At 46.1% G+C, this 72089-nt stretch overlaps 3 protein-coding genes, 2 long non-coding RNA genes and 1 pseudogene across 6 annotated transcripts; 5 read left to right on the top strand and 1 right to left on the bottom strand.

The window, feature by feature from the left end:
• Positions 1-6087: 6087 nt before the first annotated feature.
• LOC124673315 lies at positions 6088-6430 on the bottom strand. The gene has a single exon (XM_047209419.1). The coding sequence runs from the start codon at positions 6394-6396 to the stop codon at positions 6088-6090; it is 309 nt and encodes a 102-aa protein (XP_047065375.1). The 5' UTR covers positions 6397-6430.
• A 23956-nt stretch (positions 6431-30386) lies between these two features.
• Positions 30387-30989, top strand: LOC124673316 (agglutinin isolectin 1-like). Its single transcript, XM_047209420.1, has one exon. The coding sequence runs from the start codon at positions 30387-30389 to the stop codon at positions 30987-30989; it is 603 nt and encodes a 200-aa protein (XP_047065376.1).
• A 1247-nt stretch (positions 30990-32236) lies between these two features.
• On the top strand, positions 32237-33293 carry LOC124673317 (annotated as a pseudogene).
• Positions 33294-33763: 470 nt separating this feature from the next.
• On the top strand, positions 33764-39960 carry LOC124674111 (glyoxylate/hydroxypyruvate reductase HPR3-like). 2 transcript variants are annotated; one of them, XM_047210144.1, is made up of 4 exons: positions 33764-35928; positions 37210-37735; positions 38448-38948; positions 39645-39960. In XM_047210144.1, the coding sequence occupies exons 2-4, from the start codon at positions 37301-37303 to the stop codon at positions 39678-39680; spliced, it is 972 nt and encodes a 323-aa protein (XP_047066100.1). In that variant the 5' UTR covers positions 33764-35928; positions 37210-37300; the 3' UTR covers positions 39681-39960. The 2 variants fall into 2 exon arrangements, with proteins under 2 accessions (XP_047066100.1, XP_047066101.1); XM_047210145.1 differs by lacking the exons at positions 33764-35928; positions 39645-39960 and having other exon boundaries at positions 36984-37735; positions 38448-39085.
• A 1675-nt stretch (positions 39961-41635) lies between these two features.
• LOC124674114 lies at positions 41636-42057 on the top strand. Its single transcript, XR_006992943.1, has 3 exons — positions 41636-41720; positions 41807-41913; positions 41984-42057. It is a non-coding gene; the product is annotated as an uncharacterized LOC124674114 (long non-coding RNA).
• A 99-nt stretch (positions 42058-42156) lies between these two features.
• Positions 42157-42752, top strand: LOC124674113. The gene is made up of 3 exons (XR_006992942.1): positions 42157-42316; positions 42404-42480; positions 42646-42752. It is a non-coding gene; the product is annotated as an uncharacterized LOC124674113 (long non-coding RNA).
• The last annotated feature ends 29337 nt before the right edge of the window (positions 42753-72089 follow it).

Genomic DNA, 72089 nt, shown 5'->3' on the forward strand with positions numbered 1-72089 from the left:
CTAATACTAGTGTAAGTACTATCTATTTTTGTAAGGGGATACTAAGCTCTAGGTTTATTTGCATAAAGCCAAGTTTATTTCATAAACATTTAGAAAAGACTCTTCATTTGCTAAACTAACTCAAGTGGGAACATTAGTGTCATTCCCACAACTCGTTGTGATTCAATTCAAAGTCACCATTCACCTTTCAAAAATCAAGTCACAAGTATGTCACATTTTTGAAAATGGTCTGATGACGGAACAGTATGGCCTTTCCAACCGTCCATAACCGTGGACACGGCTATTCGAATAGTTCTACACTCTGCAGAGGTCGTACACTTGTGCCACAATATTTGCAATAATCCGTCGGGGTTAATCGGCCCCGATTTACCATACTCCGTATGCGGACTACCAACCATAACCTTTCACTTACATACTCTAGTATAGGCACCTCTCCCCATGAGCTTGGCCTCCCGGTGAAAACCGCAATCAACCCGGGAACCGCACGGGGCTTGGGCCGGACATTCACCTCATTCCACGTCATATTGCATCGTTTTGTTTGTTGTGGAGGCAGCCCTCGGCCTAACCCCGATGACGCTTGTTAGAGGGAACCCATACTAAAGCACATAAATTTCTAGCTAAGCCCTTACCCATATTGGGTATTGTGGGGGTACTTTCAAATTGGAATGGTATCGCATCCGAACCCAACCATCGAGTTTTGTAAAACTCACCAAGTCATTCACAAGTCATATTCACCTTCAAAATCTTTCAATAGAATGAAGCATCATTCCAAGGTTTTCAAGTCATTTCATTTCACATGATCCCACCTAGAGTAGTCAATTCTATTTGTTTAGCACTAGCAACTAGTCATGAGGGGTGCTAACTAGCTTGTCTTGCTCTAGGCTAACTTTGATGCTCTTGTTCTACTCTATATCTAAACCAAGTGAATCATGAATCAAAAAGGTAAACTTTGATAAACAAAAATTAGAAAAGCTTGTAAAGTAAAAACTTGGGATAGGTGCATTAAGCGTAAAGTAAAAATATTTGTGCCTTGCTCTTGAAGAGCTTTGCACAAGGGAACCTTGCAAGAGTGTTAGCTTGCCTTGATTGGTGAGGTGATCAAAGTTTTCTTCTTCTTCCTCTTGGTAGAATACCTCCTCCTCTTGATAGTCTCCGGTACTAGCGTCTAAAAACGAATACGAGAATACAATCACCAAACAACACTTAAGTAAACTTAATTAGCCTTAATGGCCCACACAAATGATTTAGCATCACTACTTAACATTTATCCAAAAATTATTCTAGGGTTTCCTTATTTAATATTAGGAGAATAATTTCCTCTCATTAAAACTTGGAATTAGGGTTTCTCTTTGGTTTGGAGAAATAATTTCCTCTCATTGAATCTTCTTAAAATTTAATCTTCTCAAATAACCAGGGATGATCCCATGTTGACCAAGGTCAACACTTCACACTTAGTATTTGAGAAAAGTGATTTAAATGAGATTCATCATCTCATGTGATTTAATAACTAGTGCAATTTAAATACTAGGTTGATTTAAATTCTACAAGTGAGCAAGTATGAGCCTAAGCATTTAAAGGTAAACACATTACTTCATATCACTTGTGAGAATGATTTAAATGAGGTGCTACACCTCATAGATTTAAAATCCTAAAATTTGCTATAGTTTAAATGGACTAGTATTGACTACATAGCCAATATTTGGATCTAGTCCATGATCATACAAACAACCTGTCTATATTATTGCATAATCAATTAGAGGACATCAATTGTGATTTATTAGAGTTGGAATCAACTCAAAATCATTTATAGATAATTTCTAATATTTATTTGAAGTCGGAAAAGGCCCTGTCTTGTTATTTTTATCATTTATATTTTATTTCGAATTTGGACATGAGGCCAGTGCCTTTATTTAGATAATTTCATGGGCTTTCTAAATATATAAAATTTGCTAAGTTTGGTTTAGTAGAATTTAAACTATTTAAATTTGAAGTAGCAGCGAGTATTGGATTTTTAACTAAATAGATTAAACCGAATTTGAATTACTCGGGCTTGGCGGGAAACACTATTGGGCCGAAACGGATTAAACCAACACCGCACAGCCCAGCTAGCAACCGGTGCGTGTGGGCTGCCCTGACGAGGTGGGGCCTACACGTCAGTGACTTAAATCGACCGAATCGGTACCTGGTGATATCGGCCGTTAGATTAGGGCTCGATCGGACGATCGTGGAGCGTCGTCGTCGACGGGGGAGAGGAGCTCACTGCGCCGGCGAGGTAGGGGGTCGGAGAGCGCAGGAGGTCGCCGGAGGTCGATGGCGAGGTTCGAGGCGACGTTGGCGAGGCAGAAGAAGCTCCTGGCACCGTGGCGAGGCTCGGGGCTGCTCCAATCGATGGCGATGGTCCGCGAGCTCCGGCGGCTGTGAGCTTGCGATTGGGGCTGCTCCGGCGAGGTTTGGTGAAATTGATCGGTGGGGAAGGCTCGGTGAGAGGAGGGGAGTGGATGGAATGCAGAGAGAAGGCGCCGATCATCTCTATTTATAGCGTCGCATGGTGGCCGCGGTGTGCTGAGAAGGGTCGACGACGGTGAGGTCTTTCCAGGACGCGAAGGGGCAAGCTAGGGCGAGCATCGTGTAGGCGACGTCTAGGCGGTGCTAGCGTGCTTGATGGCGCGTCCAATGATGGCCTGTGGCGCCCTGGCGACGGTGGTGTACTCGCGGTACGGGAGCGGCGGGACGTCGATCATGGCGATGGCTACGGTGCTACTCGCGAGCCTATGCGGTTGTCTAACAGGGTTCGGGTGTGGTGTTGGGCGTGCGTGCACGAGGGCAAGGTGAGGGGAGGACGAGCGAGTCCAGGCGATGACGTGTCCTGCGGCGTCCAGGACGGTGTCTGGGCGTGCTCACCGCGCGCCTGGCATGTTCTGGGCGTGTCTGGGCACGCCTCGTTCGGCCAGTGGCGTGCAAGGGAGTGGCTGGGGCGTGTACCGGCAGTGTCCTGGTGTACCAGAGATGCTCAATGACAAGGTGTAGGGGAGAGTAGAGGCTTAGGTTGCTCGAGTGCCATGGGGGCCGGCATGGCCACGGCATGGTTTGCTTTTCTTATTTTTCCACTTTTCCAAACCCTTGCAAGTACTCAACTCGATGCAGGGGTCCTAGAGATAGCTAATGATCACAAGGTTAAAGTGGTTTAGTGAAGAAACCGAGTGGACAATAGGTTGTAACTCAATTTAGAAACTATGCCTGCCAAGTGTTTGTTAAAATGGCCGCAAGAGAAATTTATTCAAATTTTGAAATTCTTTTTGGTGCATCTCTTTTATATAATTAGAGTGATGGAATGGTGGTGGTGGTGCTCATTTTGGTGAAGATTTACAAGAATTCCAAAATGGGGTCATCTTCACATAGATTTAAAGTCTCCACTTGTCCCTGTCTTTCTGGTCAACCTAGTCAATATTAGCAGAGATGGTCAACATGAAAGTTGTTGACCTTGACATGGTCTTGGATGACATGGTCATAGTTGACCAAGTTTAGTTTAGGATTTGAGAATTGCAGGGGGTAAAGTGGTGAAGATTTTATAAATGGGTCATATGACCATTATCATATGTAAGATGAAATCTTGATTTCCTTTGATTTGATTCTTGATCCAATGATGCAATTGTGTTAGTTTATCATATTGAAGTATTTTAGAAGCAAGGAAGCAAGCAATTATGGCCTTGGTGAAGGATTTGCATTTTGGCATATGGTGTATGTGAGTAAAAATGGAAATTCTTCACCATTTGAATTCTCTCTATTGGATTTGACTTTGGTTGACTCTAATGTGGTTCTTATGAGTTTAGAAACATTTTAAGAGCATTGAATCCAATTCATTTGGTCTTGCTCAAAGATTTGCAAATTTGGCCTTAATACATAGGAGATGAGGTGTCAAATTTTACTAAACTTGTAAATGGTTGATCTTGCTTCACTTGGGCATGGGCTAGGGTCCCTTTAGTGTTATATTAGGTTTAGAGAGGATCTCACACCATTTGGTCAAAGTTTAGAGACCTAGGTCAATGTTTGGTGAAAAGCCTATGTGTCACATATGCTTTTATGCATATGTGGTATTTTATTTTTAATTTGACTTGGTTTGACCCAATTGGTTTTGTTGAATGTTGAAATGATATATGAAGGTAATCCAACCATTCATCACAAGTCCTAGGGTCAATTTTCTTAAATTCCCATATTTGCTATTTTACTCTCATATGCCTCTATGGCATTTTTAGTTTCTTTTTAATTTTCTTGGAAACCACTTGGAATTGATTCAAGAAGTATTATATAAGGTTTATGAAGTATTTCCAATTCCCTAAATAAAGTGGTAAAGTCTAGGGTAAAGATTTATAATTTTAGCCATAGGCACCTATGCCTTTTTCTTATTTAATTTCCTTTTATTTTATTTTAACTAGTATGGTGATAGGAGAGGTGAGGTTTAGGGTTTTAAAATTATTTCAAAAACTCCTAGCAAGCAATCATGGTAATAGCACAAGGATTATGCAAGATTATTATGTATCAATCTTAATTTAATAAAAGTTTTTGTTGGTTCCAAAATTTGGAACTAGGGAATTTGTTTATTTTGTTTTAAATTTATGGGATGTTACATGCTGCCTAGATCGCAAGATGCGATCTAGGCAGCATGTCGCTTACCGGTAGAAACCCTCGAGACGAAGGAGTTGGCGATGCGCCGAGATTGATTTGTGTTGGTTGAACGTTGGTTGTTGTTTATTCCATAAACCCTAGATACATATTTATAGTCCAGGGGACTTTCTAACGTGGGAATAATCCCCACCGGGCACGGGCCCAACTCTACCTAAATCGACACGTATCCTACTATATTACAGATACAAAGGCAAATTAGCCCAAACTTGCTATTCAAGGCCGATTCACGTATATTCTTCAATATATAATCTTCAAGTCCACTTGGATCGCGGCCCACCTCTGACTTGGTCAAATTCGGGTGATAACAATGACTTATATGTCAAACCAGCTAGGTTATGACCAACGGACATGCATAGTTTTTCGGAAAAATATCATATTGCGCACATCCTTGTGCCCTGTGATAGGAATCAATGCTTTGTGAGGGGTTTTACCATCATGGCCACGGAATACCCGATTTCCATTTTGTGAAGCGGATACAAGGGGCGCAAACTACGGCTCAGGGAAACCTATGCACAACGTTATAAGAACACCTATAATACGCGTTCCACACGCCTGCTTCACGCACTAGCTCTCCAGAAATCCATAGGATCCTCCACCGTCTCCCGCAGATTTCACTGGAATCGGGCCAAATTTGAACTAAGCGTCTACTTTCCATTGCTCCGAAATGTGTTATTTTATTTTCCTTTTTCTTCAGCTTCGCGCGGCCCCAATGATTTGGACTTTAATAGGTTGAAAAGAGACATACAACCTTCGCAAGAACTCGTGACGCAAGCAATATCAAGAAAATGAAGATGGCTTACGTGTTGCAGATTACAGAAAAAATCTGAAAAATTCTTCCTCTCTGTTACAACTTACTACTCCCTCTGGTTTAATTCACATAGTACTTTACTGGCATGCCATTCATTTTCTTGTGGCCGCGTCAATTATTACCGACCGGAGGTAGTATTACATAAGGTTGCCCGCACAACATAAGGATATGCTGGTGCACCATTAGGGCAAGGCAAAACATAGTGACAAATAAAATATTATTAAACAGTTGCAACATTAACTAATTAAAGCAAGACAGGGAATATCCATAATATTAAAATAACCATATATAATTACTGTGCGCCAGCGTAAAACTTTATTATTACAGTGGTACAAATAAGAAGACACACACATATACGTATTTATTTTCCAGCAATATATGTGGCAATGTCATTGTACACGTGACTTGCTGCATATATAGGTTGTCATTATCATCTTATTATCAACGTAACACAAACACCCCCAGCAATACGTTTCATGCCAGGGACATGTGTATGAGGAGTTTAAACATACATTATTAGAACTCACGAAACTCAAATAAACTGTGTGCACATATGGACGCAGACCTGGCAGCATGTTGAAGCTTCAAACATCAGTCTACTTATTAGCCTGTGGTGCTGGGTCGCTGGAACCTTCAGCATTGCACTTGCAGTCGTTCTTCAGAACGCATTCGACGAAGCAGGTCTTGACCTCATCACCATCACCACCAGCTAATATGCACTTTCCGGCACATGCACAGTTCTTGGAGCAGATGCAGGCAGTGGCACCAGGAACCTTGTCCGTCTTGTCGATGCAGATATCCTTCTTATGTGAGGGATCTGGTTCCGCATTAGCAGCGACGACGAGCACAATAATGGCCAGCATCATGCCAATGGCAATCATCTTCACCTGAGCACCAGAAGCCATTGTTGCTAACTTTGAGAGACTATTCTTGAGTATGTATGTGTATTTGCTTGTTATAAGCTGTGGGCTGTTGATGCATGTATTGCTCCAGACCTTTGGTATTTATAGAGGCTTGGAGAGAAAAACGTATGACACGCCCTTTCTAGCTTCTCCACGTACACAAAAAGAAGGAAGAAATATAAATACCTCATCGTTCATTTCAGACCTCACATATATGCAGCACCTATCCGGTTATCCCTGGAACTTAATTCAAGGACGTTAACGAAAGAAGTGAACAGGAATTAATCAGACAATGCTGATGCAGATGCACACATGTATGTACGTCCACAACCTAAAAAACTGAAATCAGCTTTATCCTTTAACTAGCCTGTGAAAAAAAAATCCTGCCTCTCAATGTGGGCATATTCTTTGACATTCGGACGATGGCCGGTGAAGCAGCTGGCAGCGGGGAGATCCCAATGGCTATCGATCTGGACCCCTTGGCGCGGCGCAGCTGAGAGTGGTAGTGGTCGGCGGGCCCTGTTGCCCCTCCCCACGGGTGGTACTCGCCTCCTTTATGTTGGTTACAATTTGATCAGGTGATGGGAGTTGGCGGCAGCGGCCTCGTCAACGAGTCAGTGGCTTTGTGGTGGCCCCCTCCTCTACCGGGGGTGGTCGGCCGGATGCTTTGGTGGTTAGTGGGGTGGTACATCCGCCGGTGAAACCATGTCCCACTTCGGTCTGGGCAGGTGATGGAGGTGTGTATGCACCGTTCTCTTGTTGAAGGCGTCACCATTGCGGTCTGCTTTCACTTTAATCGAGTTGCTTCCGACGGAAACCGCAGACCCAGGTATCTCAGGTCGGACAATGGTGGCATAGTTGGTGTCACTCTCCCTCGCGAGAGCATTGTTTTTGTGAGCAACAGCTGGACGGTGGTGCTACAAGATCTATCAGGAGCTATGCGGAGCTATACCTTGAAGATGGACCAGCGGTTGATGGAGGTGACGGTTTCTGAAGCGAGAGCATGGGGTGCTCGCGGAGGATCTGCTACGCGGGTCATGTCCACTTGTTTCACCATAGGACGAGTCAACGATGCCCCCGGTGCTTTTTTTGCTGATGGGGCGTTAGTTTTTTTTAGGGCAAAGGCTGTGAGGACATGTCTCTTCACCCATTGCTGGGTTTGTAGCTGTTGTGTGGTGGCTTCGGGTTTTGCGTTGTAATTTCTTCATCATACCTCTGTTTAATAAAATCTAAATAAAGGCCGTATGCATCACTTGTATGCAGGCTATGCTCCCTTCTCGAAAAAAGCTGGATAGGTTACTACTAGTGCAGAGCGACAAATTGGATAGAGGCAAAAAAGACTCGCTGGTAACATTTTTACTGTCCCGTCTCCACTTTAATTTCACTGATATGGGCACCTTAAACAAATGATTCATAAATCATTGCCCACTTGAACACACGGTCATTGGTCAAGAAAATGCACCAGTGCCTTTGGTGACATATATAACTACCAACAAATCGAGACAACACAATCCGATGTTATTGATTCAAACTAAAAACAAAATATGTGCATCATGTGCTTTATAGTATCTATGAGAATACCAGTCCGAGCTTTTTCATCTTCCGGCTTGATACATCATCGTCGACTCCTCTATCTTGATAAGAAATTAGAAAATTATCTTCAAATGCATATGTAAACATGGTTAACCAAAGCAAACTTTATAGGTCTTTTCAGGATTTAAAAATTACACTTGTGAACTGTCAAAATAATTTCATTGAGACGTTTTTTGGCGGAAAATTTCCATCCAATCAAATATTTTGAGACAATTCAATTGTTTCTGTGTGGTGCACTAAAAAATTCTTATCCTAGTTTATCCAATGGGTACAATTAAGGAATAATGTAAATCAAATAGGTCCTAAACATCAATTATTGGATCACGGACAGTTGATGTCTCAACGTATAAGTGTACTGTATTTCATATTGTAGATGATATTTATAACAAATTTACATATTATCATAATTTTTATTACTTTAGATTTTCATAATGAAATAATTAGTTTATGAGGATAATATATGTAAATAACTAAGACTGATGTATTATATAATTTTCCTTATGGTCCTAAGGTGGAGTAGTGTTTTATAGAAGAGACAAAGCTGCATGTGATCCACGCCCGCCTGTTGTCGTCATGCACCTAGACATGAATGCAATTTTGTAATTATATCCCCATGCTTACAAGCTATCAAACAAAAGATATATTATGATGATACCTACAGCTGGACCGGGAAATGGACGAAAAATCCTATCCCTAATAAGCAAGAGACAAAATGTTACGCTCTCAGAAATTGTCGACATGGCACATAGTTAATTTCTTCCCGACACGTATATGTGTGCATTTATATCAACCATGCATTGCTATGAAGAATATTTCATTAATAGACAAAATAATGATATATATGTCACTTTCTTTCTTTCCAAAAATGCATTTTATAATTTGTGTTCGTTGTTAACACATGCATAAATCTCTCTTTGTGGCAAAGAAGCATTCAAAGGAAAAGTTAACGAACTGCCAAGTGTTTACTTGTGGGTATGGAGATTATAGCAGTTTTTATGTGTAGTTTTGGTACTTTTTTTGCTATGTTAAAACTACAAAAATAGCGCACTTATTTGAAGATAAGGCATTTTAAATATCAAGAACATTGCTTGATATTTTTAAATATCTTAACATATGGGTCTTCTCCTATTGTATACTTACTAACTATAAACATTGTGATAATTATAAACAAAGGATATTATCCTTGGAACTCAGAATTTAACATGCACTTAGTATAGATGTAAATAAGTTCCATGCCAACTAGATGCATCGTGATGTCATGTGTTGCGTGTCCAGCTATTTGGGTCAGATGCCATTTATGGCGAGAGTGCTTGGTCCTCCTTGAGACCCTTGATGTGGTACACCACTTATTGCATGGGATTTGTATCTTCCCAGTTGTCACAAATATTTGGCTCTTAGGACAATAGTTATAAGTAGTGTAACCTCGATCTTAATTGCATTTACATGTTACTCCGACTGTCATGTTAGTTAGTATCACACATCCAAAAGCAAAATAAATAAGGATGATGCGACTGTCATCTGGAGTTCTGGACTTATGAGTTTAGACGCTATTATGACTCATGGAATTGAATAGATATGGGCCAGTCGCCCCCAAAGCCATTTTGTGGTGGGCGTGAGTGGAGATGCTCTAAGGACACGCTTGAAAGCCACAATTTGCAGCCAAAACCAGTGTTAGTTAGTTCCCCACAGGAAGAAAACCAAGGAGAAATCGGACAAAATTCGTTGGGAAGGATGGTATTTCACCAGTTCAAAACCAGTGGCTTCACATTTTCACCCTAACAGATAAAAACACATATTCCAATAAGAATTCCAATCTGACACCTGTCTTGGTAAAATCGCAATGGGGAACTGTCGGCACCATGCGGGCTATGCTCAAGAGGAGTTGGTCCATGACGAGGTCTGAAAACCGTCGATGGAACCTCTGCATGAGGATGTGTGATGATGCCTACACACATGGTGAAATCCCGACAACGGATTGTCGGCACCGTCCGGACTCCCCTCATGAGGAGTTGGTTCACGACGATGTCTGAAACCGTCGATCGTAGACATGCATGAGGAGGGAGCTAGGAATTGTCGTCTCCGCGGATGGAGAGGGACCGCTTTTACAAGCTTCGTCTCTCGTGTATTCTCCGCCGTCGTTGGCAACTACACACGAGAAAGCCGGCGCCACCACACGCTGCCACGTCTTGATATTCATTTCAATCCTCTGCATGCTTTCCAAATAACATTTTTAAGGCTAGAAAAATTAATAAATAGACAGGCCGTTTTTTTGTGTGCATCTGCTCTTACACAACCTTTATCATAAGCTTCATGCCAACTGCTAAATGCATCATGGTGTCACGTGTCAGGTGCATGTCCAGGTATATATGTCATTTTTGGTGAGGGTGCTAGCTACTCCCTGGAGACCCCTGACGCGGTGCTAATATAACACCACCCAAAATTTGAACCCTACTTTAGCCATAAAGTTAACTAGCAAAATAATATAATTTATTTGTCGTAACTTTTTCTGTTAGAAACATCTTTTAAATATGAATCTAATGGTAAAATTATGTACATATAATTTGAATTTAATATGCTAATTCAGAGTCAAAGTTAGGCTCAATTTTTAGGGTGTCTTACAATCTCTATCCGATGTAGTGAAACGGAAATGCAATTAAGATTGATGCACTACTTATTGCTACTGTCCTGACCGGCAAAGATTTAACAAAATACAAATCATTCAGGATAGAATCTCTTCGTCATCAGAAGATGATCCTCCAGCACCCCCTCAGTGGTGACCTTGACAAGGCCACATGAAAGAGAGACAATGGCAGCACCTTTGTCACGGTGACCACTTGAAGCGTGACAAGAGCAAAACAAGACGAGGAGGACAGCATGACCGTATCGAGGCTGTTCAGTGGACGTGGATGGCCTGCAATTATTGTCGTGTTTGTTTTGCCCTTTTTCATTTATTTATTTTCACCAAATAGTTCATGTCTTTTGATATCAAGCAGTCTACTAGAGAACAAAGGAAGGTGTGATGCACGACCCGAGCTACCTCTCATTTATCTAGATGTACAATTTGTCTATAGCACTTCATTTGCGGATTCATCCTTGTTTTTCAATAAAGACTAAACAACATGAAATTTGGGGACTATATACACCCACAATATTGGACGATCTGCCTAATATTTTTATTTGTTAATTGTTTTGCATTATTCAGTCCAGCTGACACAACATTGGGGACTATAAACGTCTTCCTGAAAGCTGAGCGACGTCTGATGGCAAGTCTGGGAGGACACGGGGGAACATCTCAGGGGAACCCGCGTTTCCAATTGGGTGGGAAGCCGCAATATTCCCATGTGCTTCGCTCTGCCATGTGCGTGCCTCCAGCTCCGCTGTCGCTGGACGCTGGGCCTTCGCACCCACGGGCCCCAATGTCATTGATGCTTGGTGCCGCGGTGCTCGGTGGGGGCTCTTCGCCCAGCGGGAGGTCTCCAGTTCCATGGTGCAATGGGTCCCATCAGCTTCCTACGTGGATTGGAAAAGTCATTGTCATACGTGTGTCCTTGCAACGAGTGCCCCGGGGCCACGCGAACTCTAACAGGTGCACTTTGTACGCTATGTTCCCACATCACTTCATCACGCGTCTCGCGCTTGAGGCGTGATTGTTCTCTATCATATCATCCTCCTCTCTCTCCACTTTCTCAGCTTTTGCTCACCACAACCTCTCTTCCCCTCTCTTCTCACCATATCCTTCGCTCTACCGTCCTGCTACCGCAGCTAGATGGCGGAGGTAAGGCTATCGGTAGGATAGAGGTTCATGCCTTAACTGGGCCGTGAGATACAACTCGAACATAAAATACTAGTAGGATACTCTTTTGGCCAGTATGCCACCGATAGTCAGTATATAACTGGTAGCACACCCTATTTCGACATGCTACTACTATTACTAGTAGTCGTAGCCTTTTTGGTGTGCACTATTAGTAAGCTTAATTTTACCTATTTTTGTGTGCACTATTAGTAAGCTTAATTTTACATATAGCCATATTCCTACTAGCGTAATAAGCTGCACTGTAACATGGTACTCCCATGGATTCCCATGTTTCAGCATGCAACAAGAGAAAATAAATGCATCACGGGAAGCAATTGCTCCGCCTCGAGAGAGTATCTAGTGGTACCTCCTATTTGGATGCTAAATGATTCCATTGTTTGGGCGTTCAGTTCCATCATAAGGATATGATGCAACGCTCTGCCTAGTTCTATACATTTGTATTCGGCACCCCTAGTTATAATATCTCTTGCAAAGTAGACTAGTACAGAGAGAAAATATTACGCTTGTTTAAAACTCATCCCAATGTCTGATTAACGCGATCCAGCCACAACTTGACCGGCCGCCGCAGATCTCTCTGATCCCTCCCGTTGAGAGCTTCCCACTGCACTGCAAAACAACCATTTTTGTAATTGCGCCACCTGCAAAACAACCATTCGTTTGAAACTCTGCCCCAATATTAAGCTCGTTTAAAATATAGGAACCTGAATGTGATCCACGCCCGCTATTGTCGTCATGCACCTGGACATGCATGAAATGTTGTAATTGTATGCCCATGCTTACAAACTATCAAACAAAAGATATATTGTCATGATACCTACAGCTAGATTGGGCTTGACCACGATGTGAGACATGTGGAAATGGACAAAAAATGCTATCACTAATAAGCAAGTGACAAAATGGTACGGTGTCCGAATACGTGGCACATCGTTAATTTCTTCCCCACATGCATATGCGTGCATTTATATCGATCGTACATTGCTATCAAGAATACTTCATTAATAGACAAAATAATGATATATATATATATATATATATATATATATATATATATATATATATATATATATAGGGTCGCACTATTCTGAAACCGGTGCTCAGAATATTATTCTGAGCACCACCCGCCTCTTATAAGGCCCGATCCGGCCGGAATATCCCGAAAACAGCTCATCGAAGAAAACACCACGCACCCACACCTTCTTCCCGCATCCACCCACGACCCCTGCCCCCAACCGCACGCCGCCGGCGACCACGCGCACTGCCGCCCTTCCCCCGCGCGCTGTAGGACCCTCCCCCCGAGCGCCGCCATCTCCTTCCGCCGAGCGCTGCCGACCCCTGCTCCCGTGCGCCACCGGGCCCTTCTCATGCGTGCCGCGCCGCCGGCGGCTACGCGCGCTGTCGCACCATCCCCAGCGCGCCGCAGGACCCTTTCCCCGAGCGCTGCCGTCTCCTTCCCCCGAGCGACGCCGGTCCCTGCTCCCGTGCGCCGCCGGGCCCTTCTCACGCGCGCCGCCGGCGACCACGCGCTCTGCCGCCCCTTCCCCCGCGTGGCCGTCGTCGGTGCTCCACGCGGCTTCGACATTCTGCTCCGACGCCCCGCTCCCCCACTGCCAATTCCTCCTTGAATTCGTTCGTCCGCTGGAAGCTACCATGTTACGTAGTTTCTTTGCAAAGCCGCTGTAGTTGCAGTTATAACGAAATAAGTTCAGGGACTTACTCCTTGGCAGAACAAGCACATCGTCGTTGCGGTGACAAGTATATTTCTTTGGCAAAAAATGACACTTCTTGGTTCTCCAGCGCCACCCAGTGGTTGTGATCTCCCGTTCGGCCCCTCTCTGGCAGTCAGCCGGCTGCTGATGCAGAGCAGCTCGGTCAGTGAACATCGTGTCCTGCAACAACAAGAAGCCAACCGTGCTTTTATTTCCTTTATTTGTTAGTGTTATACTTCTGAGAATCGTTGATTTGGACTTCACAGAGCTTGACATGTTGCCGCTGCAGCCAGTCAATGGAAAGAAGACACTGGTATATGCCTGAGAGGGAGTCGGAGGATGGCCTCTAGCTATTGGAGCGCGGAGTCAGCATGCAACATCGATGTGGAGCAGATCCAGTGAGCAATTTGGTGTTTGTATTGTTGTTTGGCAAGAAAAAAAGACAGACATTGACTAACTATTGCTTCAATTCGTCTAAAATTTCAGTTTCTTCACATTATTCCGAATTCTGAATTAGTTGGCTTCAGGTTCTTGTTCCTCTGGTTTGCTTCATGGCCTTGTTGTGTGGAGCCTAGAGCTGTAGCAATCAAGTCCCATAGAGCTGATTCACTCACTTCCAGCAACCATGTCCCATAGAGATACATGTTAATTATCTCGATGCTAAACACCTTGTAATTATCATTCTATGCACTTCTTTATTGTGTTGTAACCATAGTTATGGATGCATGTTAATTATCTACTATCAAGCAACTGTGATATAGTTTCTGCTATGAGACATATAACATATTTCTGATTAATGTATTCATGTGAAGAAATGTGGAAGTAGTAAGGTCCTCTGTTAAGTGTTTTGCTTCAGATTAGCTACGTAACTTGAGCATTTTGATGAGCCTTTTTGCAGTGTGTTTAGATAGTCCCACTCCTGATGAGTAGGAAGAAGGTACATAATCCTGGCCCTCTATCGTGTTGCCAAAATTACCAACAAGATAGAATTTCTTGATTCAGACTTAGCTTATGTGCCCCTGTACAGCAGTCTGAACTCTGAACCTGAATTTAAAACATAGCTGTTTCATACTCCAATGCATGCAGCAAACATATATGCATTAGTTCTTTCTGTATTATAGAGTGTTGTATCCTTCAATTCTGAGATCTAGCTGGCAACTAGCTACACATGTACTGTTGATTTCTCTGTTCTGAATGGAGCAACTTCTGTGCAGATACACTTGCTGAATAGATATACATGCCAGGCTTTACACAATGTAAGATATGTTAATCTATGTTTTCTCAAACACAAGATGATTTGTATTATACACTCTGCTTTCCATTACGATTAAGTAAATAGTTCATTAATTCAGCAGGGCTGCATTCCAGCTGTCAGGTGACGTCAATGAGAAGCAGATGACATCCGGCAAGGCAACGTCCATGTGGAGCAGCCGGCGGCATCCGGCGATGTCCGTGTGGAGCAGCCAGCGTTCGGTGACGTCCGTGTGGAGCAGCCAGCGTTCGGTGACGTCCGTGTGGAGCAACCGACGTGTGGCGACGTCCGTGAGTAGCAGCCTGAGGGAAAGCCGACGTCCAACGCATCAATGAGAAGCGAGCGAACGTCCGGCGACGTCCATGAGTAGCAGCCAGCGCCGGCGATATCCGTGAGGAAAAGCTGACGTCCCGCGACGTCAATGAGAAGCAGACAAACATCCTCGGCAGTGCAGTTTGGTCGATTACAATTTATTCGTGTTTGAAAAAAATAACTAGAGTAGTGGCAATGTACTGGATTTGTGCTCATATAGATAGAGAAACGGATTTCTGTCGGCAAGAAACCCGCAATAGTTCAGTTTCTTTCATGTCATTTTGAACATGAGATATTCGAGTGTGAACTGAACAAAAAGTTTGTGTAAAAATGTATAAGGAAGTCCAAATGGATAATTGTCGGGGCGTATCTTCGTTGGCAGTTCAACATTTTTTGTGAACGGGCAGCACAACTCTTCGTTGGCAGTGAAGTACAACTACTCTAGGGTGGGCAATACACGTTTGTTTCTCTCTCGGCAGTGCATCACTTTGGTTGATACGGAGTACTAGATAATGGCAAGGCAGGTTGGTTTTACTCCCCACGAGCTGTTCTAGCCAATTGCCCATTTGGCTCTTAGTTCACATCCAATGAGAGCTTATTTTAAGGGGTTCACTTGTGTTCTGTGTGACCAATAGCTTCCCAGCACCGATTGCCATGTTTCCTGCCCGTCTTCGGCAGGTTTGCCGCTCATCCTCCCCATGCTCATGTTCCGCCGCGCCACACCCAGGCTGCTTCACTGCCTCCTACTCATGTTCGAGCAGCACAAGCAGCAGCGCCTCCCGTTCTAGACTCCCACGCACGAGCATGATCTTCCGCTCTTTTCCTCTGAAATATTGCAGATGCGTTGCTGCTACTGAACGGGAGTGCTAGCACTTGCAAGATGTGGTGGAGAGGATGCGTACTAATTTTAAAAACAAAATGAATGTCTCGCACTGCACACAATTGACATAGGCTGTGCACTGCTCTAACCCTTTTATTTTGCAAACCTTAGACGCCGCCGCCGCGATCTCCCTCCCGCCCGCTCCCGTGGCTTTGCGTCCGCCCCGTTCTCCCTCCTCGCAGGCTCTTCCCCATCGATAGCTCCCGCCGGCGAGATTCAAGGCGCGCCGCCCCTCGTGGCCACACACTACTCCGCCCGGCCCCCTCCTCGGTTCCCCTTCACGAGGAAGTGCAAGAAAACTAAGAAAATCCAAATGTACAAAAAAAAATCTCGCCATCCGTGAGGAAGCTAAAATACTTGTCGACGAGAAGTACAACATTTCGATGCAAGCAAGTACACCCACTTAATATAGGAAGTAAAAGAAAACCCACAAAATCCAAATGTAGAAAAAACAAAAAAAAATCCCGTCATCTCGCGAGGGAGTTCAAATACTTGATGCTCGAGAAGTAGAACCATTCGACACGACTTACAACAACTTAATACAGGAAGTACAAGAAATCCGACAAAATCTAAATGTAAAAAAACAAAATAATCCTATCATCTGCGGGGAAGTACAACCAACGATTCCAAGAAGTATAAGCAGTAACTAGAGGAAGTACAAGCGGTAAATAGGGGAAGTACAAAGTGTTCACATAAAATTTTATCGTTTTTTCTGAACAGTTTTGTGAAACTGCAGCGAGAAGTACAACCCTATTGCCCGAAAAGTACAGGCTCATGTCGAGGAAAGTTCAACGCTCTATTTTTGTGAATGACCAAAAACCAAAGATAGAAAAAATAAAATAATCCCGTGGGAAGTTCAAATAATCGATGATGAGAAGTACAACCATTTGACACAAGCAGTACGTACACTTATGATAGGAAGTACAAGAAAACCGACAAAAATCCAAATGAAAAAAAAATCCCGTCATCCGTGAGAAATTTCAAATACTTGACGATGATATGTACAACTATTCCACACGAGCAGTACAAGTGCTTATTATAGGAAGTACAAGAAAACCGACAAAATACAAATGTAGTAAAAACGAAATAATCCCGTCACCCCCAAGGAAGTTCAAATAGTTGATGACGAGAAGTGCAACCATTCTACACGAGCAGTACAAGCACCTATTACAGGAACTACAAGAAAACCAACAAAATCCAAATGTAAAAAACGAAATAATCCCGTCACCCTAGGGGAAGTTTAAAATAGTTGACAGAGAGAAGTACAACCATTTGACACCAGTAGTACACCCACTTAATATAGGAAGTACAAGAAGACCTCCAAAATCCAAATGTACAAAAAACAAAATAATATCGTCATCCGCGAGGAAGTTCAAATACATGATGGTGAGAAGTACAACCATTCGACACGAGGAGTACAATGACTTATTATAAGAAGTACAAGAAAACCGACAAATTTCAAATGTAAAAAAGTAAAACAATCCCGTCATACGCGAGGAAGTTCAAATACTTGACAATGAGAAGTACAACCATTCGACATGAGCAGTACAACCACTTATTGTAGGAAGTACAAGAAACCCGAAAAAACCAGAATGTACAAGAAAATAAAATAATCTCATCATCCGTGAGGAAGTTCAAATACTTGACGGCGAGAAGTACAACCATTGGACACGGGCAGTACAACCACTTATTATAGGAAGTACAAGAAAACCGATAACAATCCAAATATACAAAAAAACAAAATAATCTCGTCATTCGCGAAGAAGTTCAAAGACTTCAAGTTACGAAGTACAACCATTCGACACAAGAAGTACACAAACTTAATATAGGAAGTACAAAAAGCCGACAAAATACAAATACACAAAAAACAAAAAAATCCCCTCATCCGCGGGAAGTACAATCAGTGATTTCGAGAAGTACGAGTGGTGATTGCAGGAAGTACAAGCGGTAACTACGAGTAGTAGAAAGTGTTTAGATAAAAATTTATTAATTTTTCTGAACGGTTTCGTGAAACCACACCAAGAAGTAGAACCGCGTTGCCCGAGAAGTACAAGCACATGTCGAGAGAAGTTCAATGCTCTGTTTTTGCGAGGCGAAAATCTATTGTGCAAATCTGATTGTTTTGATCACCAACCACCTCAACCATTGCCACCCAAAGGTTTATCTGATAGATTAGGAGTCTAATTTTATTACCTACAACATTTCACAACAAATAAAGAGATCTAATGCATCAAATTCAAGTCGTTATCTCGCAAAGTATACCGGAAACATGATTTCAAAACTTCTAAAATTAATTTTAAACCATTTAGATTTGGCAAAAATGATATATATGAAAATGATGCGCCTTTTTTACACCTTTCCAACCGTATATCATTTGCATTGCTTAAATATACCGCATAGAAATCGCGGGGAAAATCATTCGGTGCCCGTCTCATAAAATGGGCGGACAGTAATTCAAGTTATTCTCTTAAACTATAAGGAATTAGAGAAAACAATTGGAAGATGAAAGTTGCGCCTAGTCCGTAGCTTTCCAACGCCATATCATTTGCATCATTCCGACATACGGTTGAAACAAATCGTCCAAATTACTGTCCGCTTGTTTTTTGAGTACGTCCGAATTTCGGTATTTTCAAAATTGTTCAAAAACTGTGAGGATTTTGAAAAAACGTAAAACATGAAAAAGTTGCGCAATTTTATTATCTTTCCAACGGTATATCATTTGCACAGTTTCGATAAGCGGTTCGAAAATCGAACTAAAAGTTCGTTTTCTGGCCATATAGAAGCGTTTTCGTATTTTCAAAATGAAATTTAAACCGTGCAAAATCTGTGAAAAGTGTGAACATGAAAAAGTTGCGGTTTTTCATTATCTATCCAACGGTATATTATTTGCATAGTTCCGACAAATGGTTGAAAAACTCGTGGTATAATCAGTACCTCTAAAGAAAACGGGAAGTTCAGGTAAGTTCGACAGAAAGTTGAACCCTGTTATCCGGAAAGTGCAACCTTGTGTCCAGGAAAGTACAAGTCGGTGCTCAGAATATTATTCTGCAACCGGTTGCAGAATAGTGCTGGTATATATATATATATATATATATATCTTTCTTTTTTCCAAAAATGCATTTTGTAATTTGTGTTTGTTGTTGACAGTTGACACATGCATATTCTCTCTTTGTGGCAAAGAAGAAATTCAAAGGAAAAGTTAACAAAGTGGCATGTGCTTACTTGTGGGTACGGAGAGTATAGCCGTTTTTTATATTTAGTTTTGGAACTTTTTTTGTTATGTTAAAATTACAAAAATTGGTTGATATAATTATAAAAAAATTCTTTGGGCAGGAAAAGCCTTTGTCGATCCTCGCACCCATCTTGTTGTTCTTATTGAGATACTTCCCACATAGATCGTGGACATACCACACAGACCAGGGATGTAAGATGCGAAGACAAGCCCTCCGCACCAAGTTCCTATTATCTCATCGGAGGTCTGGCTCACCCCCATCGATCTATCCCTCCTATTATGGGAACATCGGTCCAAACACGGCTGATTTTTACAAATGCAATCCATTAGTGGATACGAAAATCATGTTGTCGCAGTGGAAGGCAATGCGACATGGCGCTGCGATTCACATGGATAGATAGAAGTGGACATGTGGAGATGACACAACGATTGTAATGATACTTTAGTTCACCTTCTTGGCCAGCTTAGGATCCTGAGAGCCTGCATTGGTTGTGAAAGCCTATATGGCGTATCATTAGGGCATGTAAATTCAGTATGGACATATGTATATCCTAATTCATTAGGGCATATTCATACTACACCCGGGTGTAGTTACACCCACGCGTATTTCTCATAGTCTAGAGAGTATCTATCACACCGGAGAGTATGTACATGTTAGTATGAAGTATGTAAGACTATTTTGATAGTATATATACTACTTTGTAGGTAGTATGTCTTTTTTTTTACATGGACTCATTTTTTACGTATACATATGCATGAATTTCGGATATATAGTGCAACCTATGAGTTCACTTGCATTTTTTCACCAAACTTGGTTATGTAATTCAAGTTTGGCATGATAATTTTATACAAAATGGTAAATTTAGTTAATTCCCATTCTGTTAGATTTTCTCAATGAACCATCTCTTTTTATGAGGACATTGACTTCAATTAATTAAGAAGCATGCCTGATCTACTTTGCATGTGTAGGTCCTAATGGAATTGCAAGAGGAGATTAAGTAGTCCATTATTCACACATGTATGCATCATCATGCTTATAGGTTATAGCAATGCATTGTAGTCTTTTATATATGTAAATTTTAGATACAAGCTATCAGAGATACATTTTCATGATACACGACTCACAGCTGGACAACCTACCAAACATAAGGAACAAAACAGAATATTGGCATATTCCAAAAAACAAAATCTAGGATAAAATGACATGCAATCGTCCATTTGTATGTGTGGTTGGTGTTGTTAATTTCTTGCACACAAGCGCATACATAAATTCTTGCATTGTATGGTCCACGCATTGCTTGTCGAGATTATTTGATAAGAAAACATACTACAGATATTTTGTGATACACAATGGCTGGACCACCAATACATGCAAATGTAGAGGAATGAAATGGTTATAGCAGGTTTGAGTATGTACACATGGCACGTATACTAACAGTTTTGGTAAAAATATAAAGTTTAAAAAAGATGATTAACTTATCTCTCTTCTATATAGAAATTTCACCTCGTTAAAGAATGAGGTATTGAAAACATACTTATCATCATATTCACATTCTCATCCTCCTCATTTAATGAACAGGTAATTTATTATTTAATGTTTCATACAGATTCAGATTCAGAAGCATAAAAAGTTACTCCCTCCGTCCCAAAATGTAAGGCGTCTAAGGACTGGTCAAAAGTCAAACTTTACTAACTTTGACCAAATATTTAGAAAAATATATTTACATCTACAATATCGAATGGACATATTAAGAAAATATATTTTATGGTGAATCTATTCATGTTGATTCAGTACTGTAAATGTTTATATTTTTGTGTATAAACTTGGTCAAACTTAAAAAAACGTTGACTTTTGACTAATCCTTAGACGCCTTACATTTTGGGACGGAGGGAGTATCTAGTAACATAGAAATACTTATTTTTATCACATAAGAATTTCTTAATCAAAATAATTTGTAGCACCTTAAATGTAACAAATTAATTTAAAGGTAATGCTTTGTGAGAACATAAGAGAAGAAATAGTTCATGTTTTATGAAAAAATGGTGTTATCATGCACCCTATGCAAGGCCCTCATATGCGTTATATACATGCATACAAGCTAGAACAACGGGATAGTGCTGAATGAATTGCCAGAACACCGGGATAGCTAGAACACCGGGAATAACATGGAAATGCAGTTAAGATCAAAGTTACACTACTTATAACTATTGTCCTGAGCGCCAAGGTTAACAAGAAAATGCTCCTCCATGGTTGGAAGATCAAGGAAGAGGAACCTCTATGGTTGACAAGAAAATGGGCCTTAGGCTCACCCTACGCAGGCCGTGTGACAACTGACCGCCGGCACCACAGTCGTTTGACGAGTTGTCCACGCGTAAAAGCAGAAACTTCATCGACCTTAGTTACGATGACAAGGATAACGCCGGCAACCGTAGATCTATTCTTATGTTTTTTTTCCATGGAAATTCAGTTCAACGGTGGCCAAGATATCGACAAATTGGAATGAAAAAAGTTTTTTCCATTCAAATCCTTGTTCTGGAGAATTTGAAACAAGTAACATTCAGAACTGCCAAGCTTCACCTACCAGCCGGTGCCCCAGCAACGTAAAAACCTCTAGCGACCGACTAAACTACGTCCAACTCGATCACATTAGCTAATTAAGTTACATGTGCATCAATAGCTTCATCTACTTCCAATTCATCAACCATGTCGTCAAAAGATTTGGCTAACTTCTATCATCAACAACATCTGCTTCCGACATTTTTGTCCGTGATGTTTTTCATCGACATTATGGCTAACCGCCGAAATTTTCATCAACGTTCTGCTTAACCACAGCGCCGAAACTTCAAATAGTTATGTCAGCGATGTTATTCGTCTATGTCCACTTCCACTACGTCATCAAATGATTTGGCTAACACACGTCTACATCCACTTACACTATGTCATTAAAGACTTGGCTAACTCCATTCATCAATGGTGCTTCAAACATTTTGTTCCCGACGTTCTTCATATGTCCACTTCAACATTATGCCTAACCACCGTGCCCCGAAGAGCGCAGAGGACTAGTATGACTAGTATCTTATAAGGATCAAAGACATTCAAGCCACCATACCCTTAATAGTTGTTGATCGGCAAGGACATCCAACACTGGTTAGACGATAATTGGCTCCGTGTTGTCATGTCGCGCCACAAGGAAGGAATTGACGCATGTTAGCATGGTATGTCAAAATTGATATCGGCGGATATGGAGGTGCCTAGAGAAGATGATGTATCCACATTCCAAAATCGATATGTATGCTGGAAAAGCCCAATAGTCTCGTTGTTTTCACAACTGCCTTTAAACATGCATGTGCCATGGGGCAACTTCCTTTTAAGGCTGGTGAAGCTCACATATTATTACAATCAATTTTCCATATTATTACAATCAATCCTACATATATATATGTCGTATTTTGGAGTTCCCTAACATATGTCACAGGGATGCCAAAACACACCTGTTCAATTACATACCCCCACTTATTTCACTTGGTGGATTGGGACATTAAAATGTACAGTACATAAATAGACGACCCATGCCACAATCGTCTACGCGAGTTTGACGGAGTTTGACCCCCTCTTCCCAGGCATTGGGCACCAGAAATACCACAATCGTTTCGTCATCAGCCGCTCGGATTGGGCGTCCAGCTTCCCTAGTCCCACATAGTGTTGGGTGTCCTTGCCGATCTATCCGTCCTTGTCAACACAAGCAGGGAGACGCCCAGCAGCCTCCCCATGAAGGCTGGTTTTGACCTAGTGTCTACACATGCATGCGGTGCGTGTTAGCTGGATTATTCCTAGGTTGTATATGCATGCCTTTGTCGAAAAACTATATATTACTAGGAAAAAAACAGGATAGCTCGTGATACACGACTGGTAAAGACAAGCGAAATGGCACCACACGTTATCTTAAATGTGGTACGCGCGTGGTTGGTCATGATTTCGTATCCCCTCTCTAAATAATCTTGTATTTTTTGGGGGCATGAATTGTTAGGTACTCGTATGCACCGGGCGATTGTTTGCATCCTAACAGGAACGACAATCAAGCGCAAAAGTAAAAAGGTGGATGATTGCCCTCGTAGTGGCACCAGGAAAGAGAAGCCACTCAAGTGCAAAGGCAAGAAAAGTGGCGCCATAGGAAAGGTGCTTGAGGCTGCTTGATGGATGATCTTTGTTTCTTGCCTTGTCCTCTTGGTTTGGGTACGGTGTGTGCTCCTCGTGTCGCAGCGTCTTCGCTCCGGCATTGGTTGAAGGTAGTCTAGCTAGGTTCTGTTTAGTGGGGTTTCTCGTTTGGCTTGGTTGTTTCTCGGGTCTTGAGTAGACTTGCCTCTGTGTGAGAGTCGGAATCACCATGTGATGACTTTGGTGTATGGTTTTTGCCCGGTTTTCCGCAAATTAACCGGACATCTTCTTCTTAATTAATGGATAAGGCAAAGCTTTTGCCTTCGTTTCAAAAAAAAAACGACAAGTGCGAAGAATAACAGGGTATATAGGTCGTGAAAGGGAAGAAGGGGCACCATACCATGAAAGTACGTCGGACAAATAGAATGACTCAGAAATTAGATTGGATAGACTGGACGAATCCAATTGTAAACATAAATTGTGTTGAGTGACATACCAAAATCACCAACCACATTTATACTCACTCGATACAAATTAATTGACTCAACTTTGTTTAGATACGGACGTACCTAAACGTGTTTTAGCTCTAGATACGTTCGTGCTGGATGGTACGACGGCTGGAGCCGGTCAGCAGGCGGTTGCGGCGGATACTGGGCAGGCACGCTCAGATCGCCTCTAGTTCATGTGAGGTCCTTCCTTCTGCATGGGTGGGAGCCTTCGGCGACCATGTGCCCCAAGATCTCGTCGGTAGATGGACTACCACAAGGAGATATCCATTGCCCGGCTCTACCGTTGCAGATGATGCAGCGACATACGCGGATGCTGCTAACCTTGTTTGAGGGCATGCATCATCACGGTGGAGGTCCCGTCGAGCTCGGAGAGATACCTCAAGTTTGTCTTGCCAGACCGGACAGTGGTGCCATGTGTCGTCGTTACATGTTTGGATGCACTGTTTTGGAGCTCACCAGAGAGAGGACTCAAAGGCGTGGTGACGTTGGGCCACCGCGCGTGTAGGCTCGTCGGGAAGGGTCGTGTGCTCTGGGTAAACCTTAGATCTTCTCGAATCGGACCAATGGCCAAGCCCGACCCGCACCTCCTCCATTTCCTTGATATAATTAAAGAGATTTTCTTACAAGAGTAAGTATAGTGGAGTATTATTGATAATTTTATTTCTGAGATCGATGACGCATTGTAATGCTGGCACTGCGAAGGACAAACACGTTCACCACCTCGGACCAACGACGCCTCGCCGTGTCATCTAGTGTAAGCACGAGCGACACCACCACCTTCCCGTCGTCGTCGGCTCCGATGGCGTCGATGTTCGCATTGATGTGGAAGAAGCCATTTACCCTGTACGGAGGAGCGTGATTGTGCTTCGACACAACGAGCGAGCCCACGAAGCGGGGTTCGTGATGCGTGCCGTCGAGCTCTCTGTCCTCGCCTTCCGGCGTATTCAGCCACACGGCCGCGCCAGCTAGAAAAGCTCACGAACAAGACCAGCCAGAGGAGGCACGAGGCCAGGGACAGAGAGGGGCGTCTCCGACAGACAGGGACGGCGCCAGAGGCGGCGGCGGCCAGCGAGATGGTACCGCGGCTCAGCCCGGGTGATATCCGATGGTGGTTGAGCCTTCGCGCGTGGACAGATTTTTATAGTGCGTTGAACCGCGTGCGGTAGATATATAACGTGCGCTGCAGCTTTTTTGTGCGGGCTGTATAATTTTTACAGCGCCCAGCGTCTGTTAGCGCATCATTTTTGCTACTCGTGTAAAAAAAAACGGTTATTTTACAGCCTGCGGCGTTTGTACAGCGTCTGTTGGAGATGCTCTAAGGAAAAGAAGAGAAAATGGTAGGAAAACCCGATGTATGGCAATATGAAAAGACATATGTCCATGTATAAATTTAAATATATATTTATACCTAGGTTAGATATAAACATGCGGTCGTGCTCATCTATGAATTTTCCTACGTACACTTCGTGTTTCATTCTTTGATCCAAGAATAGTACGATCTTTTCATATCACCTACAGGTGGTAGAAGACTTCTTTTCTTCACGTCGACAGCGCGTAACACTAGTGGAAAACGGGGTTATAGGCCCGGTTCATTTGGGCCTTTAGTCCCGGTTGTAAAACAAACCGGGACTAAAGGTCCCGCCACGTGGGCTGCTGGCGCGTCGAGGAAATAACCTTTAGTCCCGGTTTGTAACACGAACCGGAACTAAAGGTTATTTCGTTATTTTTTTTATCTATTTGGTTATGCCCAATTATTTTTCGCTTCTCTTTTTTTTCCTATTTTTTCAGAATTTCTAGTATTTCAGTTATTTAACTAGTTTAGTTTCTAACTCCACTTAATCTCTAACTACGCTTAATCTCTAGTCAAATTACTTACCTGTGGTCCAACTTCTCGCTCGGTCACCCATCCTCCCACTACTCCAAAGACTAGCACGCTTAACTTCCAAGTTCCCTTCCCATCCCGCTTCCAAGTGCTTCGCGCGCATGTTGTGATACTAGTATCATATCAATCCTATTAACATGTTGGTCGATGTCACACTTATTTATTATTCGAATTTCAAATAATTATTTTAATAAACAAAACTATATACGTAATAACATGTTGTCGTAATGGTATTATAATTATAGTTTTTTAAATTTGTATTATAATTGTTTTTTTAATTTATTATTTTTTAATATTTTTTTGCCAAACTTGAAAATCTGAAAATCTAAAAAATTGGCTAACTTTATGGTTAAGTAATAGTAATCTTTACGCAAGATGTAATTATTATTTTAAAAAAATTTAAAAAATAAAATTCCGAATTTCTGGCAAAAACTAAAATCTTCCTGCTTTCATATTTTCATTTGGAATTTTGAGAAACTAAACTTTTTCCAAGGATTGTTTTGATATATTATACGCTTTTTTCCGACGTCGTATGCAAAAGTTAATGCGGTTTTACCATTTTTCAAAACTTGTTTGCAAAAAAAGTGAAAATTCAAATTTGTTAATTTTCCCTAATACTAGGTTGCATAACATACAAGAATCTCAAAATACTTTTTTTTTTGAATTTTCTATCATTTTTTTTGTATTTTACAGTGCTAAAAAAGGCGATCCACGGGGGGGGGTGTGGAGGTGCATGGGGAGGCAAAAAACCCTTTAGTCCAGGTTCATAATACGAACCGGGACTAAAGGGTAGACCTTTTAGTCCCGGTTGGTAATACGAACCGGGACTAAAGACTTTTGCCCCGTAGACCACCCTTTAGTCCCGGATTGTATTATCAACCGGGATTAAAGGGTCCAAACGAACCGGGACTAAAGGGTTTTCATGATGAACCGGGACTAATACCCCCCATTGGTCCCGGTTTGGTTCAAAACGGGGACTAAAGGGTGGGACGAAAGGCCTCTTTTCCACTAGTGTAAACAAGTTATATTCTTCAGACTCTTTTGTACGTTTAAATATTTTCTTACATATGGCAGTCATCCGAGAGAAGTCGTCCTTTAGTTTTCACGATATATTAGTATTTGTTTTTTCCTCACGTTGTTGCGAAGCACACTTCATACGTTTTGCTATCAAGGATTCTGCTACAGAACAATGCAAGGCGTGGTGCACGACCGTATATCTTAAGCAATCCACTCCATGGTCCTGATTCACCAACCAATATCTTTCTTTTCTTATGTATTATCTACACAACAACAGATGGCGTGATACACGCCATTCCTATTATTTGGTGATCTATCTCTCCTATATGAAGCTTTGATGTGGTCATTCGAACGGTATCCTTTTGTAAATTGTTGTAAATATTCGAAGAGAAACTTGCGGTGTGATGTACTACAAGGTGCTGCCATGTTGCCACGTTCTATTTACCGTGTTTAACTATTGTTAACAGCGTACGTGCTTTGTCGAGTGTGTTTTTCAGACACACGTCCAAGAGTGTACATGCCACTCGGCAAAATAAAGTACATATGTCCGCTTAACTATCGTTAACAATGTAAGTTATTTGCCAAGTGTATTTTTCAGACACAAGGCAAAGAGTGTGTGCCTCTGGCGAATCCAGTCCATTTTTTTAGGGTGGGCGGACCTTACTTGGGCTGGACTTTTTTATTTTTTTCCTTATTTTATATATAAAACATATGGGTTGGGCCAAATCTTAGGGTGTTAGGGTGGGGCACGCCCCACCCTTCCACCCTGTTGGCTCCGCCACTACTCAAGGTGCTGCCACGTTGCTCGTTCTATTTACATATAGTTTCCAAACAACACTTGGCAAAGACTTTTATACGTACTAAAAAGAGAACGATGAGCATGCTTGTCCCATCCGCGGGGCCTAGTGCGCGTTGTCGATCATCCGGGATGCGTCGTCGACCATCCCGTGCTGCATCTGGGGCCGTCCTCCAATGTGGGAGGTGGCCGGCGGTAAGTCGACCTCCAATGTGGAGACAGCGCGACGGGCCTGACCCTGGCAGAGAAGGGATGCCAGAAGGCATCTCGCTGGCGCCCGTGTCCGCAGAAGAGGGGTAGTCATAGCTGCCGTTCTCGCGATGGTGGGGAACGATGAGGTTGAGGGGTAATTAGCCTCCCCATTAAAGTGGGGAACGAGGCGACGACGGCGGTCCTATGGGTAATGGAGGCATGCTCGAGTAGGGATGGAGCAGTTTCGTGGTGGAGCTCGTGAGCAGCGTCCAAGACCACTTCCGCATCTCGTGAGCTCGTCAGCATGCGGTTGCGGCGGATAGCAGGCTCGCTCGCATCACCTCTAGTTCATGAGAGGTCCTTCCTTCTGCATGGGTGGGCGCCTTCGGCGACCAGGTGCCCCAAGATCTCGTCGGTAAATGGACTACCACGAGGAGATATCCATTGCCCGGCTCTACCGTTGCAGATGATGCAGCGACATACGCGGATGCTGCTTACCTTGTTTGAGGGCATGCATCATCACGGTTGAGGTCCCGTCGAGCTCGGAGAGAAACCTCGAGTTTGTCTTGCTAGACCGGACAGTGGTGCCGTGTGGCGTCGTTTACATGTTTGGATGCATTGTTTTGGAACTCACCAGAGAGAGGACTCATAGGCGTGGTGACGTTGGGCCACCGGGTAGGCTCGTCAGGAAGGGTCGTGTGCTCTGGGTAAATCTTAGATCTTCTCGAATCGGACCAATGGCCAAGCCCGAGCTGCACCTCCTCCATTTTCTTGATATAATTACAGAGATTTTCTTACAAGAGTAAGTATAGTGGAGTATTATTAATAATTTTATTCTGAGATCCGTATTATATACTCTATCCGTCTCAAAATCTAAGGCGTCTAAGGACTGGTCAAAAGACAAACTTTACTAACTTAGACCAAATATTTAGAAAAATATATTTACATCTACAATATGGAATGGACATATTAAGAAAATATATTTTATGGTGAATCTATTCATGTTGATTCAGTACTGTAAATGTTTATATTTTGTGTATAAACTTGGCCAAACTTAAAAAAGGATAATTTTTGACTAATCCTTAGACATCTTACATTTTGTAACGGAGGTATTATCTATAATCGACGCGCTGTAATGATGGCACCGCGAAAGACAAACACGTCCACCACCTCGGACCAACGACGCCTCGCCGTGTCATCAGCAGGTGTAAGCACGAGCGACACCACCACCTTCTCGTCGCCGGTGGCTCCGATGGCGTCGACGTTCGCACTGATGTTGAAGAAGCCGTGCTCCCTGTACGGAGGAGCGCGATTGTGCTTCGACACGACGAGCGAGCCCACGAAGCGGGGTTCGTCTTGTGTTTCATCGAGCTCTCTGTCCTCGCCTTCCGGCGTATTCAGCCACACCATGATGGACACCTCGCCCGGGAAATCCGATTCGAACTCCAGCTCGACGTACAGCTCCTCGTCTATTATGTGCTTCTCCTCTTTGCTCGTGGACACCCAGGGCCTCCTGACAGGAAGCCTCACCGTCTTCTTGGGGACCAACTCCGGCTCCGGGGCTGCGGCGGCGGCGGGGCACAAGACCCAGCCGCCGTCGCTGAGGACGCAGTCGACGAAGCAGGTCTGGGACTGCGCGTCTGTGAGCCCCGCCTTGCTGTCTCCTCCTCCTTTGTGCGCGCACATGCGGTAGCAGAGGCAGGAGCCGGGCACGGGTGTGTCGTCGACCCGTCGGATACACCCCTGGTGGTCCTCTTTGGAGAGGTCGCCACGGTGCTGGCTGGGTGCCGGAGTAGCCGTATTGGCTGCTGCAACTTGGGTGCTAGGTGGTGTTGGGGCTGCAGGTAGCGGCGGTGCCGGGGTATTGGCTGCAACTTGGCTGCTAGGTGGTGTTGGGGCAGGTAGCGCCGGTGCCGGTGCGGGGTGGCATGCGCCGCCCTGGCAGCCGTGGCCGCAGTACTCAACGCCCATGCCGCAGTACCCGTGCTGGCTGCAGCAGAGGTTGCTGGCGCACAGCTTGCCGGCGGCCTGGCTGCCGCACCTGACACTGGCGTAGCAAGGGCCACTCTGGCAGCCGGCGCCGCAGGGCTCTCTGCCCAATCCGCAGACGCCCCTCTGGCCGCAGCAGTAGTTATTTGGGCACACCGCACCACCCACCTGGCTGCCACAGAGATTGTATACATGGTCGAACTTGTAGCAGGCGCCGCTTGTGCATTCAGCCATGTCGCAGTAGTCTTCACCCATGCCGCAGTGCCCGTGCTTGTCGCAGCAGAGGTTGTGGGGACACTCAATGCCGTCGCCGCACAGCTGGGCCTCGGCCACCGCCGCCAAGGCAAGCACCACGGCAAGCCTCCTTATCATCTTTGCTTGAATTCTCCTTCTTTTTCACCTTGTTCGTGGTGGGAGTTGTTGCGTGGAGTAATACGCTACAGCCCCTTTATATAGGCTACCCTTTCATCCAATACTCCCGATTGGGAGAGTACCACTTCACAGTGCATTTCTGAACGAGATTAAATTAAATTTTTTAAAAAAAAACTGCCTTGCCGTGCCCGGCCGGCGCTTATATAAAGGGGATCATCATCACCACTCCTCGGCCACACTTTGTCCAGCTAGCTAGATACTAGTTCGGGCAGGCAACCAAAAGAGACTAAGATGACGATGAACAAGCTGGTGCTCTGCGCGGCCATCGCCTTCACCTTCGCCTCAGCTGCCGCACACGCCCAGCGGTGCGGCGAGCAGGCCGGCGGCATGGAGTGCTCCGAAAACCTCTGCTGCAGCAAGGACGGGTACTGCGGGCTGGGCGCCGACCACTGCGGCGACGGATGCCAGAGCGGCGCCTGCCACGCCAGCAAGCGCTGCGGCAGCCAGGCCGCCGGCGCGGCGTGCACCAACAACTACTGCTGCAGCCAGTCCGGCTACTGCGGCTTCGGCGACGAGTACTGCGGCGCCGGCTGCCAGAGCGGGCCCTGCCGCGACCCCATCAGGTGCGGCCGGCAAGCCGGGGGCGAGCTATGCGCCAACAACATGTGCTGCACCGGCCTCGGGAAGTGCGGCATCGGCTATGGTTACTGCGGCTATGGCTGCCAGAGCGGGGCTTGCACGGAGAGGGAATTCTGCGGAAACTGGGCACACGGTCGAGTTTGCGACAGTAACTACTGTTGTGGCGAGGGTGGGCTTTGTGGCCTCGGCCCCAAATATTGTGGCCACGGCTGCCAGAGCGGCCCCTGTTATGCTACTCCATCTCTCCCAAAATAAGATGATGCATAGTACTAATTTTGGTTTTCGTCAAAGTTAAACTTTGTAAACTTCTATTGAATATATAAAAACTTATATACTTACATAATCTCACCTCCAGGATGCACAATAGTTATTCTACGTTCATATTATATATTTGCAAACGTAAATAATTTTTACGTCATGTAATTTTTTGTCTTACTTAAGAAGTCGAGTAGCACATAAGAACAAATAAAAATGGCATACTTTTTTTTGTGAGTCAATTCAAACGTAATTATTTGTAAAAAAATATATTTTATGAATGTAACAACATAAAAATATGTTGGGTTCGAAATAACTTTCCTCAAATTGTATATATGAATTTGTTGTGAGAGTATGTACGTGCTTGTTTCCGGCGCGGAGGAGGAAGGAGGCGACTGCCTGGGAGGCAACCACCACGTGAAACACGTCCGAGGACGCAAGTTCAGCGTGGAGGCGATCCGAGGCATCACAGAAGAAGAAAGATAGCATACTATCGACGGAGGGAGGGGAGAAGCACGGCGAGGAGAAAGGCGGCGTCACCCAGATCTCGCCGGCAATGAGTGGCAAGTAGGGAGAGAAGGAGATGAAGGAGGAGAAGTGGGCTAAACGTAGGCTTGAAAAACCTTACCTCGACCAGACCCGAAGGAACTGCATCTGCGAAGGAGACAAGTGTCGCACCGCCGCCCAAAGAGAGGGATACTTTCCGGGTGCGAGCCTCCAGGGAGGGGAGCAGCAGCAGGTGAGGAGTGGACGGGCGCCGCCGGAGCAGCAATGCTCATTGGCTGAGTGAGACTCTGGTTTTGGTCGTGCACTGCAGGAACGGGCGAGGTGGAGCCGCCGCTCCGCGGGAGCAGCAACTGAGGCTGGTGGGGGCTAACTACAGGGAGGCTGGGGGGAGGCGCATGAGGGCTGGGGACGCCGGCCGCCGGAGCGGAACCGGGCGGGTCGCCCGCGTGGCCTAAGGCAATTTGGTGCAGTTTTCATCTATGTCACGACTGTAATTACAATGATAGGCTTCTTTCATCTTTCAAAGTAGTTTGCGCTGTAGTTAAATTCTTTTACAGTATCTCCGTTTTATGATAGAAGAAGCCGTTTTAGCAAAGTATTTTAGTTTGGTAAAACGGGTCATATTAGGAAGGAAACAGAATGATAGCCATTCGGTCGGACTCTACACATAGATAGCGACGCCGCATCCAAATTTCGCATCACGGCCGCATCCAAATTTCGCATCACGGCCGCATCCGCAAATGCCGTCCGTGCTCGTGCTCTACCGCCTGAAGCCGGACGTTCTCGCTGACCTCGCCGGCCGCTTCCGCCTCCTCGACTCCCACGCCTCGCCGCTCCCACTGGACGCCTTCCTCCTCGCCGCGGCCGCCGACGATGACCCCCCGCATCGACGCGGCCTTCCTGGACGCCCTCCCCTCGCTGGGCTGCGTCGTCTCCGTGAGCGCGGGCCTCAACCACGTCGACCTCCCCGAGTGCGCGCGCCGCAGCGTCGCCGTCGCCAACGCCGCGGGGATATACTCCGCCGACGTCGCCGACTACGCCGTCGGCCTCCTCATCGACGTGCTCCGCGGCGTCTCCGCGGGCGACCGCTTCCTCCGGCGCCGCGGCGAGTCCCTCCTCCCCCTCGGCGGGAAGCGCGTCGGGATCATCGGCCTCGGCAGCATCGGGTCGGCGATCGCGAGGCGGCTCCAAGCATTCGGATGCATCGTCTCGTACCACTCCCGGCGGCAGAAACACGACATCTCCTACACCTACCACCCCACGGCCCTCGACCTCGCCGCGAGCTCCGACGTGCTCGTGGTGTCGTGCGCGCTGACCGCCGAGACCCGGCACGTCGTGGACAGGGCCGTGCTGGACGCGCTGGGGAGCGGCGGCGTGCTGGTGAACGTGGCGCGCGGGGCGAACGTGGACGAGGCGGAGCTGGTGTGGGCGCTGGCGGAGGGCAGGATCGCCGGCGCCGGGCTGGAGGTGTTCGAGGACGAGCCCAACGTGCCGGCGCAACTGCTGGGCATGGACAACGTGGTCTTGACGCATCACCAGGCCGCGTTCACCCCGGAGGCCATGGCCGACCTCCACCGCCTCGTGGTCGGCAACCTCGAGGCCTTCTTCGCCGGCTCGCCGCTGCTGACACCCGCCCTTGTCTTCCACTGATCGTGCCGAAGTCGTCAACACAAAACATGAACTTGGAGTCGAAATAGTCGTGAGTTTTTTTACCCTGGGTTTGGGAAAGAAAAACTAGCTCATATGTATACTTCTCTGCCCGTGTTCTTCAGATCTTGATCTTCTTGCGTGCTGAAATGTTTGGATCACTAACATTAATTTCTAGCGCGCTTGATGTCGTTTTCTAGTTACAGAGCACTGTGTGTACTCCACCACAGATCATGTCTGCTGGTGGCTTTACTGTCTCGATCTGTCCCTCTAAACATTTCAAGGCAAACAAATTGCTTCTCGACGGACCGACGGACTGATTGCAAAGATTTCAATGGATAACATGAGGCCACCGCCACCGTCCAGCGACGAGAGGCCGCTGGTGCTCCTAGCGCAGCCGCTCTTCCCGGAGTTCGCCGCCGCGCTCGCCGGCCGCTTCCGGTTCGCTTTGGCAGCTGACGCGGCGGACACCGCCGAGGGGAGGGTGCTGCTCGTGGGGTTAAAGCCTGTCACGGACGAGCACCTGGCCGGGTTCCCGGCGCTCGAGCTCGTGGTGGGCATCTCTGTGGGCGTCGACCACGTCGATCTTGCCGCCTGCAGGCGCCGTGGGCTCAGCGTGACTAACGCTGGTGCCGCGTTCGCCGTCGGTCTCGTCGTCACCGTGTTCCGTAGGGTGGCTGCTGCCTGGGACCAGGCGACCAGGCGACCAGGAAAAATTAATATACACTGAAGACCAGGCGACGTATGATTCCTCTCATTAACAGTATAGTGTTCGATTTCCATGTTGCTCTAGAGAACTCTAGAAAATACAGATTTTAAGATTTTATTGGTTTAAAGGAAAAAAGTGAAGGAATACCATATACCTATGTAGTCGTCCTACTGTAACTACTCATCCCAAGGATCCAAGAAAATTAGAAATTGTGATTTTTCTTTTGTTTGGTCACAGCTTCAAAGAAAAAAGTGGAGAATTTTATATGCCCCCCTAGACCTTTGTTTTGAAATTTCATGCACGAAAATGAGACAAAGTCTTTCATGACATAATAGTATCATCAACATACTTTATCGGATTTGCTGGAAATTAGGCGTCCGGTTTTTATTATGTTTAAGTCATCTCTTCAGCTATTGATTTGCCTCATGATTCGGGGTGATATGACATTTGCAAGTTGGTTGCAACTAAGATTTTTGTAGTTGCAAGATTGCAACTGAGATTTTCCTTGTTACAAGTTGGTTGCTACTGAGATTTTACTAATTGCAAGTGGATTGTGACTGAGAAAAAAATATCCACACCATTGAATTCTCTTTAAGATTCGTGTTGAACTATGAGTTGCAACTAGGTTGTAACTAAGAATTAGTGACGTCGTGTGACTGAGATTTAGTTAAGTCTAAGTCACCTAATTAAGATCTAGACGTGCCCATACTTTATATGTGATTTGACTTTAATTTGACGTGTGTTTGCAAGTTTTCATCCTATGAACCAAACACCTAGCCCCACCATAATTTTACCATCATTGATACTTTGTTTTGCACAAGCATTCCTATAACATGTCTCTATTTTTTAATTTCTATATTTAAAAAATCAGCCAACTAAGGAGATGCTTTTGTCATTGTATAGAAAAGAGAGGCTGATGTGAGTTTGGCGTTTTAGTGCTCGCGCAGTAGCAATTATTTTCTTTGAAAAGAAAATCAAAAACCACATTTTGAGGTTTGAAAATATTATGAACAAATCGAGATGTAGTCAATGATGTGTTGTACGTGTGCGCAAAATATGAACGCGAAATACTTTGTATTTTGCACGCTAAAGGAACACATCATTGGCTACATCTATAATATTTTTCCCGTTTGATAGTTTAAAGAGGATCGAAAATTAAGTTAGTTCTAGATCGACTTTAGAACCGCTAGATTTGTATCGCCCTAGAAATTCCAAACGGGAGAGAGGAGACAGAGTGCTAAACCCAGGGCAGGTTAACTATTTGCGCAAAGTGCATTACCATGATGCGGAAGACCGCTCATTTCCCCCTCCCCTGCTCTTGCTCAACTACACTTGCCTTGAGAAGCTCCCTTCTCTGACCGGACCGCCGACGGTCGCTCCGCCGGTTTAGTTGGCCGGAGTTGGTCTTGGTTTGGCATCGGAGTAGCTTTGGCGATCTTCGGCCGACATGGTGCGCATCTTCAACCTCCGTTTCGGAGGCTCTTCTCTGTTTCTGCTACTGGAGCTCGACCCTTCTTCGTCACCAAGTTGTGTGTCCCCGGTGGCTTAGAGGCGTCTAGTGGCGACTGATCTTCGTTAGAAGGAGGTGCTTGAACACTCTGCTATTGATCCTCGGCGGCGACGCCTTGAGGATGCCGCCGAGCTGTGGCAGAGACACCATAGGACTTGATTGCTTTCTTCTTTCTTTCTAGGGGTGTTTTGTGAATATTGAGGCCTTATCTTCAATACTAGGTTCTTTAGGGCGAGATTTATTTTGGGTCTCCTTGTAATTTATACGTGCGAGGTGCTTTTTGAATGAAAGATCCACCGGGGTCTTCTAGACCCCTCATTTGTTTAAAAAAATACCATGATGCTACCCTTTCTTCTTTCTTTGATTTGTGTACTCCTACGTGCTAGGACGGCATCTAAGGGCATCTCCAACGGGACGACGCAAAGGGACGCTGAACGACCGTTTGCGTCCGCCGGGCCGAAAAATGTGTCTAGTACCACCTACAGCGGGGCGACGCATAGTGACCGGGCCGTCCGCGCGGAAAGTGTCCGCGTTCGTTGCATCCGGGCCCGATCGGCAGTGACTAGGTAACCAAAATATTTCTTCATTACTATTGATTGGCCAAAAGATTGGCCAAAAGAACCATTTTTACAGAGATGGTTAGTCGAGTTAACCTAAAACTACAATGGCCGTACCTACTCGCCGTTGCGCGGCCTACCACGACATGGGTTAATCACAGTCGCGTGGCCTACTACGTACCTACTCGCCGTTGCGCGGCCTACCACGACATGGGTTAATCACAGTCGCGTGGCCTACTACTGGCCGCCGGAGGGGCTAGCGCCGTCGTCGAAGCGGGAGTGCTTCACGCCATCCGCGCGCAGCGCACGCCGGCGATCGGACATCTCGTCCTGCTGCCTGCGGCGTTCGATGGCCTCGGCCAGAGAGGAGTCCCACATGACTCTCTTGGCCATAGAGTTGGCCGCCGCCACCTGAGCCGCCGCCTCGTCCGCCTGGGCCGCCTGCAACGCCGACAACTGGGCGTGGAAGCGGCCCCTGTCCCTAGCCGCCTCCGCCACTGCTTCGTCCCTGGAGGCGATGGCGCCTGCCAGCTCCCGGTTCTCCTGCTCGACCCGAGCGGAAGAAGGCCCCCTCCGCTGTAGCGAATCTAGGTCGGAGCACATGTACCCCCGATCCATGGCGACCGCATAGGTGTGGGCTTCCTCCTCCGCTACCAAAGCCTGTCGGCGCAGGGCGTCCCCAGACAGGGTCTCGAAGGACGCGAGCAGATTCTGCTGGTCGCCGGCGCACTCGAAGCGGCCGGGTACGACGTCGTCGTCGTCGGCGGCGATGTCGTGGATGACGGCGTCCGTGGGTGGGGCCACCGGAGGGGCCGCCATCGCCGCCAGCGTCTCCGCGAGCGCCGCCATGGCCTCGGCGAGCTTGGCCTTGGCGTCGGCGATTTCCGCCCTGGCCACCGCGAGGTGCTCACGCCCTTGCGCGCGCTCTGCCGCCTCCGCCTCCGCCGCCTCCAGGTCCAGCTGGTCGGCCTGAAACGCGTCGGCGACTAGCTGCTCGTCCTTCTCCGGGTGGGCCTGGCGGCACATCTGAACAACCTGATCCCAGCTAAGGTTGTGCTCGGCCATGGATGGATGCTAGGGTTTAGCTCGAGGTGCCGCATTTTGTCTGTACCATAAAGATCATATTGCCGGTCACTGTATTGTTCTTACCCTATTAAAACTGTCGGACTATATGTTTCTTGGAATCAACAATGTTCTTTAGCTGCACAACAACAACAACAACAACAACAAAATCATATGAAATCGGAGAGTGATCTTGTCGATGGATGTCTTTTTGTTATTTCTCAATAGATAATGGTGGGCAGTCAGTAGTCACCACCAAACGTGCTGGTGTCGCTCCAAAAGCAACTACTGATTCCATCCCCTCTACCGGCCAATCCCGATGGAGACCACGCCGCAGTCGCACGCCGACGAAAAGCCGTTGGTGTTCCTGGCGCAGCCGCTCTTCCCGGAGTTCGCGGCCGCGCTCGCCGGCCGCTACCGGTTCGTCCTCGCCGCGGACGCCGACTCGGCGACTTCTGCAGAGGCGAGGGTGCTGCTCGTGCCGGGGCTCGCGCCGGTCACGGCCCAGCACCTGGCGAGGCTCCCTGCGCTGCAGCTCGTGGCGGGCACCTCCGTGGGAGTTGACCATGTGGATCTCGATACTTGCCGAAGCCGCGGGCTCAGCGTGACCAACGCCGGGCCAGCGTTCGCCGTCGACTCGGCCGACTACGCCGTCGGTCTCGTCGTGGCCGTGCTCCGACGGGTGGCCGCCGCCGACGCGTACGTCAGGAGGGGCAGGTGGGCGGCCGACGGCGACTACCCTCTCGCCACCAAGGTTAGTATTTTTTGGCCGCTAATTCTGCGTTGAAAGACTATGTTTTCACATAGCTCGCTGGCTGCCAAGGTCAATAGATCGCGCGCGGCGGCCAGAATATTAGTTCATCGACATCGCTGCGACTGTACAAATTAGAGTTTCTTGATTCATCTTGCATCGCGCTTTTGCAAATTAAATCTCAAACAACACGAAAGATGTTACCTACTGAAATCAAAATTTTAAATAGCGAACCTATGCTTCTTAGGGCCGATATTTTGTAGGCGCTAAGGAAGCTACAGCGAAGCTAAGTTATTTAGCGTTTTTTTTTTTTGGTACAAAACAAGAAAACTCCTAACAAAAATAGGCATCAGACATTCATATCATCTTTAAATATGACAAGAAATTCAATGATACGAAACTTGTACTCAACAATTACGATGATTTAGTAATAAAAATAGTACATAAATGCATATTACATCAGTAGGTTCAACTTTCAAATTTGAATGTTAGAATATTTGGTCTTAGCGGGAAAAATAGCGTTAGTTTTTTGGCTCTATTTAGCGTTTTAGCGCGATTTAGCGAGCTATTATGGATAGATTCTATTTAACGCTAAAAATGCTCATCTTTAGTGGGAGTCTTGTGAATCCGCTACAGCAATGCTGTAGCGAAGAGATAGCGCGCTATTTAGAACTTTGAGTAAAATTTAATCCGAGTCTTGTGCAATTAATGGCAGGTGAGCGGCAAGCGGGTGGGGATCGTGGGGCTGGGCAACATCGGCTCCCGGGTAGCGCGTCGCCTAGCCGCCTTCGGCTGCGCCGTCTCCTACCATTCGAGGTCGCCCAAGCCTTCATCGCCGTACACGTTTGTCCCGACTCTGCTCGACCTCGCCGTCGGCAGTGATGTGTTGGTGCTCTCCTGTGCGCTGACGGACGAGAGGAAATACATGGTGAACCGGGAGGTGATGGAGGCACTGGGTAAGGACGGCGTGCTGATTAACGTCGGGCGGGGTGGCCTGGTAGACGAGCCGGAGCTGGTGAGTTGCCTGCGGGACGGCGCCCTCGGAGGCGCTGGGCTAGACGTGTACGCGAACGAACCGGCCGTGCCGCCGGAGCTCTTCGGCATGGACAACGTCGTGTTGTCCGACCACCGGGCCGTGATCACGCCGGAGTCCATGCGCGGCGTGCTCGAGGTCATCACCGCCAACCTCGACACCTTCTTCTCAGGGAGGCCGCTCGTCAGTCCTGTGCAGCTCTGAACTCTGAATTGTTCAAACCATTGAGTCCTAAATAAATTGTCTTTTCGGCCTCATATGTATACAAACCATTTAGTTTCTACTAAACTAATACGAATTTTAGAATCTTAATTGTTCAATCACAGAGGTACATACTACCATAAGCATACTAATTTGCTTGATGAATAGCATCATTTCCATATGATCTACAACTGTTATTTCACCCAGGAAACCATAAGCACTAACGAAATTATAGCACATCACCAAATTTAAAGTTCCAAAAATACACCTACTGTGATATCCAATAATTTGATCCATGAAACCCTAATCCATAGCAAAAATTTACTACATCATCGAATCAGCAGTTTGTAGAATACTGCTACTCTAATCCTTCATCACGAAATAATCGAACCTTAGATCCTCAAACGAATTAGGCAGCAAAGGATATAAGCATAAATCATGAAATTGTCCATACTAGACATTAGTTTGTATCTTGCCACTGATATATGTTCAATCATTCAGATAGGATCTAGCTTATACCCTCCCCGTAGTGTTGCGAATATTTTCGGCAACTGGCTAAATGGGGTAGAGGTTAGGTTTAGGAGTTTTATCAGGGTGGGAGCGTTAGCCGTTATATGGTCGCTCTGGCTATGTAGAAATGACAAGGTTTTTAATGACAAGAATTCTTCCCTTATGCAGGTAATCTACCGATCTACGGCTATGCTCCGTTTATGATCGTCACTTCAGTGATTGGAGGACCGCGACTTCTTTATGGAGGTGTCTACAAGATTGGAGAATTCGGACAAGGAGTTTATTATCCAACATGGGTGGCTGCATAGTCTGAGGATTGCGGCTCCTTCACCATGATTTCCTCGTCTTTGTATGAGAGCTTTACTTACAGTTGAACCTTTTATGTTTGGTTGTACCCGCGAACGGCTGTGTGCATCCTAACTATGCAGAGGCCGGATGTATTACGTCAAACTCTGAAGTAATAAAGCACCCTTTTTTCGAATCTTGCCACTGCTTCATTTCCTTTTAGCTAGCTCATCATTCCTTGAACCGGAACTTGCGTTGCTTGGAAATTTGCAAATATGGGCAATCATGTAACGGTTGAGACATCATCGAGTAAAGGGGAAGGATATAAGCATGCCCTAGTAAAACTTCAAAGCAATGTGTGACAATTGTAATAAGTTTATGTGTACATCATAAAATACAATGGAAACAAGTGCAATGTGAAGTAGCCAGACCTACATGAGGCAAACATGACACTTCGTCTCTAACTACCTTGAACATGATATTTATAGAGTTTCAGGATAAGATAGCAAGCTATTTAATTGCGAAATATATATACCATGGAACGAAAGGACCATTAGTCCATTATCTTGAAAGTCATTTACTTATATTCAAATACCAGTCAGACAAATAGGCTCGTGGCCGAAAGGCAAAAACTCTGGACCACCACAAGGATACCCATGGGAACCTGGAAAAGAAATACAGGTTAGGGAAAAACACACCAAAAATAAGAACAAAGTATGTAGCAAATGATTATCAACCCACTGGTTCCTAGTTCTTTTCACTACCTGATAAGTTCTTGATTTGGTCGTCCCTCCATATTTCCTCTGTTCCGCTTCAGAACAGAATGTCCATTGGTTTGATCCATCACTGGTTTATACTGAACCAATATCCTACAGGACTGAGCATCGAGCAACATTGTCTTGTATAAGGACAAAGAAATCACAAGAACCGGCCCTCCACAACACCGCCGACCCCATCCAATGATACTGCTGCCTTTGACCTGCCTCTCTGGACACGCAAACCAAATCAGATAGCAAGTATTAGCGTACTAAGGCTCCAGTGTTCAACCACATAAAAAATGAAAAAGAAACGCTGTGTGATGCGCATAAGGCACCTGAATTTCCATTGCTTCGAAATTGCTGAAGCTTTTTAAAAACCCGACGGACAAATGACTCGAAGTGTAAGGGAGGTAACCTGTAGTAACATAAGCTACTAAAATACAACAATTCAGAATTTCTTATATCTCTCAAAGATGCGAGCAACACGGTTCTACAAATTGTTTGTTGTTGTTCCTGAACGCAACAAAACTATAATCAGTAGGTGGTATCACCTTCACTGATAAATAGTAAGTCCTAGGGTTAATGTTAATTAAACAATCTAAGCCTGAATCGCTAATTCCAGGAGGGGGTCCGAGTTCAGGAGCTGTGAAGGGAGCGTATCAAAATTTGTGGACATGACCCAAAAGACCCTTTTATCATCCATTGTGATATTTTAAAAAAGTAGGCATTTAAAATATTTTTTACCCACAATAAAACAGTCCAATTGTAGAAACAGCGATGGTAGAAACGCAGACCAGGTAAAAAAATAACGAACCCAACGATCGCAATGGACAGCCTCCGATCTGTTCTTCCCAAGATCGTACGGACATAAACACGTGCGCGGAGAGTGGCATCAGAAACGTGGGTCATCACATTAACTGTTTCTCTTTACGAATCAAATTTGATCTTCTCATCGGCAATCGGAAAAGATGATACGTCTGCCTCCAAATGCAAGCAAAGTATATGATTCGTGTTTTCCTTTACGCAAAGAAGAGACTAATGCCAAAAGCGTGGAGGCAGCTGCTTTTGTAACCCTTAAAAAATACATCCAAACCAATTTCGTTTGAAGACCTCTGCATACACTTTCTCAGCTGAGGGTTTCATACCAGCGTTTAGGCTCCTGGAAATTCTCCTGGCTTGCTTGCAACTGCTAATTACTGAGGTTCGACCCAAACATCTCAGTTGGCTCAATCTGCATACTATGTCAACTATTTGAGCATAATGTACATGTTGGTCTCGCAACATCAGGGAATTGATAGGCATATCTTGCTACCCTGGAATTGTTGGACTTCCAGCTAAGGGTTATACTTGCTTCTATTTGAGGTGGCAACCGCCCAGTTTTCTGTGAGGACAAGGTATTCGACTATTCTGATTCCTTTTGTAGACAAATGTATTGCTTCTTCACTACCAGTATATTTTATTCAGAGATCACATTGCTGCCCCTCGGTTGTCATCGTTTTTTTCCAGCACCTACATCTTGGCAACTCCGTTCTGTCAAAACTGCGGTGAGTATTTGCTTATGTAAATATGTAATGATGGGAATATGTGGCAATGCTGAAGAAGTAATAACATATCATGATGTGCAGGAACCGGATGAGTTAATGTTCTGGGCTATTTGTCATATTAAGCCTTAGAAGCATGAATAACACTTTCATTTGAAAACCTCTTGATTTCGTTAGCTGAGCGTTTCATATTGGCTAGGCTCCTGGAAATTCTCTCTGCTTCCTTCCACAAGGGTGTTAGGCTGCTAATTACCAGGTACATTGACAAACATTTCATTTGGTTTGGTCTCCAAAACATCCCAACAGTATTGGAGTACAGAGTACTGATATATCATGCCGACAGGAGCTGTTGGACCTACAACTGATCATGGGGTAGACTAGCCGCTGCTTGAACTGATAATTGGTCTTCTCTGGAAAAAGGTATTACATGTTCTGTTTCTTCATTATCAGAATATCACTCCTTATGGTACACAGCTGTTTATTAGTTCTCTTCGATTTGCACATTTCCTCTTCTGTTCTGTCACAACATACGCAGTATGCAATGATATAACAGTGTCCGACAAGTTAACATATCGTACTGTGCAGGAACCGGTGGACTTAATCTTCAGCTCGCATATATCATGAAATTAAACATATTGCCTTTATTCTTGCGTCGAGGTCTTCTGTAAAGAGATTCACCATGATTTATGAGGTTATATTCTATATCTTATAAATACCATTCAGGGGCCAAAGTGCTTACTATGCTTTTTTTCCTTGTAAAATCTGCCATATGAAACTAATTGCACAGTCACTAGTAGGGAAAGGCTCATCTGTGGCGGACCTATGTGCATATTCTGTGGCGCATGGGCGGTGCGCCACAGAATCTTCGCCATTAAAATAAGGATTCTGTGGCGCACGTGCTCATGCGCCACAGAATTAAGACATTCTGTGGCGCACCTATGCCTCGGTGCGCTACAGAAATAGGTGCACCATAGAATTAGTGTTAGGTGCGCCACAAAATTTGCTCGTATTATACACGATTTTGTACTGCCTGCTATTCACATACATATTATATATAGCAATATACATATATTATACAGATTATATACAAAAATATGCAGATATAATATACATTGCACAGATATAATATAAACATCATCATCACATTACTTAGAGCCCGATCGAGATACACATATAGTGGCCAGTGTCAAAAAATTTACATACAACTCTTAATTCATATAAAGTTCACCATCTCGAGATACAAAGTGGTCTTCATTCGGTTCCTCCTCTGCTCCCTCCTCTCTTCCGACAGGCTCGCTTGCATCGGGGTCTTCATCCGGTTCCTCCTCTGCTTCCTCCTCGATCTCTCCCGCCAGGCTCGCTTGCACCGCCCCCCGAATGTGTAGTGACTAAAATGGAAGAAAGACCAAAATGAACGAAAAGAAGGCCAACACAAATAAGAGCCAACTAGGATATAATAAATAAATGGCTCATACATTTTTGGTTAAAATTACAAATATTAACATTCAGGGATGGCGTAAGTGAGGCCAAGTCCGATACACAAGAGATTGATATTTGTGCTATCTTACCAGGCTCACTTACGCCACCCCAAAGTGTACGGTGACCAAACATTCTAATCATCAGTCCTATCTCAAAGAAAGGCCAAAATAAACAAATAAGTCCAACTCAAATACGAGCCAAATAGTATCAACTAAATAGCATGCCTCATACTTTGTTGGTCGAAACAAATATTAATATTTTGGAACAGTGTTAGTGAGCCAGGTAGGATGCACAAGAGATTGATATTTGTGCAATCACACGAGGCTCACTAGCATCACCTCTAAGTGTAGTGACCAAACATTCTAATCATCGGCGAATTGTTCGTGGTACAGAGAATTGAAAATCCCTATAAAAGTATCTGTTTTTATGAAAAGAAAGTGCCTCAGCCTCTGCATCATAGGCAGGGCCAAGAAATCAAGCGCAACATCTGTTCTGATCAAGCTAGCCACAAGGAGGAGGTGGATCAACAGACCAGAGGACCAATCTATTCCTCAACAACAGGTGGTTAGGCAACAAGTTAAGCATATTATTTGTTCTTAGTTTTCATAGACATATGGGAGGAAATAAAAGAAATAGACACATTAATCTCATCTCACTACCCTTCAACTATGTTTTCACCCAGGAGGATAGAGAGATGAATTTCTCTCAGTCTTGCATAGAGGTGCTATGCAAAATCATCACAGAGAATTGAAAATCCCTATAAAAGTATCTGTTATTATCAAAAGAAAGTGCCTCAGCCTCTACATCATAGGCAGGGCCAAGAAATCAAGCGCAACATCTGTTCCGATCAGTGATAGATAGAAGGAATATGCCAGCAGAGAGGGGAGCTAGATCACCCAACTAGAGTTGGTGATCCCTGGTAAAACCAGGAGCTCATACCCTATAGAGAGAGGGAAACAAATCACACATAAGTAAATCCCACCAAGTAAACCATGTCCAGGAAAGTAATTCCAGGTCAACCATATAGTGATAATGAAACATAAGCATAACTGAATATCTTTAGTTAAGTTTGTACATAATAGTATGGCAGCAAACTACCATGCCAGGGATGATTAAATCATCCAAATGGGGGCATCATAAACAGTCTTTGTCAATGATTAAGATGATTTGAGCCCATCAAGCTTCAGCAACATGTCATAGAGCAAATAAGTAACCCACAAACTACAATGACAATTCTAAAGTTAATATCTTTGTTTAGCTCCAGTACCACACTGCCAGAGACCAAGTTAATAGTAGTACATCACACCAACAAATTGCCATATGGAGAAAATATAGCTCATAATGTAGATGTAGGGGATCCATGAGCGCGCCGCAGACGGGGTCAATAGGATGGCGACGTAGGGGATGTCTCATCCTGCGGCAAGGACGGACTTGAGGGCGCTGAGGGAAGGGAATTTGAGCTGGAACCCCGGATCCATGGGCGCGCCGCAGACGTCGTAGAAGCCGTCGGAGAGCTTCTCGTCGTATCCGACGATGTTGTGGTTCCAGTAGCGCGCGGCGAGGGCCTCCTTGGTGGTCCTGTCCCCGGGGGCGGCGGTGGGCCCGCCGGGGTTGCAGACGCCGTGGTGGAGGAGACAGACGCTGGGCGCGTGTCCTCCCCTCCCTCTCTGAAGCGGGTTCTGCTGGTGGTGGCGGAGATGCGTGGAGCGTGGAGGCATGCGACCGTCGCGGAGGAAGGAGGTGGCGGCGGCGCGCTCCATCTAGGCTGGCCGTCGCGGGGGCAGGCGGCGGTGGCGCGGAGGAAGGAGGAGGAGGGGTACTGGTGTACGGGCGATGATATAAGGGGAGAGGATTTGGGGGAGACGGTGGCGTACAGGCGATGATATAATGTTCTATTTCTGTGGCACACTGGTGCTGGTGCGCCATAGAATGTCTTATTTCTGTGGCGGACTGGTCCTGGTGCGCTACAGAAATAGCGAAACCTATGATTAGGGCTGGCAGGGTGTGGGCCCTACCGAATTTCGGTGGTGCATGCGCGCCTGGTGCGCAAAAAAAAAGAAGCTATTTCTGTGGCGCACGATCGCTGGTGCGTAAAGCCAGTGCGCCACAGAATAGCATTTCATCTATAAGCCCTTTCCTACTAGTGAGTTTGTCCATTCTAAACGCTCACTAGTAAATATGAGGCAATGACACACGTTTAAAATGGCCGATTGTACACTGTTTACCGAACCGTTACTACACTGGAGCCATTGCACACGGGTGTACAAACCGTTTGCAGTGAAGGTGCCTTCGCACATGATTTAAGTAACTAAAATCGTGTGTGATAATTGATGGCATTGCATATGATTTTTCTTAGTACTAGTCAGGGGTTGCGCGGTGGCACGCCTACAGGTGGCGTGCGCACCACAGACGCGGCCAATACTTCAGATATTGGTCGCGTGCACCTTGGGCATGCTACTAGTATTTATTCTCGTAGTGAGCAGGACGTGTAAGCTACCAGCAATCCAAATACTTGTGGCGCATTCACAAAGCCACAGGCTTCCAGTATTTAAGACAAACTATATTTTCCAATATACATACAGTGTAACCTGTTATGTAGCAACATCATCATGTATCAAAGTAGCAACATCATGTAATGTAGCAACATCATGTATCAAAGTAGCACATTAGTAAGAAGAACATATATAGCTAACTATGCATGTAGCTCCTCCACGTTCGGCTCCGGCACCAGCTCCGTAGGTGGGTAATGGACAATGACTCCGTCAGCATATCTCGAGTTGTGATATTTGCCAAGATGAGTCTACGCGGTCTTTGTAGTTGAAGTAGGTGTGGCCGAATACACGACCCATGTAGAAATGACACGTCGTCCTGGGCTGCATCATGTAGAACTCCGTAAGTTGTATCCAACGAGGACCATGGAAATAGGTTTTGTTTGCCTCATTGGTGACTTGAACATTGAAGGTCCTCTCGAGTTTGGGCAGTGAGTCCTGCTAGAAGGTGACTTCAAACTGTCCCAATTGATTAATGTTTCTATGTATAGATTCCATGAAGTCACGCATTGCGCTACGCGGATAGCATGGGCACAATTATACGAAAGAAACAACAATTAGGTCAAAGACACAAGTGAATGCAACTATATATGAATAACTTAGAGGCACAACATGTTGGATTAAAACATATCATCATGGTTTCAAGATCATCCATGAACACTATGACAAACTTCTTATCCTCACACCTGACTTGAGCACAGTTTGCGCATATATTCATTTGTTGCATGGTCAGTTATGTTAATAATTAGATTAAAGTCATATTTATATTTTTAAGAAGGGTCAAGTATCCATAGTTGTAAACCCTCATACGAAGACACATGTGGGGAAACGAGTGCCTATAAGGCCAAATCACAAAAGCAATGTGCATGGACATATGACAAGGTCTTATCGGCACCTTTTCTCATTAGATGGTGCCATAGTATAATCATCGGTCGTTGCAACAAAACAAAACCAAAGAGAACACCAAGTAGGGCCAACTCAAACAGATGCATCATACTTACATTTTCGACACAAATCCAAGGGACGATGCTAGGGAGCCAAGTAGGATGCACAATTGTATTTGTGCATATCACATGGGTCGCTAGCACCGCCCCGGGATCACACATAGTGCCAGAACCTTTTAATCATTGACATATAGCTAGATTATAATCATTGGCCATTGCAACGAGACATAACTAAAAATGAATGTGAAGTAGAGCCAACTCAAGAACAACATGCCTCATACTTACATTGGATACACAAACTTGATCCAAAGATGATTCTAGCGAGCCAAGTAGGAGGCACACGATTTGTATTAGTGTGTGCATATCATATGGATCGCTAGCAACACCACCGGGTTACACATAGTGCCACAACATTTTAATCATGGATGCAACATTGCTACCCGCACGCCACGCCATGGATGTAGCCCGCCGCCGCTCCTCTGCGCCCTGGCCACCGCAGCCGCTCCTCCACGCTTCTCTGCTCTTCCCTGGCCCAAGAAACCGTTGCTCCTCTGCGCCCTGACCGCTGCGGCTCCTCTACGGGTGCCACCGCTGGAGGGGCTCCCGCGCCGCCCCATTCCTACCCTGTGTTGCCACCAGAGGCGCTCTTGCGCCGCCCCCTTCCAAGCCCCGCGCCGCCCCTTCCCTAGCTCCCGCACCACAGCCTGGATTCATTTTGCACAGCCACCGCCTAAAGTCCCCTGTGCTAATGCCTAGAGCCCCCGCGCCTCCGCCTGCAGCGGTCGAGCGCCCGCCACCTGAAGGGAATCCTCCCTACGCGCTACCGAGACCGGAGAAGAGGATATACGGATGCTCCGCCATGGAAACCATGGACGAACCTCGGCACACGATGGCAGATTCGTTGCCTGTGACCTCAAACCAGGGGCGGAGAATATTGACGCGACCAGCTACCACCGCACAGCATGGGATAGAGCATCGGCGTCCTCACCGGACGCTTGTTCGCCGGCGGCGGATTTTGTTTCCCACGACCTCAAATCAGCTTTGCTTGTGTCTCCTGAATTTTTGGTACAGAGATTTGCACTAATGTTACGTACATTACCATGTAATGTTGGATACATTAAACCAAAGTGTTAGATGTATTGCAGAGAAATGTTGTATAACAATGTCGCATTTTTAAAAATGTTACATATGTAGAACAAAAATGTTACTTTCGGGATTTTTTGTACCATTGGCGAAAATAAAATGTACCATTATTTCGCAACTAAATAAAAATATTGGATACCGATGTTACATACTACAAAATTATTACATGCGAACCATTTTTGTAGCACGATCGGACACGCAGAATTCACTCACTTAAGTAGATCGGACGGTTCAGAAGGTGGCTAATGAAAGGTGTTTCTACAGCCGGCTGATTGCTAGCGTTGGCCCTTGAAGATTGTATTTTCCATGAACTTCCCCATCGGGGGTATCTTCTAATATATAGATGGATAGGTACGAACATACAATACAAGGCAACAAAGGATCACAACCGATCCTTGCCAAAGAGTAGGAGATATGCACAATCTCGTATAAATAAAAAATATCAGCTAAATCGATCCTATCATTAACAGTTGCGACGACAGCCAGAGGATGCCACTGGCAGTAGCCGTGGTGCGTGGAACCGAGAAGATGAGGATGCGCTAGCGGTGCTGTTGTGCCTGCTGCTACAGTTCGCTAACAGATCAAGAGATCGAGTATGTGACATGGGGGGAGAGAGGAGAGGTATACGGGGGAGAGTATGTGAGACGCCGAGATGGGGCAGTAGTTGTCGATGTTGTGAGCATGCAACAATTCTAGGAGACGATAGGTTGCTCGCTCGAGTTCTGAAGGACGACGATGGGCGGCTGGTATATGCTGCTAGCTGTGGCTGATCATGAGAGCTGTATTAAACAAGTGTTTTATGGTTTTGTGGCACACCTCCAAACGTGGGGTGGCCTATGCATTATAAAGGGGTACATCATCATGTACAATACAAGTACAGGTGGGACTACAATACATGTACAAAGGCTAAGTATATACAGAGTCTAACACCCTCCCTCAATCTCAACCGTGCTCTAAAGAATTCAGTAAGTTGAGATTGCACCGACTGACATAGGCATCCCCAATGGGCCTGGTGAAGATGGTACCCGGGGTTTACTGAAGGCCCACGACTCGATAAATATGAAGATTCGGAAGCCCAAGTTAGTATTAAGGAAAGCTAGAAAAACACTTGTAATCTTAACGGGATGAGTTAGAAACCTTCCCGGACTCTGTAATGTGTGTACTACGAATCCCTCGACTTCACCTCCTATATAAAGGGGAGTCGAGGGACAAAGAAAGGATCGATTCATTGTCTCACGCAGTCCTAGTTTTTACATCGTCGAGTACTTTTCGGCTGAAACCTTCGAGATCTACTTGCCCTCTACTTCCGCTAAAACCCTAGTCTACAATCCGTAGGCATTGATAAGTTAATCCCTTGTCAATTGGCGCCGTCTGTGGGAATTGGAGGTGCCAAGGATCTGATCTCGATGGCACGTTCAAGATCGTCGACTTCGTCAACTGCAAGCAACGCGATGGACAGAGGTAAACAGATCGAAACTGGTCCAATTGATTTTGTTCCTCACCCGCCCTCCGTTTTGGATGCATATGCGTATCTGGAGGAGCCCATGAAGATGCCGTTCGGAAAGTTCCACTTCCGCGTCGAGAAAGAAGGAGCGTATCGTCTCGAAATTCCGATCTCGTCGGGATTATCAGCGGTCGATCCCGATCTTTCGAGTTCTGCATCGTCAATCGAGTCAGGCGACGAGGAAACTTCGTCGCCACGCTTCATCGCATACTGTGGCAAGCGAAAAACTCGCCAAGATCTTCAGCGACATGTCCTTCGAGTCATCCGCGGACTCCGATATAAGCGATGACACGAGCAATATAGACAGCTTCAACCTCATCGACAGATCCAATGTTGTAGGGAAGGTCTTCACCACTCTCTATGATGGTGTCACCAAACCTGACAAAGTTCAGAATCCAAAATATCATCAGATCTATGCCATTGGAGAGACAAGTCGCCCACAGGAGGAGACGTCAGAGAACTTCGACGACGCGGGAAATCCGTATGTCGACCCTGCAGACCTCACTCGAGGTTTAGGAACAAAATATGTTGGGCCTGGAGTGCGGCAGATGATACAATTTCCGTAGGCAGTATGGGATAGAGTTGCGAGAGCCATTGATGGCACAGAACCAATGACTGTAACGGCGACACCTGAGGAGTTACAAGCATATCAGTATAGACTCGCACGTATCAGGCGGGAGCTCGAGAAACAAAAAAATGAGTTGGATAGGAGGCAGGAAGCGGCTTCCGCGTCAAGCAGGCGAAGGGCGGAGTTGAGTCGACAATCTGGTACTTTGGGAGATAGTCACAGAGCAGCTCGAAATAGGGCAAGATCGCGGCTGCAAAATATACCTGAGGCAGATAGGGAGAATTTGGTTCAAAACCTCGACATGTCCTTTATGTCGATAGACACGAGGGGGAACATTATCCCAAAGACACCAGAAGCTGGGTACATGGCGACGCAGGCTTTCATCCTCGCATCCAAACCACCTCCCGGAGATCCAAGAGAGGCATTGTACAATATGGCCATGGCAGGAGTCGGTGCCATGGGAACGGCGTTTATAAATTCGCCTCCCGAAGGATCACCAAGGCAAAATAGTCCACGACCTACTGCAGCAGCGCCAGTTCCCGAGAGAACAAGTGGGCCAAGAGATACAGCAGCCCAAGCACGGGTAGACAGAGCACGACAAAATAGAAGGGAACATCGACATTCCCCAGAGATAGATGACGAGGATATGTGTGGGCTACCGTGTTTTACAAGGAGGGTCCGGAAAACTCGGGTTCCTTCAGGGTTGAAGTTACCCGATAATTTCAAAAAATTCGATGGCCTGCAAGATCCCGAGGATTGGCTAGTCGATTACCTTGAGACGGTGAAGCTGATAGGTGGAACCAGAGCGACAGCCATGCAGAGTATTCAAGTACACCTGAGCGGAGCCGCAAGATCTTGGATAAAGAAGCTTCCTCCGGGTTCCATCGACAGCTGGGATAGTTTTGAGGATGTATTCATCAAGAATTTCCGATCTACCTGCGAAAAACCTGCATCACTAGAAGAGTTGAGATCGTGTCGACAAAAACATGATGAATCAATGAGAAAGTACATCCAGAGGTGGAACATCATTAAAAACTCGGTAGAGAACATATCTGACGAGAGAGCAATAGACGCGTTCGTAGCAGGAATTCGACGAGGAGATTTTGTCGAAGACTTGGGGAGAACTAACCCAAGGATAGTGTCAGCGTTGATGGAGATAGCAAACAGATGGGCAGACGGAGAAGATGCTGTCCACAATAAGCGACACAGGTCACCGGAGGAAGACCGTGGTCGAAATTTTCAAACTAGACGGCGATTCCCTCGGCAATTCTCGAGTTATGATGCTCCTGATCAAGTATCGGCTGGCTTTCGGGGAAGCACTGGAGGAAACAATAGAGATGAATATCAAAGGAGTAACGAGCAGCGAGGCGACAATAGAGATGACTCTCGGAATAACAGACAAAATAGTGGACCAAGGTTTCAGAGACCTTTTGTATCCCCTGAGGATATGATGAACGGGCCATGTCAGATGCACTTCTATGTCGACAATAATGGGAAGAGGCAGTTAGGACATCTACAGAAGGACTGTCGAAATTTTCAAGCAATGTTGAGGTTTGCAGGGCAAGCCAATGCTCAGGCAACAAATAGAAACCCTCAGGGGCCCAGGAGTGAGATCCGCCTACCATCTCCTCCCGCAATTACGGACGAAAATAGACACCAGCTGAGAATAGCGGCAGCACCACACCCACCTCCATATATCGACCCCAATTCCAACGGCGCGGTTTCGATGATTCAGAAAGCTAGGCCGTCTAACGAGGCTCGTAAAGTAATTTCGCGACAAGTGTTCATGGCAGAGAAGATGCCTCCACCAACGACGGAGTACCTAAATTGGTCGGGACAGGACATTGGCTTCACAATAGCGGATCACCCGCAGCAAGTTCCTTGACCAGGGCAGTCAGCACTTATCTTACCAGCAGTGATCGCATGATTCGACGTATCTCGAGTATTCATAGATGGAGGCAGCAGTCTAAACCTTATGTACGCAGATACACTAAGGAAGATGAACATATCCCTAGCAAATCTGAAACCAACTGATACACGTTTTCATGGTATTACGCCAGAGAAGCCAAATTATCCGTTGGGAAAGATCAATCTCGATGTTCAGTTTGGGACCCGAGAAAACTACAGGATAGAAAGGCTGGAGTTCGAAGTCGTGGATTTCCCGTCGCAATATCACGCCTTGCTGGGACGACCAGCATATGCTAGGTTTATGGCGGTACCACACTACACGTACCTGTTGTGGAGGCTACCTGGGCCTAATGGACCAATTACAGTCAAAGGAAGCTTCGCGCTAGCTGACAAATGCGACAAGGATTTTCATCGACTGTCAGAAACCTTCGGGATGCAAGCAGAATACATGGCGTCAAAGCTGACAACTGATTATGACGTGTTGCCAGATGTAGGAAGACCTCTCAGGGAGCCAACCTTTAATACCACGAAAGACTCGAAGGAGGTGCAGATTCACCCGACAGATCCAAAGAAAACAACGTCCATTACAACAAACATGGACCTCGCATAGGAAAGCGCGCTCGTCGAGTTCCTCCGTGAGCACTGGAAAATCTTTGCATGGTGTCCAGCTGACATGCCAGGAGTACCCAGGGAACTTGCCGAGCAACATTTAAACGTGGATCCAATAGCGAGACCAATCAAACAACCTTTGCGGCGTTTTTCGGAACCAAACCGTAAGGCTATGCTGTCAGAAATTAATCGACTCAGAGAAGCTGCTTTTATCAAGGAATTACATACAGAGGCCACGTGGGTAGCTAACCCAGTGCTGGTCCCGAAGAAAAACACGAAAGTCCTTCGCATGTGTGTCGACTTTACGTGTCTCAATAAACATTGTCCAAAGGATCACTTTCCCCTCCCAAGGATCGATCAAATCATCGACTCCACGGCAGGATGTGAACGTCTTTCCTTCCTGGACGCATATTCTGGTTATAACCAGATTAGATTAAAAGAAGAAGATGAGGTCAAGATAGCATTCATTACACCTTATGGCGTGTTTTGCTACAAAACAATGCCCTTTGGTTTGAAAAATGCGGGAGCAACATATCAGCGGATGATGCAAAAATGCCTAGCAACACAGATTGGAAAAAACGTACAAGTATACATTGACGATGTCGTTATAACATCAAGAAAGGGGTCAACATTGATCGAGGATTTAAAGGAAACCTTCGACAATCTTGATAAGTTTTGCCTCAAGCTAAACCCAACGAAGTGTTCCTTCGGCGTCCCTGCAGGAGAACTTCTCGGGTTCCTAGTCTCAGCAAGAGGGATTGAAGCCAATCCGAGAGAAAATTCAAGCTATCGTAACAATGAGGAAGCCAACAAAGTTAAAAGAAGTACAACAGCTGATCGGGCGAGTCGCAGCTTTAAGCAGATTCGTCGCCAGACTAGGAGAAAAAGCATTACCGTTCTATGCTCTAATCAAGCAAGGAGAGAAATTCCAGTGGAACGAAGAGGCCGACAGAGCTTTCGAGGATCTCAAACGCACAATTTCGACACCACCAATCTTGGTGGCGCCCAAGGAGAAGGAACCCCTCTTGTTATACATTGCAGCCACGCCTCAGGTGGTCAGCACAGTACTTGTAGTTGAAAGAGAGCAAGAAGGAAAACTCCATGGAGTACAGAGGCCAGTATACTTCATCAGTGAAGTTTTATCTCCCTCAAAACAGCGGTACCCGCAGTACCAAAAGCTAGCATATGGAGTGTTTACAACCGCAAGGAAATTGCGGCACTATTTTTCGGCACACCCGATAATAGTGGTCAATGAGGCGCCTTTATCCAATATACTAAACAATCCAGAAGCTACGGGTCGTGTCTCCCTTTGGGAATAGAGCTTTCCCCTCGGGACATCACGTATGAAAAAAGAAAAGCAATAAAGTCCCAAATTCTACCAGACTTCATCGCAGAGTGGATGGAATTACAAAATACGGGACCCCCGGATTTATCGAGAACCTGGACTATGAATTTCGACGGGTCCAAGAGATTAGAGGGAGCTGGAGCAGGCGTAATATTAATATCACCTGAAGGTGAAAAATTAAAGTATGTCTTACGAATGACGTTTCCAAACGCATCTAATAATGAGGCAGAGTACGAAGCCCTCATACACGGGATGAAGATGGCGAAGGCTTGTGGTGCAACTCGATTAAAAATCTTTTGCGACTCACAGTTGGTGGCTCAGCAAGTCATGAATCAATGTGATGCAGTCAACGATAGTATGATAGCATACAAGGAAGTTTACAACGAGCTGGAGAAGCTGTTTGATGGGTGCGAAGTAAAACACATCAGCAGATTAAGCAATGATGAAGCCGACGTTTTGGCAAACATTGGGTCGCAGTGTCTCGCGATTCCACCAGGCGTATTTTGGGAAGAGATAGCCGAGAGATCTACAAAGCCGAAGAAACCAAAGAAGAGGGAGAAGGACGAGAAACCCTCGGGGGCTATAAAAGCGACAGTGGAAGAAGAGGAGGAACAGGACCTAGTTATGATGGTACAAATTCCATGGATGCAAGTATACATATCATACATCCTAAGGAAACAAATACCCGACGATCCAGTTGAAGCAAGGCGAGTTATTAGGCGGTCCAAGGCCTTCACTGTGGTCGAAGGGGAGTTGTACAAGCGAAGTATTTCGGGAGTGTTACAAAGGTGCGTTACACCCGAAGAAGGAAGAATAATTTTGAAGGATGTACACGAAGGAATATGCGGTCATCATGCAAGCAGTCGAGCTATAGCAGCCAAGGTTTTCAGAGCAGGATTTTATTGGTTGACAGCAATAGAGGACGCGAAAGAAATAGTTCGTACTTGTGACGCGTGTCAGAGATTTGCCGCAAAACCTCATTCTCCGGCAGCAGAGTTGATGCCAATACCGTTGTCTTGGCCCTTTGCTCAGTGGGGTCTCGATATGGTGGGAAAATTACACAAGGCTTCGCCAGGAGGATACGAGTACATGCTCGTCGCTGTCGACAAATTCACTAAGTGGATAGAAGCAAAGCCGATAAATTCACCAGACGGAGCGTCGGCAATCAAGTTCGTGAAAAGTATCGTCTTTCGATTTGGAGTACCCCATAGCATCGTCACAGACAATGGTAGTAACTTCACATCAAAGGAATTCAAGGCATATTGTGCAGAGGTAGGTATCAAACTACACTTTGCATCAGTTGCGCACCCGCAAACCAATGGTCAAGTCGAAAAAGCCAATGGAATTATCTGCAATGGTATAAAGAAGCGTTTACTAGCACCGTTGGAAAAAGTTCGACATACCTGGCCTCAAGAGTTGCCCAGTGTGTTATGGAGTATTCGAACAACACCAAATACAGCGACACAGGAAACTCCGTTTTCCCGGTCCATGGAGCTGAGGCGGTATTGCCGATAGAAATAGAGCACGATTCTCCAAGAGTAACGGAATATGATGAAGAAGCTTCAAGACAAGCACTGGAGGATGATGTCGACGCACTTGACGAAGCTCGAGATGAAGTGCTATCACGGGTCACCAAGTATCAGCAAGACCTGAAAAACTACCACAGTCGACGTTTGCGGCCAAGATCCTTTCAGGTGGGCGACTTAGTTCTTCGGCTCACACAAAAAAGCCACGAAAAGCTCGAGTCACCATGGCTTGGCCCTTACATCATCACAGAAGTAATCGAAGGAGGAGCATACAGGATAAAGGACAAGAAGACAGGGGTTGCAGAGCCAAATCCCTGGAACGTGGCGCAACTCAGGCGGTTCTACGCTTAGAGTCGAAATATAGTCCTCCTTTGTAAAAATACAATGTACTGAAACGCCCGCGAGCTTTCAGACGCACTCTTTTCCTTTTCAGGGCACCGAGTGGGGCTGGAAAGGTTTTTAATGAGGCGGGCTCGCGGTGCTGCAATATAGAAAAGATATTGGTGATATACATCTTCTTTATCGACACGCTCGGGGGCTTGCACCCAGCAGCTACCATATATAAACTACCGACAAAATAGAACTTGCACAACAATAAATTTCACTTTGGTGCAACACACCTCGCAAAACAATATAGAGACACAGGAAGAACCAATAAAAGGCTCGGGGGCTCGTTGAAACAAAAATAGTTCGAGACATTTGACAACATATATGTTATTTACAATATACAGGCGTTCTTTGACAGAGAAAAAACAACAAAGAAATTCTTCAATCAGCATTCAATATAGTGTCTATGTTGATTCTCTCGTTATTTGCAGCACCAGTGCTATGTTCAGCATAACTACCCCTGACAAAGAATTCTGCATCCAACCGAAGCAGTTCGTCCATCATCTTTTCTGCTACAGGGCGCACAGTGTCGTCAATTTTGTCAACGTTCCTCCTCCGCTTCGCTTGTTTGGCCAGACACTTGGTGACAATTTGAGTAAGATCTAACTTCGGGTAGCAGATCTGTATCACAATCATGGCGAATCTTGCCCCAGCCTCTAGTTGAGCTCGCACAAATTGATGAATACGAGGAGCATCTCGAAATTTCTCTATCAAAGCAGGAAGGGTGTCGGGGATTTTGTTGCGAGGAAACATGGTGCTATAGACTAAAGACAAAGTTTTCGTGCAGAAGTCGAGAAAATCGCGGACCTGACTCGCTCGATCTTGAAATCTGACTATTTGGCGAGTACGCTCAGGAGTGACCCAGAAATTGGCACCGTGCTCACGAGCAAGCCTGACAAGCACATTGGTTCGGGCTTCAACACGCTGATCTTCGGCAGCAGTATCCAAGAAAGAACCTGTTTTACCGGAAACATCAGCAAGGAGCAAAAAATTGTAAGGTTAAACAAACATATGACCCAACTTTTGCGGTGCATACCCGTCATATCCAAGCTAGCATCATTCATCAGCTCAAGCATATGATTCTCTCGGCGCGTAGCTTCGGCAGCCTCAACAACTGCAGTTTCTTTCAACGCTATGGCTTCTTGAGCTTGTTGAACAGCTCGTTTTTCATTCTCAGATGATCTTCGAGACTGTTCCATGATCACGAGGATTTGTTTTTTCTTCGACTGCAGTTCTTGACGGAGTTCGTCCAAGCTTTCATTTTGTGCAGCACTCGACAAACTTCCAATATAATCGACAGCGGAGGACCTTTTAGAGCAGGACGCAGCAGGCAAGGCAGCCGAGGAATGAGGTCCAGTGGTATAGTTGTCAAAAATCAACTGGAAAGAAAATAATTCGATATCAATAACTCGACAACATAGCTTTTTCATTAATAAGGATAGGTATTTACATGGCTATTACAAAGAAAGGTTCCTACTGAACTAATGGGGTAGTTGTCGCCAGAGCTACTCCGGCGACAGCATCAAAAGAAAAGCACAGTGAAAAAAGAAAGACAAGGTGGTCTACTTGACCTCCGGCTTCGACGAACTAGGAGCCGGAGTTGGCTTGAATCCAAGGAAAGAAAGGATTTTCTTCGAGTTTGGCTTGGCGGCCTTGATCAAAGATTGCCATTTCTTCGTCTCCATCTTACGCACATCGCCAACTTTGGCCCAGTCAACGTCTTGTCGACTGTCAGCAACCAAGGCAATGGTACCTTCAACACCAATCTTCAAACCTTCTTGTCGAAGACCGTGCCCAAGATCCTCTTGAGCATTGAAGAACTTGGCCAGAGCAGCAAAAGTTTTGGGTTCTTCTTTCTTCGAGAAGAAGTATGGAAAAAGGCGCGATAGGCCCGATTCAGCATCAGCAATGCCTTGGCGTGCCTCATCTCCATGAATCTCGAGGAGGGAGAGCGCGTCGAGAAGGCGATCACCTTCAGGATTGTCGAGCTCATAATCTTGATGCGTCCTCCCTGATACCACAACATAGTTTGTCAAAAAGCACGCCAAGAAAAGCATGGGTATTCGAAGAACAAGCAATGGTTAGAGCACTTACTGACAAAACGTCGGCTCTGTGACTCTAAGCGAGAGATAATCCCTTCCTCGCGGGCAGTTTGCTGAGTGATGTTTTCACTCAAAGAGTTTTCCGCGTTGTGAAGTCTTTTTCGAAGATCTTCAATAACAGCGGCATTTGATTCAGCCTTCTTGCGAGCTTTTTCGCTTTGCTCCAATTTAAGAGCAAGAGCATCAGCGCGTTTGTTGGCTTCCGCAAGATTGGCTGGAAAAACAACCGACAGCAACAACTGTTATGACAAAAAATATGACCGAAAGTATTCAACCAAAGAAAGCAGCAATAATAGTACCTTCAAGTTTGTTCGCATGATCACGGTACCCGACAAATTGGGTACCGAGACGAAGAAACTCCTTCATCAAAGGCTGCAAAAGAAAAGTATAGAAAGAAAAATCAATATAGGAATTGAAAAGTTCGACAGTAACAAGCAAAAGAAGCAAAAAAATAGAGGGGAGTCAACAGTATTGAAATCTTCGAAAAAAAAAGAGGGGAGTCGACAGAAGTGAACTTACATCATCCAGTGAAGGAGTTGTGGAACTGCCAATTAATTGGGAGGGTTCCTTGGCTGGCTCAACCCTAGCTCTCTTCGGTGAAGAGGCACGGGGGCTCACAATTGGAGCAGTGAGCTCAATGTCCTGCTGAGGAGGCGAAGTTTCCTCTCCATCAGGTTGAGCTTCGGAGACAACTAAAGTATGCGACATACTCGTTCGAGCAGTCGCGTCAATGGGTGGATTTTCATCCTCGTCGCCACTACAATAAAAGGCGATAAAGTAAGAAACAACATAGACAAAATATCGAGAGCAAACAACAAAGAGCAACAGAGAACTTACGAGCTGACAAGGGCATCCTCGTAAGGGTTGAAAGTTGTCCTTTCTTCAGTAGGAACAACTTCTTCGGCAGGAGGTGCGCCGGTTTTGGAGGTGCCAGAATCGTCAACTTCGTCCCTTTTTCTCTTGTTCCTTGGAGAAACAGCGGAGGGGAGGGAGTGTGTCGATGCGGTAGCCTCAAAATCTTCCCTTTCAGAAGAAGCCGCGGATTTCTGAGAACCCGCGATTTCACTCTCAGGGCGAGAAGTACCCTGGTTGTCGTCAGTGACAACAGCCTGTTCTTCGACTTCTCCATCTTCAGGAAGAGGAGGAAGAGAAGCTAGAACTGGATGATTCTACAAACATAAAGAATATCGACAAGAAGTTACGCAGGGGATGTCATCAAAATAGTAGTCGATAAATAGTAAAGCATTCGAGAAGAAAGTACCTTGGGAAGAGGGTTGGAGACACTATATGGCTCCACACGGCAAGAAGATGGAATAGGATCTTTCTTGCTGAGTGATGAAATTCTTCGGATAAGTTTCTCCAAGTCCTTTACAGAAAGGTCCTTGGAGAGCCTGTTAGCATCTTTTTCGCCAGCATACGTCCAAAGGGGATTTTTGCGAGCCTGCAGAGGCTGCACCCTAATCCTAAGGAAGTAGGCTGTGATTTGGATACCCGACAGTTCCTTGCCGCGGGTATTCTGAAGCTCATGAATACGAGACATTAGCGCCTCTGTCGACGCTTTCTCTTCTTCGGTAGCTTCAGCGTCCCAGGAACGGCGGCGAAGAATCTTGGCACTTCCATCAAAAGGAGCTATGTTGTACTCCACCAAGTTGGCGCTTTCTTCGCGCACGTAGAGCCATCTTTTGCGCCACCCTTGGACGGAGTCGGGGAATTTGACGTCAAAGTATTCGACGTCAGGGCGAACGCAAATAACAACACCACCTATGTTGTAGGTGAAGTTGTGGGAGCCATTGCGGCGGAGGTAGAAGATGCGCTTCCACAGAGCCCAGTTAGGAGGGACTCCGAGGAAGCATTCACAAAGAGTAATAAAAATGGCGATATGGAGGATGGAGTTGGGAGTCAGCTGATGCAGCTGCACCCCATAAACAAAGAGAAGACCGCGGAGGAAATCGTGAATGGGGGTAGAAAGGCCGCGAATGAGGTGGTCGACGAAACTGACCCGATACTCGATTGGAGGCGAGGGGTAGCTTTCGTCGCTGGGGAAGTGCAGCGCGTCCTTCGTCTTCGTGAGCCCGAGCTTCTTCATCAAGTTCAGGTCTTGGTGGGAGATTTTGGATCTCTCCCACTCTAGATCTTCCGCCGCCATCTTGGATTCGGGAGTGGTGTGGCGAGTGAGCCGCGAGCGTGGTGGCATCAACAATGGCGAAAGCGCAGCGTGCGAGTGTGGTTGAGCTCAGGGCGCAATGGGGATTTTTTGCAGAGGAGAAGCAGAGGTGCGGCGCAAGCAAAAGTGTAAACGGAGGAAGAAGAAGACCTTATATAGGGAATTGGCGAAGTGGCGCACCGTTGGATGGAGTAATTTTTGAGATGGATGCTGTACACGTGGCTAAGGGGTAAAAGTGTATTTTGACTGTGAAGGAACGGAACAGGCGTTACAGTGCGTGCGCCAGGAAAAGCGGAGGACGTGGGTCCCCCACTTGCACAACGTGTGAACGTGGTGAGGATTCTGGGCCCGCAAGACAGAGAAAGAGCAGTACTCGCGTTTTTTCGATACAGTGGTCGTGGCTATCGACAGTAGTGACGACACTGACTAAAGGAAAGTCTCGTCAGTAAGGAGTAAGGGAATTGGCGGCAGAGGAAAAATTATCGATTATTTCGAGAGCCTTTGGTCAAATACAAGTTTTTGCCCAAATGCTCGGGGGCTACTTTAGAAAAAAGAACAAAGCTTAAGTATGACAAAATAGAAATGGCGAGAGCCTATGATCAAACGCAAGCATTTGTTCATAGCCTCGGGGACTACTCCCATCGGGAGCGCTGTTCGCGCACCCGATAAACATAAAAAGCTCGAGAGATATTGACAATATAGCGGCATAAGGTGTTGAGCCTACAACCAAGCACTAGTCCTTGGCTGTAGCCTTGGGGGCTACTCCCATCGGGAACGCTGTTCGCGTGCCCGATGAAATTATAAAAAATATATATATAGAGAGAAAGAAGAAGTGAGCATATTTCGAGTTATACAAATAACTCGAAACATACTCCCATCGGGAAGGCAATATAAGTCATCCGTTGACTCAATAAAATGTGCTATTCCAGCAGCCGAAAAAGCACTCGACAATATATTCTCAGAGCGCCAAAGTTGCGAATAATCTCTGAATGCCGCAAAACTCTGCGAAGGTAAGACCCCAGATCCGTTCTGAGCGGCGTGGCACCGTCTCTGACGTCGGTTTGCTACTTTTTTCCGTATCAACAGATACGAAGAAAAATCCTAACGGACGCGTTAGGTACCCGATAAAACATGACTGGGACTCGATAGAATGGTAAGACCTTAAGCGGCACCTGTCGAAGTTTACACCAGTATCCCGAGATCATGTCCAGGGACGTGATCTTGAAGTAGGTTTTTGCGGATTGCCACTAGAGCAGTTAACTAGTACCTGATCCGTCAGATGAACTAGCCCCAACTACCATTATCCCTGTACAATATATAATTGCGTATCCAAAAGATATGTGATAAATTTGATAGTTATTGAATGATTAAAGTTGGAGATTTTCCCTGATTCTTCGATTCAAGCAAAATCTCGGGGGCTACTGACATAGGCATCCCCAATGGGCCTGCTGAAGATGGTACCCGGGGTTTACTGAAGGCCCACGACTCGATAAATATGAAGATTCGGAAGCCCAAGTTAGTATTAAGGAAAGCTAGAAAAACACTTGTAATCTTAACGGGATGAGTTAGAAACCTTCCCGGACTACGTAATGTGTGTACTACGAATCCCTCGACTTCACCTCCTATATAAAGGGGAGTCGAGGGACAAAGAAAGGATCGATTCATTGTCTCACGCAGTCCTAGTTTTTACATCGTCGAGTACTTTTCGGCTGAAACCTTCGAGATCTACTTGCCCTCTACTTCCGCTAAAACCCTAGTCTACAATCCGTAGGCATTGATAAGTTAATCCCTTGTCACCGACAGCCTTCAAACTGAGGTAGCGGCAGTGGCTTCGTGAAGATGTCAGAAAGTTGTCTCTTCAAAGGGATGAACTTGATAAGAAGCAGCATATGAGCAACACGTTTCCTGACAAAGTGATAGTCAACCTTGATGTGTTTCGTTCGGGCATAAAATAATAGATTCAAAGACAGACACGTAGCACCAATGTTATCACACCAGAGGACCGGCGGTTGCTCCTGAGAGATCCCCAACTCTCGGAGCAAAGACTGTATCCAAATGATCTCAGTTGTGGCATTGGCACCTGCTTTGTACTCAGCTTCAGTGCTACTATATATGGGACATTGTCGCTTGTTTTCTAGCACTCTAGGCGATCAAGTTAGGATCAAGAAACACTGCATATCCCCCCGTTGATCGCCTGTCATCCGGACTACCGGCCCAGTCTGCATCAAAAAACGCAGATAGTACTCCAGAAGGCGCGGGCTACACATGCAAGCCATATGAAGATGTCAACCGAATATAGCGCAGGATGCGTTTAACAGAAGTCCAGTGAGAATCTCGAGGTGCATGGAGAAACAGATAGACACGGTTGACAGCATAGGAAACGTCAGGACGAGTGATAGTCAAGTATTGCAGACCACCAACAACACTGCGGTACTCGGTGGCATCATCAAAAGAGAGAAGACATAATAGCAGACTTGCACTTGCGCATATCAGAACGTCGAAGAAGATCTAGAGAGTACTTCTGCTGAGTGAGAGTCAAACTAGAATCAGAGTGAGAGACCTCCAAACCAAGGAAGTAATGCAGTTTGCCAAAATCTTTAACAGCAAAATCAGCACTCAAAGCAGAAACTAGACGGTCCGCAACTGTCATCGAGGGGCTGGCAAGGATGATATCATCAATGTAGACCAACAGATACATAGTAACTGTAGGATGCCGAAGAAGGAACCATCAGGTGTCAGCCGTAGAGGGAACAAAACCATGAGCCCGAAGAGCGGTGCCAAGACGTGCATGCCAAGCATGAGGAGCCTGCTTCAGACCATAAAGCGCCTTGACAAGGCGACACAGATCTTGCGGACGAGCTGGATCAACAAAATCAGGAGGCTAACGCATGTATACCTCTTCCTCAAGGACACCATGAAGAAAGGCATTATGAACATCAAATTGACAAACAGACCATCCTCGAGTGACAACTAGCGAGGGCAGAAGACGAATACTGGTGGTCTTGACCACCGGACTGAAGGTGTCCGCATAATCAAGGCCATAGCGTTGTTTGAAGTCTTTAGCAACCAGCCTAGCCTTGTATCTCTAAATAGAGCCATCGGCATATTTCTTGACCTTGAAACCCCACTTGGAATCAATGACATTGATGCCAGTCTTGGAGGAACCAAACACCATGTCTCGTTCTTGAGAAGAGCCTGATATTCTTGTTCAATTGCAGTGCGCCAGTGAGGATACTCATAGCAGCCTGAAAATGCCAAGGTTCAGCAGTAGGGTCCAACTGTGCTTGCGACATGAACGTCTCAAGCCATGCAACTGTGTCGTCGGTGCGCGTACAAGGACGAAACACCCCACTTTTGCTGCGTGTATGGGGACCCAACACAAGGGGCGGAGCAGCTGACGAGGTAGTCGGTGCAGGGGTGGAAGAAGTCGACGTCGAGGACGCAAGGGTGCACTGCTGTCGAGGAGACAGTGCAGGGGGCGACGAGGGCGTCGAAGCAGCATGAGTAGGCGACCCGCTTGGGGGAGACGTCGTCACAGGTGAGCTCGGCGCAGATGACCGCGCGGGCGACACAGACGGTGGTGGGCTGCCAGGCAGAGACGGTGTAGGGGAGCGGGTGTTGGCGAGGTGGGCCGCTAGGCCGGGCTGCTGGCGCGTGGTGTAGACGGCAGCTGGGCCGCGACACTGGCGGGCAGCGCAGAGGCCAAGAGCGGGCACGCTGCATGGGGCATGCACGCCGGCCGATCAACGTGATCGACATCGGTAGAAGGAGGCGAGGCAGCAGCAGGTTCACCCTCATCAGGAGCTGCAGACGCGAACATCTCCCAATACCTACACATCATGATTAGACAACAAAGAGGGCGAATGTGCAGCATCTACAAATTGATCAAGCAGCATAGGCGATGTGTGCAGGGACGGTGAGGAAATGGTGGCAGGTGTAGTGAGATCAGAAAAGGGAAAAACATGCTCATCAAAGACAACATCTCGTGAGATATACACACGGTTAGACGGTACATTAAGACATTTATACCCTTTATGAATGGAACTATACCGAAGGAAAACACATTTTTTAGAACGAAACTCAAGCTTGCGGTTATTATAGGGACGGAGATGCTGCCAAAGGCACCACCGAACACTTTTAGAAACGTGTAATCAGGAACCTGACCAAGCAAGAGTTCAAGTGGAGTTTTCATATGAAGGAGCCGTGATGGGAGCCTATTAATGAGAAAACAAGTTGTAGTAAAGGCATCACTCCAGAAACGAAACAGGACAGAAGCATGAGCTAGCAAAGTTAACCCAGATTCAACAATATGACGATGCTTACATTCGGCTGAACCATTCTACTGGTGTGTATGTGGATAAGACACACGATGAGCTATTCCAAGTTTTTCGAATAAAGTATTAAGATTGCGTTACTCACCCTCCAATCCGACTGAACATGAATGATTTTATGATTAAGGAGATGCTCAACATGTGCTTGAAACTTAAAAACACATCGAACACATCAGACTTGCGCTGAAGAAGATAAATCTAAGTAAACCGACTATAAGCATCAATAAAACTGACATAATATTCATGACCACTAACAAATATCTGGGCAGGACTCCATACATCTGAAAAACACAAGCTCAAGGGGAGTTTTGACTATATGAGTGGAAATATAAAATGGTAACTGATGACTCTTGCCTTGCTAACAGACATCACCGATGGCATCATCTTTATTACTAGAGTCTAACGGTAACTCATGGCGGTGGAGAACATGCCAAACAATGGGTGAAGCTGGATAACCAAGGCGAGAGTGCCACTGTGATGGAGACACACGAACACCACTAAAGACTCGAAACTCAGCAACATGAGCAGGGGGAGTGGATGGTTCATCAAGTGCATCTAGGCCATGGAGGTAGCGACCTCTAAGAAGTACGTCACTCGCAGCACGGTCCTTAACAAAGAGATAAAACAGGTGAAACTCACAAAAAAACGTTATTATCCTAAGTAAATTTAGGAACAGAGAGTAAGTTACGTGCATATTTGTAAGATGCAATTTTCTAGAGGTGTTTGTGAGAAGTGATGCCTGACCAACATGTGAGATGTGCATACCTGCCTCATTATTTGTATGAACCTTGTCGTGTCCATGGTAGGGCTGCTGAACCGCGAGCTTGTCCAACTCACTCGTCACGTGATCTGTATCTCCATTGTCCATGTACCAAGAAGGATCGACAGTAAGATGGTGTGTGTCCCTGGTGCGCCATGTGAACCTGACGATCATTGCCCTTGTCATTGTTGCCAAGGCCGAGGAAGTCGGTCTTGAAGCGGCGGTGACAGCGAGAGGCAACATGGCCCGCCAGACCATAGAGCTGGCAAGGCTAAGTCGCGCCACACCCCGCACAGCAGGCGCGGGGGCAGCCGTCGACGACGAACACGGAGGGGGCCGGGCGTGGTGCCTGTTGCTGGGCAGGCGGAGCGCCAGGTTTACCTCCTTTGCTCCCGGCGAGGGAGCAGCAGGAGGACCGTGGCCACCTCCCTTGCCGCGGTACGCGGTGTTGACAGAAGAGTCGGAGGAGATGTCAGGGTGGCGCGCGTTGAACCGCTGCTCCGTCGAGAGGAGGCGGTTGTAGAGATCCTGGGGATGAATAGGAACCTTGTGTTCCTTAATTACCTCGACGGGGGAGTCGTAGTCACTATCGAGGCCGGCGAGGATGTAGGCCATGAACTCAGTGTCGCGAAGAGTCTCACCAATCGAGGCAAGAGTGTCGGCCAACTTCTTGACCTTGTTGTAGTAGGCGGTCACCGTACCATTCTCCTTACGGGTCTCGCCAAGCTTCATACGGATGGCCATGGACTCAGCAGTAGACTGGGACGAGAAGCTCGACTCCAGGATGTCCCACACCTTGTGAGATGTCGCAGCGAAGATGACCAGCCCAGCAACACCCTCACCAAGGGAGGACAACATCGCCGAGAGGATAGCTTGGTCTTGAGCAACCCACACACGAAACATCGGATGGTGCGGCGGTGGACAGGGCAAGGTGCCATCGACGAACTCGTCCAAGTAATGGTTGTGAAGGAGCGGAAGCACCTGAGCTCGCTAATACAAATAATTATCCGGCTTGAGCTTCACCGGAAGGAGGTGCGAGAATAGGAACAGCGGCGAGGAGATCGTGGCCAGAGCACCCTCGACGTCCACGTAGGGCGTAGAGGGCGGTGTAGGAGTACACAGAGCCGCAGCGGCGGCGTACATCGGCGGGGCGCCATACGGCACGGGTGCACCATATTGCAGCGGGGCCGCATACGCGCCCTGGCCATGGAACGCGTCGTAGGAGGGCAGCGAAGTTGGCGGGGGCCCATATGGAGCACCATACAAATGGTAGCCCGACTAGCTACCGTTGCCGCCATAGACCGCAGGAGCGGTGTCGGCGTCAGCCGGACCCGCTGCGGTGTAGATGGGGGCAGCGGGGATAGGGACGACCGCGCGCACCATCGGAGGCGCGGCAGTCGAGGGCGGCGGCGTGGGTACTAGGGGGTGCGTGGCGGCCGGAGGGGGCGGCGGCCCTGGTGTTGAGGGAGCTAAAGTGGAACTCTCACATGCGGGGGCTGGGCCACGGCAGGTGATGACAACGAGGACGCGTCGGCATACATCGAGGAGATTGGGCCGGCTGACATAGGCATCCCGAATGGGTCTTCCGAAGAAGGTACCCGGGGTTTACTGAAGGCCCTTGACCCGAAGATTATAAAAGCCCGGAAGCCCAATAAAGTGTCGATATGGAAGATGAAGATAGATTAGGAATAAGGACACTTGTAATTGTACGAGACAGATTCATAGAGCCTATCGCTGTTTGTAACTTGTACGGCACGAAACCCTCGGCTCCGCCTCCTATATAAGGGGGAGTCGAGGGAGAAAGAAAGGATCGATTCATTGTCAACACAACCCTAGTTTTTAGCAGTCGAGCACCTTTTCGGCTGAAACCTTCGAGATCTACTTGCCCTCTACTTTCCGTGAAACCCTAGTCTACAATCTGTAGGAATTGACAAGTTAATACCTTGTCACCGGCGTAGAGGGCCCCGAAAGATCGAGACTGCAGGGGGGCCGAGGGACGCCATTGTCGTGTAGGGCGCCATCCCGCCATTGAGGAGGTGGGCGAGGAATGGTGGGAGGAACGCGCTATCTAGGTGGACAGAAGCCGGCGGAACGGCAGCAGGAAAGGAGGTTGCGGTGGCGATCGCGCTGGAGGCATCGACGGCGGCGGCGGCCTCGCTGGAGGCGACGGTGGCTGAAGGCGGAGCGGAAGACATGTTTAGGGTTTAGATCTTTGTGTCGTCTGATACCATATTAAACAAGTGCTTTAGGGTTTTGTGGCACACCTCCAACGTGGGGTGGCATATGCATTATAAAGGGGTACATAAACGTGTACACAAGTGTACAGGTGAGTCTACAATACATGTACAAAGGCTAAGTATATACAGAGTCTAACAAGCTGCAAGTTCTGGCGGAGGAGCTGCTAAGGTTTTGCTGCTGCTTGCGATAGACTGTTATGTGGCACGGCTGCAGCTCCGGCGACGAGCGTTGGCGGTGCCTGGTGGCCGCCAGGCCTGCACCCGAGTCATGGGATATGTGTGGAGATTCTCCGACTGCGATGTGTTTCATTTTCATCGAGCGGACAGACAATGCGAAGAAGAGACAAAAACTCTTTTTAACCGCCAACTCGTTATGCGCCGGAGAGCCATCCACCACACATTATTCTTTGAGATTGGTCAGGCTACTTGTTGCCTTTTTGACAAAACTGAAACATAATTAAAACATATTTGAACGGTAGAAAATGTTTCAGAAGTTTCAGAAACACGTGAGAAACATATGTGAAACTTTACTTTGAACAGTAAATAAATTTTCACAAATTTCAGACGTATTTCACAAAACTTTACAAACTAGATCAGCACAAAGGTGACATTAGCATGACGTCACCTGTCGGCACATACCGGAGCCGTTAAAATCGCTGCGTGTGAAGAAGCGAGGGTCATCCGAATGGTACCTAGGTTGCGATCGGACGGTGCAGGGTTCAGAGGATCAGACGGTGCGGGGTTCGAAGGATCGGACCCTCCGTACTATCCTTTTTTATGCTTTCACATGCATATGTATTAAGCATTCGGAACATAATTAAGCCACGGCCACTGAACCAAGTTGTTTTGCTTCAGGAGTTGAGGAGGAGTTCCGTCATGGATGATACTGTGGAAAATACTGTGGATGAGATACTTAAAAAATATCTGAGCAATGCCGAACCTTTCTATCAGGGTATAAATAATATTATATACTTTGATGGTTGGTGTGATGGACTCGGTGCGTCTGCCGTTCTAGCTGCCATAGCAGAACCAGCCAGGTCGAAGTTTGACGTAGTAATCCACGCGGATTGCTCAGTGTGGAAAAGCAGGAGAGACATGCAGAGAAGGATTGCAAAGGATCTGAAGCTCGACAGATCTGCAATGGATTTGTTTGATAAGCAAGACGAGGAAGATGATTTCAATGGGTTAGATAGAGGATCTAGAGCTGAGATACTCGAGGTTGCTAAGCTCATCTTCCAAATTTTAGATGGCCGCAGGTGTTTGATGATTTTAAGCAATGGAAGTGACAATGAGGTTGATTTGGCTGCATCTGGCATTCCTGTGTTTGACTGGAGGTGCAAAGTGTTGTGGACATTTCAGGGGAGGTTTCGACTCGATCCTAAAATCAGAGACAAAGTGAAAAGTGCTCATGTTTTCCTTTCCGTACGAGTTCTAAGAAGCCTGCTACCTTTAGTGCATCAAGAGGCTGCCCAAATTAACCATGATGCCAACTCAACTGTAATTGCAGATTGTTGGTTCTACATGTCGCTCCTGCAATATAAATATGACAACTCCATTGACTATTATCAGGACACCCATGCTTCTAACTATTGGGTGTGTGATGGGATCGTATCTGGAGATAATGCGTGGGAGATTGGTGGCCAACTACAGGAAGCAATGCGACTGAACTATATTCAAAATGAGTATCTCGAGTTTATTCGCCGGACTATTAATCGACAACAAAAGAAGAGCCGATGGGTTTCAATCACATCAAAGAATGACAAGGTACAAAATATCCAATGTGTGCCCAAGGAGACAACGTCATACTTCTTGGCACTAGAAAAATCTGATCATCCAGCAATATTGCCTAAACACTTGTTTGGGCAATCTAGCAAACTTCGTGTGTTGAGTATCTCTTGGTGCACTTTCAGTTTTGCATCCCCGCCTTTTATCTGCTGCAACAACCTAAGATTTGTTTACATAGACAGTTGCAAAGATGAAGATTTAGAGATAATTGGTGAAGGAGATGATACAGAATGGGCATTTCTTAAAAGCCTATGGGTGTTGGACATACGTCATACATGCTGGGACTGGATCCTGTCCCCAACAAAGATGGTGCTGATGATTGAACTTCGGGAGCTAAATCTGACGAATACAGGAGCTATTAGGTCTGGTTGGTGCATGGATAAGCTTGACATTACATGGTTGTGTGATCTTCGGAGACTCCGAGTGATCAATTCTTCTACTTTCTTGACAACACTTGTAGAGGAATCATTCATGGGCATGCATAAGCTGGAGCTTCTTGACTTATCTGGAAATAGTGCCATGCAAGTTTTGCCAAACTTGTCAGCCGCAATTGGACTGAAGGTGCTTATTCTTGACGGCTGTGATGGGTTGCAACATGTTAAGCCTGATGTCATGTCCACATCATTGGAGTCATTCAGTTTTGATGGATATGGACAAGCATCCAGGTGGAAGAATTCAATGCAGATACCCGAAACGGAAGTTCGGCCTTCTTCTCGTTATAATCAAGAGCTTCCAAAAGTATCAGAGATCTCGCTAGAAGGTTGTGCACGACTGAAGAATGTATTCCTTCGGGGATTGCCAAACCTAGTGGAGTTGAATCTTTCTGAGACAGCAATCGAAACACTCGACCTCAAAAATTTGAAGGTGGAGAAATTGGTGCGTCTCTTTCTGATAGGCTGTGAGAACCTGCGGAGAGTGTGCTGGCTTGATGCAAAGGACCCACCATTGAGGTTGCTATGTGTGGACACCAGAGGGAAGCCTACAAGATCGAAACTAGATGGTGACTGTCAACGATCTCATTCATACTTCCAGGAAGACTACACAGATGTCTCGTTTTACACCGACTACGCGTTTTACAGCGACTACACACATGTCGTGGCTACAGATATAAGGTTTTTTAGAGGCTTCCATCTGTTTGGTAGTAATTTCCGCTTGTATATCTCATCAACTGTCAGTATTAGACAACTTCTAGAGATCGAGGAAACAGAAAATGACGGCTCTGATAATGAATTGTATCTTATCCCAGTAGTAGGATCATCATCATTCCCCTACTCAGATGTGTTTGAGGAGGTTTCCGAAGAGGGTAATAGTGAAGACATCTCGAAGCAAATTTCCAATCAGCTTCTCCCTTCAAAGCGTCACATTGAATTTTCCAAAGGAGGCTGCAATTGGGAATTGAAAAGTGGTCTTGAAATTATGATTTCCTTGATGAATAGTGCCCAGTCCCTACACGTGCATGACAGTTGCTCCATCACTGCTGCTAACCTTGAACTCCAACAAGCTAAACAATTCAAACATCTCAGGTGGTGTCGTATTGAGAGGTGTCCCAAGATACACACTGCCTTTGTTGCTGAGACATACGACATGTCACCAAGCTTCTTCAAGAGCCTAGAGATATTATGGGTGTCTCACCTCCTAGCAGCCCGCAGCATTTGGAGCAGAAGTCTTAGTATTAGAAAAAAACCTGTTGTCCCCTTTTCACAATCAAAAAATAAAATAGACAGATATAAGAATGCCTTTTCAAAGCTGCAACATATACATTTGCACGCCTGCCCCAGGCTCACTTTTGTACTTCCCTGGTCATTTCCTACCTTGGATAGCTTGGAAACTATGCACATCACATACTGTGGTGAGCTCAGGCAAATCTTCCCGAATGGAGATAAAAGATACTGGCGACAACTTGCTACCAACATAGAATTTCCGAACCTTAGGACTATCCATCTTCAGGAGCTCCCCATGCTGCAGCACATCTGCGAAATCAACATGACCGCGCCGATGCTCGAGACTATCAAGCTCAGAGGCTGCTGGAGTCTGAGGCGGCTACCAGCCATCCATGCTGGCCGTCCACAAGACAAGCCGCTGGCGGTGGTGGACTGCGAGAAAGACTGGTGGGACATGCTCCAGTGGGATGGGTTGGAGGCAAGCCACCGCCTCTTCAGACCGCTTCATTCACGGTACTACAAGAAGACCATACCGAGAGGATCACTTCTCAGGTGTGCAACATGTCTACTGCCGAATATCTAAACTTGTACACCCTGTGTCTAAAAATAAGTGACTCAAAATTTTCTAGATATGGATGCATCTACACACAAAAAAGGTGTGTAGATATAACTGTTTCTAGTCAAAGTTGAGTCACTTATTTTTAGTCGAAGGGATTATATATAATGTGATTTCTCTATATATCTATCTGGAGTCATTTTTCATCGTGCCTTATGAATTTTTCTTGTTTGGTTCTCCTTTTCACTCTGATGTCTAGGTAACCAAGAGGATCCAAGACTACTACGTGATTCAGTGTGCTTCTAACGACAGGAAGTTGATGTGATTGTTTTGGTTGTTTGTTTGAGATTCTATAAGTCAGAGTGCTTGCGTTTGTGTTTGTCTGCTTTGGAGATGCTGCGTGAGGGTTTTGCCCAGTTGTCAGGTGAGAAGGTCTCTCTTGTGCGCCTTCAGTACAATACTTTCAGATCC

The sequence above is a fragment of the Lolium rigidum genome, chromosome 7 (assembly GCF_022539505.1).
Source record: "Lolium rigidum isolate FL_2022 chromosome 7, APGP_CSIRO_Lrig_0.1, whole genome shotgun sequence".
NCBI classification, from domain to species: Eukaryota; Viridiplantae; Streptophyta; class Magnoliopsida; order Poales; family Poaceae; genus Lolium; species Lolium rigidum.

Bases quoted from the DNA above. Each gene is read 5' to 3' on its own strand.
- LOC124673315 (XM_047209419.1), bottom strand. From the start codon at position 6,396: ATGGCTTCTGGTGCTCAGGTGAAGATGATTGCCATTGGCATGATGCTG.
- LOC124673316 (XM_047209420.1), top strand. From the start codon at position 30,387: ATGACGATGAACAAGCTGGTGCTCTGCGCGGCCATCGCCTTCACCTTC.
- LOC124674111 (XM_047210144.1), top strand. From the start codon at position 37,301: ATGGAGACCACGCCGCAGTCGCACGCCGACGAAAAGCCGTTGGTGTTC. The intron at 37,736-38,447 runs GTTAGTATTTTT...AATTAATGGCAG, and splicing joins ACTACCCTCTCGCCACCAAG to GTGAGCGGCAAGCGGGTGGG. The intron at 38,949-39,644 runs GTCAGTCCTGTG...TCCCTTATGCAG, and splicing joins TCTTCTCAGGGAGGCCGCTC to GTAATCTACCGATCTACGGC.